This window comes from Prionailurus viverrinus, chromosome B2 (assembly GCF_022837055.1).
Source record: "Prionailurus viverrinus isolate Anna chromosome B2, UM_Priviv_1.0, whole genome shotgun sequence".
NCBI classification, from domain to species: domain Eukaryota; kingdom Metazoa; phylum Chordata; class Mammalia; order Carnivora; family Felidae; genus Prionailurus; species Prionailurus viverrinus.
Window position 1 is genome coordinate 151,109,827 of NC_062565.1, and position 60,948 is coordinate 151,170,774.

Consider the following 60,948-nt stretch of genomic DNA (forward strand, 5'->3'; position numbering starts at 1 on the left):
GTCTGCACAGCCACACTAAGATGCCTCCACACCGCTCGCCTCCCGTCGCCTCCTTCTGGGTTTAACGCACCTTCTACAGTTTCCACAGTGCTCGCGTGTGATTTTTTGATGATGCAAAATTGAAGCCCCTCCCCCTGCCCGAACTCTACTCTGAATTGGAAGAAAAGAAATGAAAATGAAAATACACCGAAGTCTGGCTCTTCAAGAGGAGAGGGGCACCTTCTCCTTTAAGTCGTGGACCCCGTCGCATCGTTTCTACTGGTCGTTTTAACATTTCATAGTCATGACTATTTAATGTTTCCACCTCGTACCAAACTTACGGAACTCGGTTGAACTTGAGGTCACCTTAATCCTCTCTGGAACAAAGCAAGACTGAGTCCTCCGCACTGTCTCCTCCCATTTGGTGACGACGTGGAGCAAAGAAGTGCACGCAGACGATGGGTGTTGGGTCCCCTCCCCTGCACTCCACACAACGCGGGCGGCTCTGGGAACGATGGCGATGTCACCCAGGTTTTAGTCTTTATGATCTAAAGGGGCGCTTCCCAGACGTGAAGTTGGCATCTTGGACTTTTTAGGGAAGCACAAGACGTCAATGCCGCCATCCCCTGGCTCGGACCTCAGAGGCTGCTCAGGTAGCGATTATGCAAGAGGCAGTGATAAAAACGTTGAGTTTTGAGGTTTGAAAGAACTGGACTCGAGCGCTAGCTCAACACTGTCTAGCGGGGAGATCCTGGAGGGTCCTTAAACTCGCCGTGTCTTGATATCTTCACAGTTACTCCTGCCATCGCCACGGAAGTTGCCCACGGAAGCATCCGGAACGTGGTGCCGTGATGGTGGCTTCCTGCGTGTTACTACGGGCTGCGGCTGTGCTTCTGTCCCGGTGGGAATGAGGGTGCTCTCACACTCAGGTCTGAGTGACAGCCAAGTCCCCCATCAGAGAGCACCCTCTGGCTCCCGGGGTCCGGGGGATGCGGCCGCCGTGAGGAGACAAGGCATATGGCCGGGTGACACCGCGGGCAGCCATTGGCAACCTGGTGACCGGCTCCCCACATCCGCTCGGGAAGCACATTCCCTTCCCTTGGGGCAGGAAGGGCACTGAGGGCCGACGTGAGAACACACCAGGGGCAGCAAGCCCCCAGCCAAGATAATAATATAGGTCAGGGAGTGTTCAGGGTCCCGATACCTCAGGAGCTGCTGTTACATCTTGAAAATAACTTCGACGTGTTTCCTCGACAAACACAAAAGGGGGAATCGAGGCTGCGTGTGGATTTTTAACTGGCTTTTCAATCTTCTTCATAAGGAGCACGTGTCAAGCACAATGGTCACGATTTAGCAGTTCTCACTGGGGCTCTCCGACGGGGGTGAGGGGTGCTGAGTCCTGGCCCCGGCACCGACATCAACATGTCACAACGCTGAGCAGGACAATTATCCCCAGCTTCCCCGTCTGTAAACCAAGGGCATAGGATGAGTTACAGCTTCTGGCCTCCAGTGTTTAGCTACACGTTAATGTCTCGGTTCGTAAGATAACTAGAAATGTATTTAAAAGGTGGAATCTCCTCACTTTCTCGGGAAGAAGCTCAAAGTTAATTTCTCCAGCGATCTGTGACATCGCCTCTGTGTCCCCAAGCACGGGAGGGGAATACACTATAACCTTTCTCTTGAATGCTATGCCTTTGTTTTTGGAGCTTGCTTGGGGAAGGCGGGGTTTGTCCGGCCATGGGGTGACACCACTCATTATCACCTTTAGTGACCCATCCCTCAGATTTCTGCTTCCTGTTCCCAGACCTTTGCTCTACTGGCCAAGAGGTCTTCGTTCCAGATGAAGCAGAAGGTTCCATTGAACTGGATGCTAAGACTGCCTCCCAGCCACTTTGGAGGCCTCATGCCCGTGAATCAACAGGCACCGGGGGTTACGGTGTTGGCGGGTGTGGGCTGACTGCAGCGGGGACGTTGGACTGTGATTCTACAACGGAGCTGAGGGAGATCACGTGTGGAGCTCGGGAGATCCCTACAGAGCGTCTGTGCGAATGTCAGTGGAAAACCACAACATCCCACCCCACGCAGGACCACCAATGGCCCAGACCCTTTGGGAACGAAGGTTTGGGTCACCCCACCAGGCAGAGAACCGTGACCGACCGAAGTGCTGAAGCGAAGAGAGCTCAGAACGTGTGGTGGACGAAGGGCGCTCTAAATACCAGGTACGGGGACAAGGGCTGGACGTGTGGTGCTCCTGAGTTTTTCATGGATATGCTTGGGGCTGTGTGTGTAACCTGTGAAACAAACCTATGCTTTATATTTTACAAAAATAGGTAAACAAGCATAGTTATAAAAGATCCTTGTTCTCTTCCCTCTCTTAGTTGGTGTATTAACTTCATGTCAGTATTTCAGCCCCAGGGTTTCAAGGGAGGAGTAAACACCAACCGATGATGTGACACACCCATCTGGGGTAAAGGTCGGTGCATTTTTGGTTGCACGCAGGGCAGCTCTGTTAGGTTGGCCGGGATCGTGTCAGGCGGGATTAGAGCCTTGGCACTCTTCGGAGATTGGGTTTGGTTTGAGGGGGTGTGTTTCGGGGCCAGGGTGGTAAGGGTGGACCGAGATGGCGAATGTTGTGTTCCACTTGGGCGTGTCTCTGCCTGAGAGCGACATCTCTGAGTGGGTAGACTCTGACGAAGCAGGTTGCCCTTTGTCCCGTGGGCGAGCGTCACCCAGTCTGTTAGGGCCTGAATAAAACAGAAGACCAGCCTCCCTGAGCAAGAGGAAGGTCTCCAGCAGACCAGCCACAGACCGGACCCCTACCATCTGCTCTCTTGCGTCTTGGCTTCCCGGTCTTCAGATGGCCCCTGTGTCGTTGGCCTTCCGGGGTCTCCGCCTGACGGATCGCACTGTAGACGCCGGACTTACCAGGCTCCCTAATTACGTGGGCTGATTCCTTATAATCCATTCTCAACGTCCAGCTCCCTGTCAGTCCTCTATCCGCCCATCCTAGTGGCTCTACTTCTGTTGTTACTTTTTAAATTTATTTTTATTTTTTTAAAATGATTAATTAATTTATATCTTTATTCTTAATTCACATCCAGGTTAGGTCGCATATGGTGCAACAACCATTTCAGGAGTAGGTTCCTTAATGCCCCTTCCCCATTTAGCCCATCCCCTCTCCCACCACCCCTCCCGTAACCCTCAGTTTGTTCTCCATACTTAAGAGTCTCTTCCTTTCCCCTCCCTGTTTTTATATTATTTTTCCTTCCCTTCCCTTATGTTCATCTGTTTTGTCTCTTAAAAGCCTCACATGAGTGACGTCACATGGTATTTGTCTTTCTCTGACCAATTTCGCTGAGCATAATACCCTCCGGTTCCATCCATGTAGTTGCAAATGGCAAGATTTCATTCTTTTTGATTGCTGAGTAATACTCCATTGTATATATATACCACACCTTCTTTATCTATTCATCCATCGATGGACATTTGAGCTCTTTCCATACTTTGGCTATTGTCAAAAGTGCTGCTATAAACACTGGGGTGCGTGTGCCCCTTTGAAATGGCACACCTGTATCCGGTGGAGAAATGCCTAGTAGTGCCATTGCTGGGTCATAGGGTAGTTCTATTTTTAATTTTTTGAGGAACCTCCATACTGTTTTCCAGAGTGGCTGCACCAGCTTGCATTCCCACCAACAGTGCAAAAGAGATCCTCGTCATCCTCGTCAGAGGATGATTCTCTACATCCTCGTCAACGTCTGTTGTTGCCTGAGTTGTTAGCCATTCTGACAGGTGTGAGGTGGTATCTGGTTGGGGGTTTGATTTGTATTTCCCGGACGATGAGTGATGTTGAGTGTTTTCTCATGTGTCGTTTGGCCATCTAGATGTCTTCTTTGGAGAAGTGTCTATTCATGTCTTTTGCCCATTTCTTTACTGGATTATTTGTTTTTTGGGTTTGGAGTTTGATAAGTTCTTTGTAGATTTTGGATACTAACCCTTCATCTGATATGTCATCTGCAAATATCTTCTCCCATTCTGTCGGTTGCCTTTTAGTTTTGCTGATTGTTTTCTTAATTTTGATGAGGTCCAATAGTTCATTTCTGCTTTTGTTTCCCTTGCCTCTGGAGACGTGTTGAGTAAGAAGTTGCTGTGGCCAAGATCAGAGAGGTTTTTGCCTGCTTTCTCCTCAAGGATTTTGATGGCTTCCTGTCTTACATTTAGGTCTTTCATCCATGTTGAGTTTCTTTTTGTGTCTGGTGTAAGAAAGTGGTCCAGGTTCATTCTTCTGCAGGTCTCTGTCCAGTTTTCCCAGCACCATTTGCTGAAGAGACTGTCTTTTTTCCATTGGATATTCTTCCCTCTTTTGTCCAAGATGAGTTGGCCATACATTTGTGGTTCCATTTCTGGGTTCTGTATTCTGTTCCATTGGTCTGAGTGTCTGTTCTTGTGCCAGTACCATACTGTCTTGACGATTACAGCTTTGTCGTATAGCTTGAAGTCTGGGCTTGCGATGCCTCCTGCTTTGGTCTCCTTTTTCAAGATTGCTTTGGCCCTTCTGGGTCTTTTCTGGTTCCATACAAATTTTGGGATTGTTGTTCTAGCTCTGTGAAGAATTCTGGTGTTGTTTTGATGGGATTGCTGTTCCTCTACTTCTGTAGGGAACCTGGACTAAGACATCCGCCCAACCCTGTGCTTCAAGCCAGGCTGACTCATCTCCGTACGACCGAAGACTAAGACAGATGAGCTTCAGTTGTCTTTGGAACAATTATTCTGGATGTTTCTTTTTGTTCACATACTCGTAATTCAAGTATTTCTTAGTGTTTGTCTTTATCCCCTAAGCTTGAGGAAAGAATCCAGCTCCTCAGCCTGCTCTTTCTCAGGTCTCTCTGGCCTGGTCTGTCCACACCCAAGGACTCCCTGGAGCCGTCTAGACCCCACACTCCCAGCCCACTTCTCAGGGACACAGACAGGAAGCTTTACATGCAGACAGACACACGGCCGCAGAGGCGGCCAAAGGCAGTCTGTAAGTTAACATTCTGCTAGTGTTCCCCCTTCCCCTTCATCCTCCTCCCCTTCCCCTCCTCCTCCCCCCTTCCTCCTCCCCCCTCTTCCTCTTCCCCCTTCTTCCTCCTCCTCCTCACTTCCCCCTCCTCCTCCCCCTTCCTCTCCTTCCTCCCCTCCTTCCCCCTCCTCCCCTCCTCCCATTTCCCCCTCCTTCCTCCTCCCCCTTTCCCCTCCTCCTCCTCCCCCCTTCCCCTCCGCCTTCCCTTTATCCCCTCTTCCCCCTCCCCCTCCTCCTCCCCCTTCCCTCTCCTCCTCCTCCCTCCCTTCTCTTCCCTTCCTTTCCTCCTTCCCCCTCCCCTCCTTCCCCCCTCCCCTCCTTCCCCCACTCCTCCCCTCCTCCCATTTCCTCCTTCACTCCTCTCCCCTCCTCCTCTCTTTCCCCCTCCTCCCCTCCTCCCATTTCCTCCTACCCCTCCTTCCTCCTCCCCCTTTCCCCCTCCTCCTCCTCCCCCCTTCCCCTCCGCCTTCCCTTTATCCCCTCCTCCCCCTCCCCCTCCTCCTCCCCCTTCCCTCTCCTCCTCCTCCCTCCCTTCTCCTCCCTTCCTTTCCTCCTTCCCCCTCCCCTCCTTCCCCCCTCCCCTCCTTCCCCCCTCCCCTCCTTCCCCCACTCCTCCCCTCCTCCCATTTCCTCCTTCACTCCTCTCCCCTCCTCCTCTCTTTCCCCCTCCTCCCCTCCTCCTATTTCCTCCTACCCCTCCTTCCTCCTCCCCCTTTCCCCCTCCTCCTCCCCCCTTCCCCTCCGCCTTCCCTTTATCCCCTCCTCCCCCTCCCCCTCCTCCACCCCCTTCCCTCTCCTCCTCCTCCCTCCCTCCTCCTCCCTTCCTTTCCTCCTTCCCCCTCCCCTCCTCCCTCCCTCCTTTCCCCACTCCTCCCCTCCTCCCATTTCCTCCTCTATTCCTCTCCCCTCCTCCTCTCCTTCCCCCCTCCTCCCCTTCTTCCTCCTCCCTCCTCCTCCCTTTCCCCTCCTCCCCCTCCTCCCTCCTCCCTGGTCTCCCTCCTCCCTGCTTCCTTCCCACACTCCATTCCTCTCTCATATAGTCTCTGCTTGGCTTCATTCTTCAGTTTCCTTCCACGTCACTAATGACTCTGGTGTACATGATTCCAGATTAGTGACCCGAGGGAAAGAAGTTTCTCTTCTTTATCCTGAAAATGTCTGTCCGAGAGACCCTGAGTTCTGCCAGCAAGTTCACTCAAGCCATCAGCACAGTTCGGTGGGGGGTTCCTGGCAGCCCGAGCCCGGGTCACACTGCTGTGGCCACTGTGATGGAGCCTGCGAGCTGAGCGCCAGGGCGGGTGCCGGCCGGCCATCCTGGAGGCTACACCAGGGCGCAGCCCTGGGCAGGGGAGGGGAGGGGAGGGGAGGGGAGGACCGGTTTCCTGAAGGAGGGATGTGGGGCCGTCTGACCACACACGTCCTCTATGGCAGGCGAGCAGGATATACAGCCCAGGATGAAACGTCACACTGTGTGAGCGACTCCAGCACCCCCAGGCTCCTGGTTCACACTCAGCCTGGATCCTGGCTGAACACATAACACAACCCTTAACCCAACCAGAACTTGTAGGATCAGTAAGGATCTGGGTCCCCCGAAGGGCACCTGAGCTCTGGTTCCAGAAAAATCCTCCAGAACGTTATTTTGTTAATTCTTCATTGGTGGGTTGTAGGCGTTCCTGACGCACACCCTGAGCCGGCGGAGAAGGGACGGCAGACGTCACGGCAGCCCCCACAGACCGAAACCAGCCCCACCTCGTCAGGCGTTTACCTAAAGGCGTCTCTGGGACCCCTGGTCTGTCCAGTTCCCGTTTGGGCAGGACCAGCACCACTGAGCACCGTGGACTCGATTCTTTCCTGACGTCTGCCCCGAGAGGGTTGGGTCTTGGGAAAGAGCACAGACACGGCCCCGAAACACAGCACAGGCACTTGCTGGTTGTGTTGCCCACAAGCTCTCATTTTCCAGGGTCTGTTTAAGCCAAGTGTCCCCGAGGCTGGAAATCATCGCCGCACCTCCCGTCCTGTGCTCCTCCCCAGGCGGCCCCGTGGGTGCCGACAGCACTCTGTCCATGCTTCTCTAGAAGTGTCCCGGCGTGTCTGGGCTGCGACCCAAGCCCCATGCCAGCCCAGAGCGCCCTGGGAGGCCTGAGTGGTCGGGGGTGGAGGGAGGGGAGCCGGTGCGACGCAGAGAAGGGTCTCCCCAGCACGGCAGGGCATGTCCCTCAGGGGCACCGCCAGGCACTTACAGGTGGGGACCTTACAGGCGACCACTGTGGGGAGGGACGTTCTTGTATGAAACACGGAGCATCGATGATGACAGAGGCTCTCTCTAAACTCGCCCTGGAGGGTGTCCGACATCTAGGGGTCTGAGCTCATAGCAGGGCGCGCTGCTCTGTGAATCCGACACCAGGCAGGGGTCTCTGTCGCCCAGGCCCCTGGGACAACCGGGTCCCCAGCCGCCCCCGAGCCCTGCCCAGGGGCGGGGGTGCACCCCTGGCTGCCCTGCCCTGTCCCCTCCTGACAGGCTGCAAAGGGGGGCGGGCACAGAAAGACAGCCTGTCCCACACTGGAGGGCAACGCCAATGTGGAAGATAAAAGTCGCCCAGTGACCATGCCAAAGTGTCATGACGACAAACACAAAAGGGTGAGTGAATTTTAAGTGAAAACGTCTTAGGCCTCAAACATGAGCTCTTTGAGTCTCTGATGTCTCTGATGGCAAGTGTGAGCACAAGATTACTGAATGCCCACAGATGACCGTCCCCCGCACTGAAGGCGAGCGTATCCTAAACAGTGGGAACTCAACGTCGTTTAGGTCTTAACTTTCTACACACTAAGTGACACGTACGTGCCAGGTTATCAACACGACGGTCTTCGAGGTGGTTACCGGCATTGACCGCATTCACAGACGGGCACCCCCAAGGGAGGGAACATGCGCCTGGCAGCGCTGGGGCTGTGAGTTCGCACGCCTCCTTTCTGCATTCTGGAACAGCCTTCCTGCTGGAAAGGAGAGTGGACTTTGTTAGCGGCCCAGAGACAGACAAGAGCAGAAGCGATGTGAGATAACGATACTTTCTACAGTCCAACAAAACCATTTAATTGTATCAGCTCCCCAAGTGTTCTTTGTGCCTTAACATGCGGTTATTTGTACGTTTACATTTTATAGGGTTTTGGGTAACATGGGGCTGTTCTCATGTTGTCTGGAGAGACGTATGTGAAGGTACATAAGGGAGACTTATTACAGGAACTGGCTCATGGTTACGGAGGCCGAGAAGTCCCACGATCTGCCCCCCCTGCAAGCTGGAGACCCGGGGGTGCTAGTGGTGGGTTTCAGTCTGAGCCCCAGCGCCTGAGCATGGGGGGAGCCTGGTGTCAGTCCTGGTCTGAGTCAGGCCAGAGAATCAGAGCACTGGTACCCACGGGCAGGAGAAGGGGGCATCTTGGTGGGTTCGCCCCTCCTCTGTGTTTCGTTGTGTGCAGGCCCTCAAAGGGTTGGATGAGGTCCATGGGCACGGATGAGACCCTCTTCCTTATGCAGTCAACTTTCTGGAACACACCCTCACAAAGACACCAGGCACTCTACTGGCCACCTGGATATCTTTGGCTCAGTCAAGTTGACGCAAAATTACCCATCACAATTCCATATTGCCACTTTGTTAACTTTCATTATTGGTGATTAAAAAAACCCTAAACGATGATTTTCATCTCAGGAGTCCTACGCGGACAGCTGACGGAATGTCGGAAGCCTCTGCATCCCCGCAGGCCGGCTGTCGGTAGTGGAGGGCAGCCCCCGGGTTGTCCGTCGAGGGCGTGAGGCTCCCTCCGGTTCTGGTGCGAGCCTGCGGTGGCTCCTCAGACAAGTCCCCGCCGTGACCCCAGATGTCTCAGGTGATCACGGGCGGTTGGCTCAGACCATCAAATCCCTGCCCAGCCTCACCAGGTGAGGACTCTATCGTATACTAATGTGACCCACTGAAAATTCCTCCTCTATTCTCATCAAGATTGACAATAACATCCGGCCGGTGCATCTATTCTGTCTGATATTTTGATATTTGTATAAGACTTTTTTCAGTCTCTTGCCCCAAAGCACTGGACGCTGCTTCCCCACTGACTCTGATCAGCTCGAGGGGTGTCCTTTGATCCAAGATGCCCCCTGCTCGTCCCTCGTCCCAGGAATGCTCGCTGGGCCAGCCAGGCTCTCAGGAACTTCCACCCTGAGCACACAGGAAGGCTGGCTGTGGGAGGTGGAGGGAAGGGCCGTGGGGTCGTGTGGAGGGGGGGGCTGTAGAGCTGCTGCGGGCCGGTGGGGAGAGGAGCGGAAGGGGGAGACGCCGTCGGACGGGGGCCCGGGGGGCCGAGTGTCCTTCTGTCCCCAGAGCGGAAGCCCATCACCTGTCTTTACAGACCGCCTCTCCCCCCTTCCTGTGATGCCCGTTGGACGGACGGACTTCACTCCTGCAAGTGAGGCAGCTCCTGACATGTAAACAGACGTCAGAACCAGGCTCTCGGGACAGCAGGGCCCACGCAGCCCTCGCTTGGCGGCTCTCCCCCTCCGGCCACGGCCAGGTGGCTCTGGGCGCCCACACACCTCCCGGCCCCATCAGCGAGGGGTCAGGCCTGTCACCCGGCATGTGCTGGGCGTGCAGGGGCCCGAGGGAACGGGGGCCGGTGGGGGCGGGCCTGGAGGGACACGTTACCCCGGAAGGGCCGAGGGCTGTCTGTGCTGGGTGCCTCTGCTCTCCTCCCGAGCGTGGCCTTGCCGCAAGCCGCCACGGTGATGGTGGACGTGGTGGAGGGTGTGGCGGCTTCCTCGGCCTCCTACCCATCCGCGATTTTCATCTGTTTTCACGCACTTGACCTCGTCTGCCGTCAGTTCCCACATAAATATGTGCACTCCATGCGTGTTTTGCAAAACCAGCTGCCCTTCATGGGAAACCTCATTCCCCTGTTTCTATTTACAATAAAAAATAACGAATAACCCCGTGTTCTGAGGGGCAGCCACCAAAATGCGTTTTGACCTCTACTCAAAGGCCTCGGACCCTCATCTGCAGATAGTAGGGCTCCGGAAAGAGGGAAAGCTTCTGAATGAAGCGACCTCCTCCTCCGGGGGGTCTGAGGGGCTCGGCAGGAAATGTCAGCGCCTGGTGCCGTCGGGTCACCAGGGGAGCACGTGCCGTCGCGTGGGCCCTTTGCAAGCAGCGGGGCTCCGTCCATGCAGGTGGTGGGCGAGGGGTGTGGGCCCTCCCCGCCCGGGGAATCTGGGCACTGCTGAGGTCAGGGCGCCGAGCCGGGTGACGCTGGTCCCCGCCGCTTGCTGTCCACATGTCTGCAGAGGAGGCGGGTGGACGAATCACCTGCAGGGACAGCACCAGGCCGCCTCGCCTCTGGGCACCTCAAGCCACCGAATCCTCGCGGCCACAATGGCTGAATAACCCAGGGCCCCGCTGGAGGGCAGAGCCGGAGGGCTTGGGAACCCTTTAAAACAGGTGCAACTCTCAAAACACAGGGCATTTCACACATGAAGGTAATTTGTCCTAACGTAAAAAATTAAGGCTGACTTTAAATAAATTACCGTGATCGCGAGCCTTCTCTTGAGCTCAAAGGAAAATCTCACCTGAAAAATCCAGCTTCCCTCTTTAGAATTCTCCTCTTCTGCACCCTTGCAGGGAATCGTCTCACGAAGGCATTCCGTGTGACCCCGCGTGGTCTGTCGCTGGGAGTGGACTCTCGGTCGGCTCATTAACTTCTGTCTCCCGGCCCTGATGGAGTCTGGAAAGGCCACGCCCTGCTGAACAAATTGTAGACGACAGAGGCTAATTGGTCCTCAGAAAGGAGGCCGATGGCTGCTCTCGGGATCTTCGACTTTTAAAATGTTTATTTAGCACAAACATTTGCAGGCCCCACGGAAGGGCTTTTCCCTGATTCCTCTTGACCTTCAGCGACCTCCCTCCCAGGGCGCATTGCTTTCTCCCCGGGGCGGGGGGGTGGGAAACTTGAGAGGCTCTTACTTATTTATTCCCCGGGAGCCTCTAAGAGTTCACACCAGTCTTAACACTTAACCTGGGCTGGAGCGGCAGTGTTGTCCTGCCAAGTTCCCCTCTTCGCGGGGCTCGTGGGCCGACGGTCGCCAGCCCCGGGTCTGCCGTCACCAGGCGGGGGCGAGACCCTCTCCCATCCTGACACTCACTGACACGTTGAGCCTCCACGGCAGACGTTAGTTCCTCCCAAGAGGCCCCTGGGGTGAGCACAGTGTGCCCTTTGTCAGCATTCAGGGCCCACCTCAGGCGCGGATTCCGCATTTAGGTGCAGCTCCCCAATTGGCAGGTGTGACCCGGGGGGTGTAAGGTGAGAATAAAAATCTCTTAAGAAATGTCTTGGGTGAGTTATCACGCGCGATGTGGGCCCTTGATTTCCTTGCACTGAGAAGTATGTCACGTACATGCAGGGCTGGGCGGCAGACGCGGAGAAAAACCCAGACGCCAAGCTCCCCGCCGCTTTCCAAGCGACAGAAGTCCATATGGTCCGTGCCGAGTTGTGCCAATGCCGTCCGGGCCTGTGTCCCATCCAGTCTTCGGTCCTCACGGTCTCAGGCTTTGGGGCCTGACCGACCTCACGAGGCCCCCAGAGGCTCATTTCCAGATGCACAGCCGGGGCGTCAGGTGCGGCTGCAGGGGAGACCCTCAGGCGGTGACCGTGGGGAAGCCCGGGCTCCAGGGCGTGATCCACCCCCGCCCGGGTGAGGCTCGCTGATGCCTGTGACCCACAGGCTTAGGTGTTGGGGAGCGTGGTACCCACAGGGCAGTCCCCTGTTCCTGAGGCATTATGAAAACCAAATAAGCCTGCCACCGCTGAAAAGAAAGCCTGATCTACAAACTCTCATTTACTCGCATCTCTTGTAATGGAGCAAACGAGTGTTGGCTTAGCTTCAGAAAAGCTGCTGTTCCCGCAGCTACATTTAGAAACAGAGCTTCTCCGTGCACAGACTGCGGGGGATCCGGAGGCGCTCACGCCCTTTGGCCGAGGAGGTTGGATCCGCGGAGTCACGCTTGGAGAACAGCAGCACATTTTCGAAACATACATTTTTTTTTTTTTTGCAACTCACAAACTGAAATTTACGACTTTTTTTTTTTTTGCAACTCACAAACTGAACTTTACGACTTTTTTTTTTGTTTGCAACTCACAAACTGAACTTTACGATTTTTTTTTTTTTTTGCAACTCACAAACTGAACTTTACGACATATTTTCCGTCAGGCGCTCTCCACTTTAGCAACACTTTTTACTTCTTCCGTCCAGCACTGCTCTCTGGATGCGCTAAAGGTAACCTTGCCCTCTGCTCATTGGTAGCGTCCAGATGTGTGCGTGTGAGACCCTGAAATCCCTTAGGGCGACAGTTGTAAACTCGTGGAATGTTCCACGGAGCTGATGAAGGGTACTGTCCTTGACTCTCTACCCAATATGGGCCGTTAGGTGTTATTACAGAGATGCTAACTCACTTCGGGAAGAAGGGATGTAGGGCTCCCCAAACTGCTGACACTTTCGTACAAAAAAACTCATCTTCTCCAGTGCTCCTTTGGATTTAACGTAACCGTCCAGATCCTCGGGTTAGCGGCCGGTTCTCCCAAAGCCCGGCACCCCGGACGTGAGGACTCCGGTGCTCCCTGGTCATGTTGTGGGTTCCCCTGCGGCCGTGCGCCCCTCTCTGAGGATGACCTGGGGGACAGCTGGGGGCGCGTGTGAGCAGGAAACCGGAGTGGACGGCTGTCCAGGCGGTGCACGGCAGCCTCGTGCCCACGGGGGTCGGACTGCTGTCCTCTTCCGTGCACTGCCTCCATTCATCCCCACCGGCTCTCAGTTTGTTGTGTTCTGAATCTCCCCGGTCCTAGAATCCTCTCCTTTGCGCCTGTAGAAACTGGTGTGTGGGAACGTTCTAGAACTTCCCACCTCAAGTGAATGAGAAAATATCCACGTGATACAGCAGCTGGGGGTGGGGGGTTTGTCTGAATTCCCCCGTTCCTGTGCCCTCCCAGCTTACTTAGGCTCTGGTGCATCTGTTATCGGAAGGATTGCTACATTTACCCAAACGCTGTGGAAGGAAGCATCTGGAAGGACGCTGGGCAGGACGGCCTGGGCTCTCGGGGCAGGCACGGGCCTACAGGAGCAGGGGAGGGCCGGGAACTGCGCCCTGTCCTTCCCGAGTGACTGCACAGAGGAGGAGGGTGGATGTGGGGCCCACGTTCTCCCCCAGATGTGTCCTCTGTTCAGCACCCACGGCCTCCCTGCACCTCTGTGTTGTAGCTTGTCCTTTTTTTCCGGAGGCAGAGAATTCCCATTAACTGAGACCCTGAAACAGTCCTCACCTCCTGACACTCCAGACCCTGTTGACTTTGGGAGACGAGGGAGGAGGGCGGGAGGTGGGGTCACGGCAGATGCAGGGGAGGAGGGCAGGGGACGCGGGAGGGGTGGAGGGCCCCTGTGTTGCGGGCGGGCCTTTGTCGCAGGCATTAGCTCCTTGAGGGATGTCACATGCCGGTATTGACCTGAGAAAACGCTGGCCACAGCCCGCCCTCGGGAAATCCTCTGGGCTGAACCATCGTGAAGTATGCAAACAGCCACTAACTACAGGAAAGGGCACCCAACTTGATTAATCATTAGGGAGATGCGAACTGAAACAAAGGAGAGGGCGCTTCGTCTGACTTTGAGGACTGAAATACTTTGTGGGCGCAGGTTTGCAACAAGGGGACACTGGGAGCACAGTGGGGGCAGGGCCGGGAGGGGTGTGGGCTCGGGCTGGGGGGAGGGGCCAGGCCCCCAGCAGCCATCTCTCGGTGCAGACACGCTGCCTGGGGACAAGCTCACGGAAGCTGGGGAGTCCGGGCGTGGGGGCTGGGGACACGGGAGGACACCAGGGGTCTGCGTGAGGATACGTGACCCCGTTCCTCTCCCCTGCCACCCTTCAACCCCTCATGTTTGGCCACCGTCACCCTCTCTGGGTGCAGATTATTCTGTTAAAACTTTGTTACAGAGTCAGAATGGAGGAGGCCCACTGGGCTTTGTGTGACTCTGCCCGGGATGGGGGGACAGGGGTCGGGGCCCCCAGCCCCCTCTGCTCTCCTCCAGAAGCCGCACAACCCGATCCCCACAAGGGTGGCCGGCCGCCTTCCACAGCTGCTACTTTGCCATTGGGAGGATTTCAAGGTGGCCCCTGTCTGCGAGCCACAGGGACACCCGGGAGCATCTCTGTTCCACCGGCCGGGCTGACGAGAGACCCAACTACAGAGACGGCTGCACCTGCTGCCGGGGCTGGTCCCCGATCAGTGTGGGGACGCGTGAGGCCGGTGCCTTCCAGGCCTTTCTAGCACCAAGATTTCTCATTTTATCAGGCACACTTTTTAAAAAGAAACGTATGAGACCCTCCCATGCACAAAGCTTAATTTACCTTCATTTGTCTTAATGCGTTAGGTGAGATTCACTATTTATTACATGCCAGGTGGGGTATGGTGACGAGAAACTGTGTGTTGAATTTCCGTACGAGCTGAGACCCATTAACAAGCGTGCATTAAGCCTCCCAACGAGGCTTTTCTGTCAAATTAGCAAGTCCGTGCAGCTCTGAAGAGGAAGAAGACAGTTCCTGGAAATCCCTTATTTATATAATAACAGTTTAGACATTTTTGCAATTACGACTTCTTTCTTCGCGGGCCTGCCTGCAACCGATAAATGCCGGGTGTAATTCGCACGGCTTTTTCTCTATTTGCTCTCATCTTCCACCCACACCGTTCCACCGACATCCACACTCTTCTGTGTGGACTGCTCCTAGCCGGGATGGATTTTGCAGCCATAAAAGGTGAGGCAGGAGCCACGTCCGAGGGGCCGTGCCCTGCTGAGCCGCTCTGGGCGGATGCCAGGGTCCCGTGCCCGGGTCTTGCGGACCCCCCACCGCGGCTTCTGGAACGAGGAAACCCCCTTGCTCCTTCCCAGTGGTTCAGTCCACGTGCGTGTTGCAGCTTAGGTAGCTCTTTCTCCCACCCGGAAAATTAGAGGATGCGCCAGATGGGGGGGCGGCTGGGGGGCGTGGGGTCCCCATTCGGGCCGCTGCTGTGCGCCAGCCGTGTCCCCAGGCCTCGGCCTTGGTTGGGCGGGGCATCAGGGTGCGGTGGGGTCACAGCCCTGGGAAGGGCAGTGGCCGCACCGGGAGCCTGGCCCTGGGGCCCCCGCTGCCGGCCTGCCCCCTTTCTGGGCGTCCTTCAGCATGGAACTCGCTCTCTGGGGTTTTATTTTCATCCAACTGTCTCCGCGAATCCAAACGGAGAAGAAACATGGGACCGTGGGGGCCCCTCCTCTCTCTCTCCCCTCCATTGATGGTCTTGGCTCCAAACTCTGATCCCGGGCGGCGGGAGGCTCCCCTGCACAGCCAGCCTGGGGGTGGCGGTCTCGTCCTGCAGCACAAAGCTGCACGGCTCTGGAGCGTTCTCAGGGGTTGGGGGGGGGGGTGTGGTGAAGAAGTCCTGTCCGGGCCAGAGCCGGTCAGCCCCCCTCATCCTGCGCCCTCCTGCTCTGATGGCCGAGGGCCACGTGGAGCAGAGGATGATGACATTCTCCCGTCAGAGATCCCACCACCGCCGGCTCTCCTGGGAAAGTAGCCCCAGCCCCTGAGTGCAGGCCTGGAGCGGACAGGATGGGCACCAGCGGGCAGGCACCTCCAGGAAGTGTGTGAGGACCCCCCACCGCACGGCCCCCAGCTGCACTGCAGAATGTTTGTCCTTCTGGGTCGCAATTAATCTTTAACGTATACGATGGGCCAAACCCGATCCTGCTCAATCGACTGTTTAACTTTAGAAATCTTAATCTCTGCGAGAGTCTAAACTGGGCAGGGTCCGCAAACAGGTGCCAGACGCGGGGTCTCGGGACCCAAGCTGCAGCCCCTCCCGCAGGGCGCTCTGCATCAGGGGACTGTCCCTCGCTGCCGCTGCTGGCTGTTTGCAGCTGAGAGTCTCAGACTTGCCCGGGCTGCGTTTACACCACACAAGCCAGGACCTTCTGCACTGCGGGGGCACCTCCGCGGGTGGGGGAGGGGCAATGTGCTTGGACCCGAGGACAGACTGGATTTCAGAGGACAGGCACTCACTGCCAAGTCGGGTCTGTTGGCCGGCTTCATGGACGAACTTTCTTCTCCTTACAGTGTAGATATAACTGTAGACACTCCAAGGATGAGGGGCTTTCACGGCTGCTCTAGTCCTGGGGGCCCTGCAGTCTGTGGGGTCCCTATAGTACAGCCCTGGGTCCCCTATACAGTCCTGGGGTCCCTATAATACAGCCCCTGGGTCCCCACAGTCCCATCGTCCCCTATTATATTAGTCCCTAGGCCTCCTAGACTACAGACCTGGGTCCCCTCAATACAGTTCGGGGTCTCCTATAACACAGTCTTGGGGTCCCCGCAGTCCCCAGGTCCCCCTCCTGCTCTCTGTGGCTGTGCTTAGACCTGAGAGGTCACTATAAAGAGCTGCTGGGTGTTTCCCTTTTGCCATGAGAGCCTCCAGGGCTCGGGGATAAGAGCGTGTGTGAACTCGGTGGGCACGGGACAGGAGGGAATGATGTGGGTCAAGGCTAGTGCAGGCTTTTCGGGATCCAAATGACAGAAATCCCGGAGACATTTCAAAGCCTTTTGGTGATGATATCACGAGACCCTAATTTTGAAAGGTTATGTAGTCAGGGGTAATCCACACTGGATGAGCTACAGTAAAATAAATCCAGTGGTGAACTGAGCCCCTCGAGGAATCGAACAGTTCACTTCCATGTTTCTCTGCCTTTGAACATCAGAGCAGTTACCAAAGATTTGTGTTATGTGCGATAGACGCTTTAAAGATTACTATTTACTTTGCCTTTTAACCTAAGAGTAGGAGCCGTGTACAGAAATGAAGCCCAGATCTACTTACGCAGGATGTTAAATAGGTGAGTCTCAATTTTACCGTGATTTCTTGTATTTGTTTGCGTCTCGTTTGCCGTCCTGGTCGAATTAACTTTGTAGCATCTGGATCGTCTGAGTATCCCATGTCACGAAAAGGCCAAACCTGTTAACTCGTCCATTACCCGGGGCATCTGAGGCACACTTCATTGGTCTTCAGGTTACTAATTTGGATTCCTAATATCTCATAACTTTGGCTGACCCGTGTGCTGATTTTCACCTTGCCAACTTTCTTTCCCTTTGTAAGGCCCACTAATCGGAGATGACCGAGCAGGACACCTCTCGTCCCGGCTGCACCTGGGGTCGGGTCGCTTGCTCGAGGCCCAGGTCCTGGTGAGGCCCTTGTGATTAGCCACGGCTGCGTCCCGCCCCTCTGTCGTCACGGCACTGACCGTGAAGACCGCCCCCTCCCGCGGGTCCCCGGAGTGTGGAGGGGAGACGCTGGAGGAGCAGAAGAGGGACGGACGTCCATCCCAGAGCCCACTGCCAGGCCCCGACACCCAACAGGAGGGACCTTTTCTCAGGAACAGCAGAAATCTCCACCCTGGCAGGGTGGGCACCGTTGTCTACAAGAAACTCCCAGAGACCCAAGACCTCTTCAGCCACAGGTAGAAATGCTAAGCGCGGGATTCAGTTTGCTGGGTTTGCAGGCGAGATAACATCCCGAAAGGTGGACCCATCACGCGTGACATGTTGTATTTTGTGGAGGCAAATGACCCCCACTCCCCGCCAGCAGCAGGTGCTACACAGAATAAACACAAGCGACAAGCCGCTCTCTCAGCCCAGTTCAAGCAGCCCCCCCACCCCCGCCGAGGCGGACGTGGAGACAGTCTACTTCTTGCTCCCCTGATGTCCCCCTGAGGCCAGTCGGAGCACACGGCCCGGAAATGTGCCCGAATGTCCCCTGCCAGGCTGCCCGCCCAACCCAGCAGATTCTGGCGGTGACTCAGGGGGAGGGACGATGGGTTTGGATTCAGGCTGTTCCTCCGCACGGCAGAGAGGCTGCGGGCTCTCAGGCAGCAGGTTTTAACTGGGTGGGATTTCGTGCCCCCTGGGCTCAGGCTGGGTCCCCTCATCCCGCCCCCCTCAGTCCACAGCGGCCCCCGTTTCTCCTCTGGGGAGAAGGAAGGCTGAGAGCTCTGTACACTGGACCGACATGTGACAGAATGCAGGCCTGGGGTGGGGGACGGGGGTCCCTGGGGGTCCGGAGCCCCGCTCTGGGCGGCCCCAGGGTGCATCCCGGCTCCCGCTTCCGTCCTGGGGCCGCGGGAGGGTGCCACCCCTCTCACCCCCTCCAGTATCCCTCACGCGGATCCCCCGCAGAGGCCTGGGCACCTGTGTCGGGACGCAGCGGGCGTTCAGGTCCTCGGTGCCTCACCCAGAGAGGAAACCGCTTCTCCAGACCAAGCTGAATGCGTTAGAAAGTGAAACCAGGCGCCTCCCGCTTTCTCAGCACCCGATCTACACGGATCTCTTTCCCAGCCGGCTCTGAAAACAACCAGACGGAACACAACTGGGCCTTTCAGGCAAACCTCTGCCACTTCAAAAGCGTCCCTGCGCGGATCAGAAAGGCAGGACAGCGCCCCCGGGGGCCGAGCTCCTGCACCAACCGGCACCCTGCTCAGCGCGAAACCCTCACAAGGGTGCCGTCCCCCAAACAACAAGCCCCTCATTGTTACCTGATGCAGAAGACCAGCGCAGGGGTTTGTAAAACCTCGTCCTTGACTCAATGTTGGAAGCCGTATTTGTTTGGGGGGATAAACTGTCCTGCGAGTGTTTTGTTATTTCGGTGCACAAATGACAAACACCGGGGACAGCATCGATACACGCGGGTCTGGAAGCCTGGGGCTCTGCGCATACAAACCAGGGTGGGTGGCAACAGATCCTCACTTCGTGGGCGACAGGCCCACTGTCTTTTATCAGTTGTGTCCAAACGGCCGCCATCTTCGTTTTCTGAACCAGGAAGATGAGCGTGTGCAAAGTTAAGGGACTTGGCAATGTCCACCCTGCGGGCCCGGCTGGTCTCGGACCCCTCCTGGGTCAGACCTACGAGCCCCTGCCATCCCCAGCAGGTGGGGGTCATGCACGCCAGCTGGGTCTGGCCCCTCCTTCCCAGGTTCTGCCTCTGATACCCTTGTTCCACCGCAAGGTTTAGGGTCCTGCTTTGGTGGTGTCTGTGGGGCTCAGTCTGTTCGTCCAAGTTCGGCCCAGGTCATGATCTCACGGTTCGTGGGTTCGAGCCCCGCGTCGGGCTCTGGGCTGACGGCTCGGGGCCCGGAGCCTGCTTCGGATTCTGTGTCTCCCTCTCTCTGTGCCCCTAACCCACTCACGCTCTCTCTCTCTCTCTCAAAAATAAATTAACAGCAAAAAAAAAAAAATTTTTTTTTTTTTTTTTTTTTTAAATAAAACACTGCTTTGGAAGTTACAAGCGATGCCTCAGGCCGTGGGTGAAGCCGGTGCTGAAGGAGGTTGGGGAGAGAAAAGCACATTAAAATGCTTGAGAACAAGAAGCATGAACACTGTGGGGACAACCACTTGCCAGTAGATGTTTTTCTTAAAACATCACACATTTTTGGGTTGACACAACTTGTTTTTGTGACTGCCGTGGGTCAGTCCCTGGCATGGCCTCGCACACAGCTGTTGGCCATTGGAGCCGTTCCGGGCAGTTGGAGAAACAGCCCAGGGAATGACCCGGGACACCAGCGCTGTCACCGCTGGGCCATGTGGCCCGGCCGCCCCCCCAGGCCCGGGCGCCCAGTCCTTCACCTGCCTCTTATCCCACACGCCCGCCCCTGCTGCAGGGACATTTATTCCTGAAGACGGACACTCAGTGCTGCCTTATCCTTGGCCCCGGGTCAGCAGCTGACAGAGGAAGACAAACTTGTATCTTGTAACCTGAGGCCTGGGGAGTGCAGCCGGCCGTCCAGCGTGGCGTCCCCACGCGCCTCGCCCACGAGGGCTCCCAGGACAGATGTGCCAGGACATGACTCGGTGTGGGTGGGAAGGGGGTGAGGGCAGGTCACCGCAGGGAGGGGCCTTATGAAATCCCCTTCGCAGCTGTGACCTCCACCCGCAGGGGCAGGAGGGGGTCAGGAGTCCCGTAAACACATCCGTCATCCCCCAGCCCCCGTGACTCTCCCCATGGCCCTTGGCTCCCGCCCTTCTGTTTGCCTTAAACACAGGCTCCCTGGAAACGCGAGAGGCTTAGGGGGTCGGGCCGCTCCCTGATGGTGACCTTTGAACTGAAGGGCTTGGGCTGACTTCACGGAGGCTCTCAAGTGACCTGTCAGCTCTCTTGCTTTTCCTGTCAAAGTGGAGAGGGACGCAGACGCATAGATAGACGCACGGGTGGAGATAGCGATTGCTTCCGAGTTGTCTTCCGTACTCGCCTTTACTTCCTTCTGCATTTTAGTCACGTCTGTTCATCTGGAGCTAATTTCCGCTTATCCTCTCCTTGATTTTGATGCGTCTGGTACACGAGCAAATGCCCTTTTCCTGTGTGCAGATCTGAAACGCCAGTCTGCACACTAGTGACTCTCGCCGACAAAAAGCCCGTCCATCCAAACCCAGCCGTGGCTCTCGCCGGCGTGCGGTGAGGGGCGGCCCCAGCCTGGGCGCTGTGGGCCTGCTCCCCTTCGTGGCTGTGGGTGAGCCCGCCCTCCGCACCTCTGCCGCGGACTCTGCTCTCCGAGGTCCCGTGTCCCGGAAATGTGGATGAAGCGGTAAGAAACCCGACGGCACAGTGAAGACAGCCCGGAAGAAGTCTTTGGGAAAAGTGGGAGAATCTTCTCGAAAGAATTAGGTTGCAAGAAGACATTTGAAAATGGCGTTTACTTCTGTTTCTCACCCCCCGTTTTTGGAAACGAGAAGCCTCCGGTCACAAGCTGAGGCAGGTGAGTCACAAGCTAAGGGAAACAGGGAACATTCTTCCCACAGACGCACTCCTGGATGCACGTATGGCCTGTGCCCGTCACTGGAGAGCGTGCGCTGAGCACACACTTAGCGCCCAGGACGGGACGCCGTTGGGGCGCCGGCGCCCCGGTTCAGTGAGTGCGGAGCGTGGTCCAGTGCAGTGGCGCTCTGGGGGGGAGTCTGCAGACACAGTGTCACAGCTGTGGGGGGCCGCGGCGTCTGGGAGTGGAGGCCAGGGAGTCTGCTGACCGTCCCGACGGCGGAGAGTCACCCAGCCCCACAATTCCGCCCACGGAACATGGTAACGTTCTTGCAAAAGGCAGAACGAGAGAAAGGGCCTTTCTGCTGCGGACACAGAATTTCTGGGGGCGGACGTTTTGTAAAATTAAACGCACGGCAGGGATCTTCAGAAAATATGAATGCGTGGGAAGAATGAAAGGAGAGAAGGAAGGGAAGACAAGGAAAGAAATACTTGCAAAGACAAGAGGGGGAGAGGGAGGGAGAGGAGAGATGGCCTGCGACAGCGAAACAGGCCACGGCCCGTTCGCCGCTAACGCCGTAGCTCATTAAGTCTGAGGCGTCTTCCTTTACAAGCAGTGTTATTATTTCACACAATCACCGGGTGCTATCGCTTGTAAGGCACGCTCACACATAACATAAGGCGAAGGAGCCGTGACCAGGACAGCAGGACCCGGGAGGTGACGTTGAGCGTCTCGGGGATGCCGCCGTCCGTCCAAGGCTGTTCCCAGGCAAAGCGCCATTTCAGAGCGACAGCCACATCAGGGAAATTTCAGGCCCAGAATGAGACCTTGAGCCCTCAAAGGAAGAGCTTCTAAAAGTTGTTCTTAAGGAAGAAGAAAAATAAAACCAGAGGGAAGGAGAGCACACCGACTTTGGTCCCAGGAGCTGTAAACGTGGTTCTGCACACGATGCCGAGGGACGTCACGGCGGCAGTCGTAACAGGCCACGGCGGAGGCTGCGGCAAGACGCAGCTAAGACCCAGCGAGTAGCGCACGGCCGATCGGACAAGGAGGGCGCGGAGCCTACGTGCTCTGTGGTATCTGCATCACAGGGGAGGAAACACAGCTGGTAAATCCAAACTTTGTTGTGCGAGTCAAAGTATGAAGCACGACCACTGAAATAGAGATTATACTTAAAAATCCAAAAAAAAAAAAAAAAAATATGTACCTTTCCGGGGCGCCCAGGTGGCTCAATTAAGCATCTGACTCCTGATGTCATCTCAGGTCATGATTTCACAGTTCGTAGGTTCGAGCCCCACGTGGGGCTCCGTGCTGACAGCGTGGAGCCTGCTTGGGATTCTCTCTCTCTCTCTCTCTCTCTCTCTCTCTCTCTCTCTGTGTCCCTCCCCCGCTCGCTAAGAAAAAATGAAAATATTCCATACCTTTCCAACTAGTACATCGAATGAGAGGACACTTTTAAAAGTGGGGTAAAATAAAGAAAAAGTATGATAGCGAGCAAATTCCGATATTGGAAAAATTCAAATAAACCCAGTACTTGTCAGGGAATCCAAGTAGACCTTGTAATACGAGGAACGGGACACACCAGAGACGGGTTGAAAGTGAATGATGTGAACCTGTGAGGAAAATACAAAGCCCGGCGGGCTGGTGGCGATGCGCCAGGCCGGACGGACGTGACAGAAAGACGCAGAAATGGTAAGGACAAGCACAACAACAACAAAAACCCCAGACTGACCCAACAAGCACCCCAGCCAACAACAAGCCAACAACAAGCACCCCAGACTGACCCAAGAAGGTAACGATGAATCCCGAGAAACAGGAAGTGCAAACAACAGAACAAAAAGAACCGTCTGCCCGGGGTCTAGATTCATCGACCCCACAGTGAGTCGGAAGGAATAACTGAAAGACCGGAAGCCGTTAAAGACCTTCTTTTTTAAAAAAGGTTTCTTAATGTTTATTTATTTTTGAGAGAGAAGGTGTGGGGGGGGAGGGACAGAGAGAGAGGGAGACACAGAATCCGAAGCAGGCTCCGGGCTCCGAGCTGCCAGCATAGAGCCCGACGCGGGGCTCGAACTCACGACCTATGAGATCACGACCTGAGCCGAAGTCGGATGCTTAACTGAGTCCCCCGGCTCCCCTTAAAGACCTTCTAAATAACTCACAAGCCAGAGAAGAAAGCATCGCCTCCTGGAAACTGCAAACATTTACCAGCTCGTGCCCACACAAACACTGCAGATCCAGGTCGTAGGACCTCGCTAACTTGGCTGTGAGACTGCTTAGCTGAGCGCAGCCCTCGGAACCACACCCTGTCCCCAAAGAAAACAAAAAGAAGGGAATCACAGACAGGAGCATAGACACGGATGGGCTGGCGTATGGAGGAAACATCGAGAGCACAGTGTGAGTACGACAGGTGAAAGCCAAATTCTATTAACACACCTCTGGCAACATCGGCTCGACAAAAAAATTAGAAAGAAAAAATGTATTTGGTAAAATGAAGCACATTGTTAACAGCTCGGCAAGGCTGACCTGGGATAAAAACCAGGGAGAGCAGGAACGAACAATGCCACCTGCACAGCAACCATGTGCCAACGCTTCGGGGATAATCGTGAGCAGACTGATGCAACCAAAAGCTTTAAACCTTAGAGGAAATGGAAGAGGTTCCAGCACAGTGCAGATTTGCAAGATGACTCAAAGACTCATGGAAATATGATGAGACTTCCAAGCGTTAAGGAAAAAGAATAAATGTTCAAAATCCACAAAACCCATCCACGGCCAGACGATTATTCAGGTAGCGTTGACCAAACATTTAATGAACAGGTGATTCCTGACTTTCACATGTGGTCATGAGGATCTAACAAAAGGGAAGCCTTCACGGCACCTTTAATCAGCCGGTAGAGCTTTGGTAAGCCATCCCCATATGCCTCGTGCAAGAAGAGAATTTTATAGACCAATCTCGTTTATGAACATAGGATACAACCCTCAACAGAAGGTTAGCAAACTGATTGTAGCGATGCGCTAAACAAATTTTAACGATCTCCCGTCTGAATTTTGCAAAAACCTCTGATCTGGGGTGGGGGTGGGCGGTGGGAATGAGGGTCGGGGGTACAGGGAAAGGGGGGTCATGAATTCATACATGTTGAAACTGTGTGCTGGGCGTTCCAGAAATCTTATGGCTAAAAGTTTCCACAACAAAGTGATTTAAAGCGCGAGCCCAAACTTCACCACCAACGTTGTTCATTCCATGAATGTGCGATTGGTTTCACAATGAACAATTTTCTTGCGTGTGATTGGCTGTATTAACAGATTAAATGAGAGAAACACAACTATCTCCCAGAATACTAACGCTTCACACCATCTTGCAATAGTATGTGTGTGTATGCAGGGAAGAAAGGAACATTTTCTTAACCTAATATAGCATATCCAGCAAGAGTCACACAAAAATTGTGAGACACTAGAGGAACTTTCTTTACAACGGAACGGAGTGCTCTCTGACGTCTTTCCTCCTGCGTTCCGGTTGCCGTTTACCTGGTGCCGGGGCTCCCGGGGGGCACAGGGTTGCTGAAAGACAACCCCCAAATACAAGATTAGAATTTGAACTCAGTATTTGTTAGGGAGACATCTTTTCCCTTTTATACCGATTTCTTCTCCGCCTCCCCCCGAAAACCTTTCCTTCCATGTGGCATGAACTCAGTTACCTAACACTCCTTTCTTCATATCCCTTTGTGGCCCCAGGCCCGGCCCCCCTGGGGGGAGGCTGTGATGAGGTGACTGGTGACACTGGAGCCAGGACCCCCCTCAGGGGCACGTGGCCTATCCAGCAGGCTCAGTGCTCTCTGCTGTTGTCTTGTGATGCTTAACAGTCTCGTCCATGGCCTTGGGCTCAGTCCGCTGGATGGAGTGTGAACAGAGGAGGCTCATCGTGTGTCCGTTCTGCCGCTGGCCTCCCCCTTCACATGCAGCCATCACGAGGCCCCCGGAGCACAGGATCTGGGCGCCTGCAATGGTGGGGTTCAGGGTGATGTGCTCCGTCTCTAGCCCAGTACATGGGGAGGCTTCCCCGAGAGGCACCCTTCCTTTCCGCGAGCTGGCGAGTTCTTGTGAGTCCCCTGCATCGGCCGTTCCAATAACCCTGAGAACCAGGACATGGAGGGGGAAAGACAGGGGTCCACAGCTCCCCTTCCTTCTGTCCTTGTTGGGGTGGTGGGAGGGGCGTGGAACCAGAGCCTTGAGGTCGGTCCTGTAGAACTTCACTGTTGTGGTCGGAACGAAATACGTAAGCATGTAAGAGCGAGACACACGTGTAACTTCAGGGATTTGCCTGTACAAGTTACATACTCTCATATTTACCTTGCAACTGGAGTCGCACAACACAAATGGTAAACTTCGTTCTAGGAACTTGCAACCCAAAATTTCCTAGACTTAGGATGACGTTAAATAGCACGTAAACATCACGACAGGTTGGAAGAAGACGGTGGAATTGTACAAGGGCTCTGCGTCGCTGGTTTGCCGGGACCCCCAACCTCAGCGCAGCCGGGCTCTCGTCCTTCCCCCTTTGTGTGGGTCCCTGGGCCCTTCCCGAGTTCTCTGTGTTCTGCTGGTCATCAGGTGGGCAAATGTGCTGACTTGGGGGTTAAAACTGGGAAGCCCACTTGTCCGCAGATATAATATAATCTCTAATAGTAGCATTTTCTCAAATAGAGCTGATATTATGACCTATGGCTGCTTGGATTTTGACTTAGTTTTCAGTTGCTTCAGAACTGGGTAGGAAGGGGAGGAATATTTGGGGCTCAAACTCTTGGGCTGCTTTGGTTGTGTCCACTGGAAAGCCCAGAAGCCATGGATAGACTCTTAAAACTAACATGAGAGTTCAACAAGGTTGCTGGATATAAGACAAATGCATATGCACACACACACGAATGCACACACACACCAGCATCAAACAATTAGAAAATGGAAGTTAAAATTCCAATTTCACTTGTAACACAAATGAAGTATGTAGGGAAAAATGTAACCAAAATTGCTAAAAATATTAAAGAGCAAACTGAAAAATCTACTGAGATACATAAAATAGATGTAATATTAACTGAGGGGGGGGGGTTGCGCCTGGGTGGCTCGGCCGGTTGAGCATCCTACTTCAGCTCAGGTCATGATCTCATGGTTTGTGGGTTCGAGCCCCGTGTCGGGCTCTGGGCTGACAGCTCAGACCCTGCAGCCCGCTTCGGATTCTGTGTCTCCCTCTCTCTCTGCCCCTCCCCTGCTCACACTGTCTCTGTCTCAAAAATAAATAAACGCTAAAAAATCAAAAAAATGTTAACTGATGGGAAGATTGACTATCATAAAGATGGCAGTTCCCCCCAAAGTAACCTATACATTTAAAGGCAAGGGCATTAAAATCCATAAGAAGTTTTTCACAGGACTCGACAAGGTGACCCTGTGACCCACATCCATGTATCAGGAGCCCAAGTGACAAGACAACTTTGCAGAATAAAGGTTGGGATATTTTTTTTAAATTTTTTTTTCAACATTTATTTATTTTTGGGACAGAGAGAGACAGAGCATGAACGGGGGAGGGGCAGAGAGAGAGGGAGACACAGAATCGGAAACAGGCTCCAGGCTCTGAGCCGTCAGCCCAGAGCCTGACGCGGGGCTTGAACTCACGGACCGCGAGATCGTGACCTGGCTGAAGTCGGACGCTTAACCGACTGCGCCACCCAGGCGCCCCAAGGTTGGGATATTTGACCCATAGAAGATACTAGGACTCACTAAAAGCTGTGGAATTTATTTAGAGTCCTGGTTGGATGCAAGAACGAACAGTGAACTATTCCCCCAGAAAGACAGTCTGGTACGTGCGGGTGTTCAGGGAGGCAGAGCTATGGACAGGAGCGTGAGAAGCTGGCTTCTCCCGGGGTGGGGGTGGGGGGCGGTGAGGACAACCACGGAAGGAAGGCACGCGAAAATAAAGAGAGAGCTCCTTCTTATTTTTTTTTTTCAACATTTATTTATTTTTGGGACAGAGCGAGACAGAGCATGAACGGGGGGAGGGGCAGAGAGAGAGGGAGACACAGAATCGGAAACAGGCTCCAGGCTCTGAGCCCTCAGCCCAGAGCCCGACGCGGGGCTCGAACTCACGGACCGCGAGATCGTGACCTGGCTGAAGTCGGACGCTCAACCGACTGCGCCACCCAGGCGCCCCAAGAGAGCTCCTTCTTATATGCACACATATAGGTACCAGTGGATTCAAGACTTAGGTTGGAAAGGCAAAATTTAACTTTTAATAGATATAAAGAATATCTTTAGGATATCACACTGAAGAATTCTGTGAATAAGATTTGTTTTTTTTAATTTTTTAATCTTCATTTATTTTGAGAGAGAGAGAGAGAGAGACGGAATTTCTCTCCTGCTTTAAGAGAAAAGTTCTCTCCCTGAGCGACCACGCACTCAGCACCACCGGCAGCCGATGAGAAAGAGCCACAAATACAGGCTTGTTCTCCAGTGCAGTTGTGTTTAAAATCCCCAATTTCCTCTAAAACCTAAAAAAGCTGACCTTCCCTTGTCTCTTTGGACTTGGCCTGGGGTTTACCATAGTTTACTCGTCCTGAACTGCTATTCCGGAGTCAAGTCATTTTGCTAATGAAATAACTTTTAAAGGTTGACAAACGAAAATCTGACATTACTACCCTGAGGGAGCATCAGACCCCACAGGTCAGGGGCTCGGTCCCGGAAGGCCGTCCCCCACTTCGGATGCCAGTCTCCGGTCCAGACTGTCACCCGACCTGTGCTCCTGACCCCACCGGCTGTAGATCAGAGGTGCCCAAGACCTTCTTGGGTTCAATTAATTTGCTCGAGCGGCTCACGGAACTCAGAGGAGCTGCGGTTTATTAAGAAAGAACAGACTCAGGAACGGCCAGATGGGAGAGGCGGGCGCAGGGCAGGTGTGGGGACGCGGTGGCGACCTTCCACGCCCTCTCCACGTGCGTCACTCCTCCCAAATCCCCGCGTGTCCACCGACCCAGAAGCCCTCCAAACCGTCCACGGGGGTGATTGATGAAACCTGCGTGATTGACGAAACCCTCGGCCACTGGTGGTTGAACCCAACCTCCGCCCCCCCGCCCCCCCCCCCCCCCCCCCCCCCCCCCCCCCCCCCCCCCCGCCCCATGGAGGTCAGGGGGTGGGAGGGAAAATTTCAACCTGTAATCCTGTGATTGTTTCCCTGGCCAGCTGCCCCCACCCTTAGGGCTTTCCAGAGGTCACCTCGTTAACACAACAAAGGACACCTTGGTCACTCTCAGAGTTTAGGGAATTCAAAGGATCTCAGGAGCCTTGTACCAGGAATTCGGAGTGGATCTTACTTGGCAGAGAGGGAATTACTGTTTGCAGAGGAAGCTAAGGCCACTCCTCAGCTGGCCTGAGATGGCCAGATTATCCTGGATTACGGGCTGGGCCGATGTCATCACAGGGATCCACAGGCATGCAAGAAGGGGCAGAAGAGAGAACACTAGAGAGACGGCAGAGAGAAGGACTCAGCCCTGCGGGCTGGCTGTGTGGACCGAGGACAGGACCAGGGACCGCCTGCAGCCCAGGAAGCTGGAAAGGCAGGGGGACGGTCCTGCCCTGGACCACCTGAAGAGGGGGAGACCCGTTCTGGACTCCAACCTCCAGAGCGGTGAGATGATCTGTTTGTGGAGCCCCCCTGCAGCCACTACAAGAGCTCGGGTCCCACCTGGGAGGACGTGGTGATGTCTGTAAAGAGAAGTTCTTGCCCACTGGGCGAGAAGACGGAAAGATGGTTCTGGCCCATTAGGTGCCCCTCATTACGGGAGGGGACAGAGCAGTCTGGGCGCGGTCGGCAGGGAGCAGCGCAGGACCGGGCTCGGTGTCGCATCGCTGGGCGTGGGTGTGCGTGGGCCCCTGCAGAAGGCACTGAGCTGTGCTAAGGGATCTCCATGGTGATGGGCTGGTGTCAGCGTCAGTGAGGGAGAAGGAAGGAAAAACTGCCAACACGTTAACCTGTGTCAGATTCAGTTGGCGAGCACAAGAGGGACTGATAACGCGAGTTTTGCATTTTTTTGCAGGTTTGAAACACTTCTAAATTTAAAATGTTTTTAAATAGGAAAAAGGCGATGAACGAACAGAAACCAAGAGATCCAGCACCCACACTCGGAGCCCAACTTTCAGCGTTCGGGGGTAGCGTAAGGCCTGACGCTGACACACCGGGTTTGTTTTAACAACCGAGGAAGGCTCTAAGCGCTATGCTACAACCGAAATCCGTTCGGGAGGGCAGAAACGGGGCAGGCCTCACTGCAGAGCTCGGCTCAGACCCCAGCTTCTTCCCGAGACCAGAGCCTCCCACGCTCTGGTGCTGCCGACCTGCTCGGGGGCCCGCATCCGCCTTGCCGACGTCCCGAGGCGCTGTGAGCGGGGACCACGGGCAAGCGGGCTCAGTCCGCGGGGCTCCCTGTAACTTCAGACAGGTGTGCACGCTTCCCAGCCGCTTGGCAATTTTCCGGTTAGTGTCTTTCACTTTCAAATACAGAGTAGAGAGGACTGTCCACCGTAGGTACCCGGCAGAAGTGACCGGAGCCGCAGATTAAAAGCGGAAACGCTTCGTAAAGTGTGCTAAGTGAACATTAACTACTCATCATAGATACTTGTTAAAAATAAATAGTAGATGATAAACAGCAGCCATTGCCGACTGCGCTGCAAATCTCAGAGTTAATTAACACCTCTCTTAACGCAAATAGTCGGCATCCTCCGGCCGTGGGCCTCTGACAATCCTTTGATAAACTATCGTTTCCCCTAAATTATACGTGTAAGTACAGTCTTCGTGTTAAATGGGTTTCTAACATATCTCAGCTTCCTCGGCCAATCAAGGGGCTGGTTTGGATTTCCATGGCCCTGGTGGGATTCGTCCTGGAGACACTTTGCGAGGAAGTGACTTTTCTTTTACGGATCCCTATCAGTTCACCTCGTCGCCTCTACGATCTTTTTGCGGTGAACTTACGACAGCTCCTGACCAAACACGTTTAAATACAAACAAATTCTGTCCATCTGCCAGACCCCCCGATCCTAAAAGGCCCACTGTTTTGCACAGTGTGAACTTTGGCAAATTAAAAAGATATTTGACGGGAAGTAACTAAACAAACATAAGTAAAATTTAAATGAAATTCGACTCCAGGAACTCCTGCTCTCGTTACCTGGAGTTTGCGACTCGTGTTGCGTGAGGTGAGATGCTTCCCCCGATGCCAGTCACACATCACTGCCAGGTTGGACATCTCCGATTTTCGGAGTGGAGCGGATCTCGAAGACAAACACAGCTGTATCCGAGTGCACCCTGGCGAACTGACTCCACACATCGTCACCCCGCGAACGCACCTGGGCGGCTACCGCGAAGCACGGCCTGTACGCGCTCGTGTCATAAACGCCCTGCAGACACAAACCTGCCATTGAAGGAAGTTCCCACAGTGCGACCCGCTCCAAAGGTGGGTGGTAGGGACCCAGTGAAGGGGTCGGAGAGCAACAGGTGTGGCCTGTCGTGAAGGAGGTGGGGAAGCCAGCTCTCCAGGGGCCGTGGGACCACCCAGATGTTAATTAAACGTGGGGGCGGCACCCAGCGGGCTGGAAGGCCGGTCTGGAAGCGGAGCGCACAGAGCCGCTGCAGGAAGTGCTCTCCAAAGTTAACACGCCCAGAGAGCCAGGCTTTCCGGAACTGCTGACCGTCTAGTTCTTCCTCCTCGATGACCAGTCGGAGCCAGATGTACTCAAGCAAGGGCGGAAATCCGTGGCCACGGAGGATGAGCCTCGTACTTAAGCAGATTAGCTGTGTCTCGCTAGGCATCACGAAGGGATTAAAGACGTCGTTATTCATCACAGACAGCCTGCAGAATTCTCCCGAGCCGTGCGGATCAGCAGAGAGGAGGCCCCTCCGCCGTATGCGGGCATAGACGCTCCGGGGGCTCCGCGTGAACCCCACCGCACACGCTGCTGCCTACCTGCGTCCCACGACGGCAGCTGTCACAGTCCTCTGCTGGCTCGGGGCCGCTCTGGGACGTGCAGCCACGAGGAGTGAGTTGTGGGGGAACTCACAGAAGGGTAGACTGTCCCAGGTATGAGACGTGGCCAGCATGACCTGTCCCCTGGGAGGGGAAGGGCGGCACAGGGGCCGAAATTTGAAACTTTCATGTGTGCCCCAAACGGGACAAGAGATGGTCATGGGGGGAATAATTAAGGAAGATGCAGTGAAAGTACATAAGGTTTGTTCCGTCTGTGGTGAACTTCCTCCTTGGTTAGGAGGCCACGGCTGGGGAGAGGTAAAGACGGAAATAAGAGAGAAAACAAATGGAACAGAAGGACAAAAGAATCTTCGGATGGAAATAAAGACGCTGATTCGAACGCTCTATTTCTGTAAGAACCCCGAGTTGTCTCCGGGGACAAGTGCGTGACTGGATGTGTCCTTGTGTCCTTTCATTGTGTGTCGCTGTTGGGTGGGTGACTCTGAAGGAGCCCGGGGACCCCCAAACCACGGCCCGCCATCAGCGGTGGGTCCGGTCACGCACGCACACGCCCCCTCGGCACCCGCTCCCCCGGCACCTGCCGCGCCTCAGCCTCCTCGGGGTCCTGTCTTGGCCCCAGGTCAGCGCAGCCCCATAAGGGCCTTTCTGAACACAACGCTGCTTCCCACAGACTGGCCGCGCACGCAGACAGATGGACGGAGCTCCCACCCGCAGCCACCCGCCGGGACAGCGAGCCCTCACCTGTGACCGCCCCTGGGGAAGCCCGGCCGGAAGTCAGCTGTCGTCTACGGTGACAGTTCGGGCGCTGAAGTAATTTCTGTAACAATCAGCCCCAAATGCCTCCGCTCCAGTGACAATGACAGCTGTCCTGATTTCTGTCCCTGCTTGCACCTTGGCCAACCAGAGAGACCCAGGTGTGCCCCCCACCCTGCCCCAGTCACCGGGGCGCCCCCTTCCCCAGGCCCGTGGCCTCCCCGCTGAGTCCTTGTGTCCTGGGGCTCCCGCTGCCCTGCCTGCCCTGGGTCTCTGCCCCCCCACACCTTCTGCACACCACTGACGGAGTGGCCTCTGCCTGGTCTTGCATGACGGCCCTCCTTCATTTCCCCGAGTGCCCCCACGTGCTGGGCCAGCCCACCCCCGATGGTACCCCGGGACCTGTCAGCCTCCAGCTCACTGCAGGACGAGCCTCCGCTCCATATCCCCAGCCTCCCCAGACCCCAGCCCTCTGTGTTTTCTCGAGCTGCAATCCTGACGCCCCCCACAAAGGCCTCTGTTCTTTCAATTTGCCTCCTGTCTTCGGTTGAAGCCCCCCCCCCCCGCCCCGGGAGGCCCAAACCCGCTGTGTCCCCTCCTCACCAGTCCACGCGTCCCGGTGGGAGACACAGGGCCTGGCCAACCCGTCCCGTGACTCGAGGATGGCTGCCCCATGGCGGACGGGAGACGAGTGTCCGATCGCCGAACCGTGCACCAATCCTGTAATCGTGCAACACTCCTTTCGCACGGCAGCGATGACGACAGAGCAGAACCTGCCACACACGTGGAACCCTCGGCCGTCTCCCTAGGAAGGCCTGCTAGGGGAGCCGGAGGGGAGCTGGGGACACCCCCTGAACGCCGCCCGGAGGGGAGCGCTGGAGACGCCCCTGAACGCCGCCGGATGGAGGGGAGTGCTGGACCCTCGGACTGTGTGCCCCATCTCCAGGGCCCTGCCTGCCACCTCCTGTGCCCCATGATGGACATTCAGACAGTCCTTGTAAGATACCCTGTGCTACGCGTTTTCCAATAAAACCCCATCACGGGTGCGTTTGCTTGACGTCGTCTTTAGCTACCAGAGCAGATCTTAAGCTGGGGAGGCCCTCGTACCCGTGACGAAGCGGATTCCAGGAAGCACAGTGGGAATTCTGCCCGGACTCACAGACGTGCCTGGATCTCTCTTTTGGAACAGCCTGCGTTCTCCACGTTCGGCAGGAAGCGGCCCCTGCACCTCTCCCGGCACCGCCTCGGCACCCTCGTAGGCCCTCCTCTGTGTTCTGAGATGTCACTGGGGCACCTGGGCTGCCCAGGTCATGACCTCATGGTCGTGAGTTCAAGCCCCGTGTCAGGCTCTGTGCTGACGGCTCAGAGCCGGCGTGGGCTCCACTGTCCCCCTCTGTCTCTGCCCCTCCCCTGCTCGCACGCACACGCTGGTCGACTTTAGCTAAATAAACATTAAAATTAAAAAAAAAAAACGCCAGTTGCTTTTTAAAATGTTTATCTCTAAACCACATCCTGAAACTAGCTGCCTGTTACATAAATGTCCACAAACCCACAGACGCTTTGGCTAGTCTTCTTATGGTTTTTCCCAAGTTCTGGTCGGCCGTCCACCTGTTGGGGCTGGTCGCGTGCTGTCATCGCGGTTCCTCAGGGCGGCTTCCCTGGCGCGGGCGGGGACGCCCCGGGCCGTCTCCCGCGGGCCTCACACCATGGTCATGACCCTCAGTGCCGCCGGCTGGAACCTCCGGATCTTTCTCTTCAGGGCCTTGGAGGCCTTGATCCGGCACACTTTGGGCACGGGGGGCAGGGGTGGCCTGCGGGCAGCTGGGGCCCGCGGGAGCTGTGGGGGACGCGCCCCAGGCCAGGCCCCGCCTTCCGAGTCACTGCTGCTGGACTCCTTGTCCCCAAAGCAGCTGGCAGTGTGGTCGCTGGCCCTGTCGTCCTCGCTGGTCTCGGTGGCAGCGGACGGAGGCAGGGAGGCACCCTCGGCAGAGTGCTCGGAGCCCTCTGACTCGCTCCTGGCGGGGGGGGCCCGGGGGAGCAGCCTGGGCCTGGCCCGGACGCACACGGGCCGCTGCCCGCCCCCTCTGCTCACTGCCGGCCTGTGGGGCCCCAGGCCGCCCGAGACCTCCACGGAGGACAGCCACCGGCGCTGTTTCTGTGCCTCCCTCCCGGCCACCACAGCAGCCGCTTCTGAGGGGAACAAGGCCAGCGCGGGGCCCCCGCGGGCCTCCCGTCGGGCCACCAGCAGGGGCACCAGGAAGGGCACGGGGTAGAGTCTGGGCTCAGAGCAGGACCGGCTGGGCGCCACCCCGGCCGGCGTGGGCCTCCTCCTGAGACCGGCCCCCCACTCGGGAGGCAGCTGGGGGGTGGCGAGGGCACCCCCCGCTGGCGGTTGCCCCCCAAACCTCAGGACCTTGTCACTGGCCCCTCTCCTGATCTTCACAGCCTTTGTCCTGGGGGCGCCCGCTTTTAGCCCCAGGAGAGCAGCTCCGCTGACAGCAAATGGGGGGCGGCCACACCCCTCGGGGGCCAGAGCGGGGCTCTCTCCTCCTGCCTTCCTGGCAGGCGACAGGACTGTCCTCTCCTGACTGCTGGCGGCCACCTGGGCACGCCCACACCTCGGCAGAGGGGAGCCCAGCACGGTGTCCCCACGGACGCAGCCACTGGAGGGCTTGGGTCCCCCCTTTGGAAGGCTGCTGGGGCGCGGGGTGCCCACACCCTGCTGCTCGAGGCGGTCCCTGCTGGCGTCCCCTCTCTGGGCCAGCCTGCCCGCTCCTGCTCTCCCGGGGGTGCACACCAGCTTCTCTAGGCCGTCTGGACCGTCTGCTCTCTGGCCACCAAGTGCCTGCGGGGATGGGGGCCCCTGCTCACCCACACTGCTCCTCGCGGGGGTCCCTCGGGCCCGCAGCCTCAGTAGCCTGTCTATATAGGCTGCAGCGGGGCCGGCCTCAAGGACAGGTCTTGTCGGGATCGACGGGCCTGTGGGGCCGGGAGGGGGCTTCCTAGGGGGCGGCTGGGAGTCGGCGTGCAGGGCGTCCCTGGGCAGAGCGAAGAGCGGGCTCTGCAGAGCTACAGCGTGCAGGGGGCTGGGGTACGGGTACACCTCCCTGCCCCCCGTGGACACCAGGTCACGCCGGTACTTGGGGTCCGGCCCGTGGGCTGGCAGCCCCATCCCGTGGCAGAGGAGGGTTGTGGATGTGGGGTCTGTGCTGGCTTTCTGGGGCACCACCGCAGACGGCAGGACTCTTTCGAGATCACCTGGCAATGAGAAGGACGAGCACACAGGTGAATCGGGGAGAACCCAGCACAGCCCCAGTGTCACTTCCTGCCCGGCGGGCGGCAGGCCGGCGCAGTGCCCCGTGTGGGCCTGGGGGGCTGGGGAAGGGTCTCGCCGGCCGCTAGCTCCGCCCCCTTCCCAGGGCCTCCCCGTCGCAGGTGCACGGCAGAGCCCGCACTCAGCCTTCACCCCGCGTCTGCAGGTGCCCAGAGAGACGGGCGCCTGTGACCGCGCGGGGGGCTCCGGACCACCCCCCCCAAATAGGCGCTGACGGAGAGGAGACCGTGGAAAGGTCCACCAGGACCACCGGGCACGGCTAGGCCGGGTCTGCTCCTACAAAGCCAACAAGGCCCAAAGATGAAGCCTTTTCTTTTCGGGACGGACCGAAGGAAAACGGAGACTCTCCCTTGAGCCTGGGCGAGGGAGGCATCCACGTGGGAAATGAACGCTCTCCGCGTCGCTCTGGGTCCTGAGCCCCCTCCAGTTACGGAGATGCGCCGTCAGGCTGTGTGAGGTTCCGGAAGGACTTTTACAGTAACTTTCTGATGTCCACATAAGTAATAAGAAAGAACGCTTTTGGTCACGCCAGCCTTGCTGTAACGAACGGAAGTGGGCCCTTGATTCCTGTCTATCGAAACACCAAGAAAAGCCCGCAGAAACTTCGGAGGGGCACCTGTGGGACGAGCCCAGCGCCAGACGCGGATGGGGCTCCGGCTCAGTGCTCAGTGATGCAACAGCCGCCCCCTCCCCCGCCCCCCTGCCCCCACCCCCCCGCAGTGGGGCCTCCTGCCTTCCTGGCTCTCCTTTACCTGTAGACACCGGCCTGGGCCGGCACTCGCCCTCCTCGGTGGCCTGCGGTCTACAGGTGGGCAGGGGGGCTCCGTGCACGGTGGTGTCGTCGGCTGACCGGGGCCTGGCCGTGGGGTCAGCTGGCAGCAAAGTGCCCAAGGAGTACACGCGGTCACTGCTCACGGACGTGCGGGAGGCCGACAGGGAGCAGGAACCACCATCACTCAGCTCGTAGAAGCCTAGACAGGGTGGATGGAGGCGGTCAGCGCTCCCCCGGGTGGCGGCCCCTTTCCTGCCCGAGGACGCCCCTGTGCTGGGGGGGCTTTGGGATCTCGTCAAGGCAGGCACCTGGGGAAGGTGGCCAGGGACTCCTGAATGCCCGGGAGTGCTCCCCATGACTGTCCACTGTTGCCCCGCGAGCAGGCCAGTGGGAGCCCCCCACGCCCCACCACTCGCCCCCGTCCTCGGCGAGTGGCTGTTCCGTGACCGTTAACCTCCGGCCCCTGCGGGGCAGGCCTCTGTTATCCTTCTCCCTCCCTCCCCCGTGCCGTGGGGTCCATCCCAGGTGGCAATCAGAGGGGGCCCCCCCAGCCCGGACCTGCCGAACACACTGCACACCCAGGCCAGGCCGTGGTTGTGCAAGTTTACAACAGGAAGAGACGGCATCCAGTGCTGGACGTGGTCCCCTGGGTTTGCCACGTGAGCCAGCGTCTGGACGGATGGGATTACGTGCCCTGGACAATGGCTCCGGAACGATTTCCCTGCAGCTTCACAGTAAGGGACACGGGCAGCTCCTCGTCATCCGCGACCGGTTACACAGGCTTGAGCCGGATGGAACGGCTCTTCGCCACCTCCCGGTGAGCCCAGCCCGCCCGAGCAGACCCTGAATCGTCTCCGCCCGGAGAGGCGAGAGGCTGGCGAGCCTTCCTCCATCAGAAGCAGCGCTTCCTGTGCTAGGCCCTCTCTCCGTGAACACACACGTGCACACTCTCCCGGGTTCCGAAGCACACTCAGGTGCCAGGAGAGAAGTGTGGCGTCTTCAAGAGCCCTCGGTAACGGGGCCTCCCGGGTCGGGCGCCGTGCCGTCGGGGGCGGGCTGAGGACACAGGCGGGGCCCAGGAGGGGTGACGGAAAGGGGGCACGCGGGCTACCTGAGCTGGGCCTGCTGTCACTGTCGGCCGCCTCGCCGCAGGGTCTGCACACGTCCGGCTGCTCCAGGTGGGGTTTTAGGCCGACGTCCTGGCGTCTTAGACGGGCCTGCGAAGGGACAGCATGGGAGAGAAAACCGTCTCGGGTACAGAAGCCGAGCGCACGTGACGCACGTGACGTCTGCACTGGGCATACGGCTTACACCTCCCCCTCGGAGGCAGTCCCCTGCTCTCTGGTCACCGGAGGAAAATGTCCACGACCCTTCCCTCTTCACACCCCTGTCCCCCCTCAACGGCAGGCTTAAAAAAATCCGCAGTTCCCAGTTAGGCATTTCTTTCTAAGGACAGACTGATACAAAGTCAGGATCCAAAACCACACCTGGGGCGCCCGGGTGGCTCAGTCAGCTGAGCCTCCATGACTTGGGCTCAGGTCACGATCTCGCGGTTCGTGGGTTCGAGCCCCGCGTCGGGCTCTGTGCCGACAGCTCGGAGCCTGCTTCGGATTCTGTGTCTCCCTCTCTCCCTGCCCCTCCCCCCACGCACGCGCGCACTCTCTCTGTGTCTCTCAAATAAACGTTAAAAATTTTTTTAAACAGCGGCACCCGGCACGTGCCACGGATATGTGTGCTGCTATCCTCAGTTTTACGCAAGAAGCTGCCTCCTCACGCTCACGGGTGACAGACCTGGAGTTTGGTGCCCGCAGTGCCGTATTCGTTTACCCAGCAGACCCCGGGTGACCCTCTGACTTTTGAAACTGACAGGAAGCGCCCCCCCCGCCCCCGGAGAGAAAAGGTCCCCCTTCCGCATGTGTCCCACACCCCATTTTACAGGCTCTTCCAGGCTTCACGGAGCCCTCAGGGACAGGGACAGAGGCACGGCGGGAGAGGACAGTGCCTGCACTCAATGAGCCTCAAGATCTGCCTGAAATCTTCTTGGTTTAGAGGCTCACATCTTAGCCCTGCCTTCAGAGGCTCTCTCCCCTCCAGGCCTCAGCTTCCCCAGCCATAAAATGGGTTATTATGAGCGTCAGCCACACACCTGTGTGTGTGTATTTATGTAACACCCGTGTAACACGTGTACGTGGTTAATACTCATAGTCCGTACTCACACATGTTCGCACACGTAGATAACGTACGTGCGGGACACCCAGAGCACTGACCGTTTAACCAACGCGGATTTCCTTCTTTCGATTATAAAACAACACCGTTTTCAAGGTCTGCTGTGCCGATTTCTTGTTTTCGTCAACAATGAAGTTTAAGGCAAATAATTAATGAATGTAATTACGTGGTTCGCCCTGTTTGAGAAAATGATTGTGCTTCAGACTTTTATATAGAAAGTGAACAATTCCCGAGCCCCCAATTACGGGACTCAGGGGAATGAATTATTCCAGCAACCCCAATACCGTGAGAACTCGGTCCAAGGGAGAGGCAGGCGGCAGTAATGTGCGCTTCCGACGAGGGAATCACGTGGGCACAGAGTGTTCAAATCCCAGCCCCCGGGAGGTTAAGTGGGTGAGAAGCCCAGGGCCTGATGCTGCCCCCGGTGCGTCCTGAGCCACCGTGCTGAGCTTCCCTTTCCGCCAGGACCCAAACCAGGGCTCTCAGAACAAGCTCCAAGTGTTACAGCAAGAGTCTCACAGCCGCAACACGGTCAGACAACACGGCGAAGACCAGACTTGAATTTAACAAAAACGTGATAATCCCAGAACCATCCAGTCTAGCCTAAACATCCTGGCTTCTTACCTTGATTATTTTTCACCTTGATTACCCAGGTGAACATCGGTCGCAGAGAGAGCCAGGCAAAGATGGGCTTCTCACGTAAAGAATACTAGATCGGGCAAAGGGGCTAGTGTAGATTTTTACTGCAAATGACTTTTCCTTTCCTGTCAGTGGCAACGGGAAATCAACCACGTCGCCCTGTCAGGTCATACCTGGACGCTTACCAGCATCGACCCGACCTCTTCTCTTCCAAATCACCGTGCTCTCATCCTTCTGAAGGAGGAGATCACCCCGGACGCCCCAGTCGGCTTTCTTCCTCCCTCTCTGAACCCCTTTCCGAAAAGAAAAAAGTCCCCCCTGTGTGCTTGTGCTGAGATTCACTGCTTTGTGATTAATGTTTGGCCAACCAGGCCTTCAGTGGGTGGTTTCTGATTAATGTCGAGAGGCCACGGACACACAGGGTCCCGGGGATTCACAGATGATTTACTGCATCCTCAGGGCCCTGCACGTCTACAGGGCTTCACCATTCCGGATTTACACCGTCCTCCTTAACCCTTCCCCCATCCCTCCCTCACTTGGGGTTTTTATGTCTCAGCTTTTCATTAACTCCTACTTGGCGTCTAACTTTGTGCAAAGAGTCAAAAGTCCCTTCTGACACCAGGATAAAGCATAATCCATGGCAAGCCGGCCACAGAGTATCTCCACCCGTGTATTTCCACAGGGAAAACATCATTCCAAACTCGCTGGGTGAACGTGACCGTGGCAGTCACGTGGATTCTCTTCGGAGCAGCCCGCAAGTCGCTGGGGTCACGTCCTCCCCAGCCCTGTCCCCAGCATTCGGGCTCACCATCAGGGTGGAGTATGGTGTCAGAGTCCCCCAAAGCTGTGTAAGGGGGCCTGGGGTGAGGACAGCACAGCCACGGTTCCCCGGGCACGGGGATCACCTGGGCATCAGTGCAGGTTCCTGGGATCCCCCCATCCCCCTCACCTGAGACTCTCGGCCACACCCGGGCACCTGCATCTTGACAAGCCTCCCGCCAAGGCTTTCTGTGACCATGAGAAAGTCTGACAACTGCATCCAGGGAACGCCATTAAAAACAAATATTCGGTTCATCCCTTCCTTTGAAATGCTTGCTTTGTGAACCGCGGGAGAACGGCCTGGTTCCCACCTGTTTCTCCTGCCTGCCATCCACAACTCAGCACTGTTGTCTCCTCAAACCTTTAAGGCAGATTCAAAGGGTAAAAACTGAGACCTGCCCTCAAGTTCAGGACAAGCGATGGCCTCTAGAACCCCTTTATTCTCTCCTTGAAAGCTGAGCCTGCGCAAAGGAAAGATTTCACACAGGAATTCCGTGGCTAGCACACGCACCCCGTGGGCAGGGACGCGTCACTACCCAGCTTGAAAAGAGGTCCGTCGATCAACAGCAAAGGGTCCAGGTTCACACACACATCAGCCTCACGGATAAGAGACGGAAGCCGCGCACGGTCCTGTGGATGCCCTGCCCTCACCGGCGACCTCGAGCAAGTTCATTTCCCTGTGAGTGCATGAAGCAGGCATGGCGGGTCCAGGGAACATCCCAGACATCATGTTTACAGCTGCAGAGTCAGCGCGCTCCTGCGGTATATTTAATGCCAGAACCCGCCAGTGAAAAGGGATCATCGCACGCTGCCTCTGTTAGGACAAGTCACGACCAGCCAAGTCAACTACTGGGAAATTCTTCCGGAAAAGATTTCACTGCAGGGTCCTCAGAACCCTTTCTTCAGCTTCCACCGGAGGGCACCTCTCCCACGGACTCCGGAGCGCCTCCTGGTGGCAGCTGGAGCTCCCAGCCTCCCCTGGGGCATCCCCGTCCCTGTGGGCGCTGCGGGGCACCTAACCCCTGCGGAGATGGGGACAGCAGCCACTTCTCAGGGAACGAGGAATCTCCCTGAACATATGAACAGATGAGCACAGGCCTGGCCGCGGAGCACGTGCCTGGTCACGGGGCATCAGAGACGCAGACGAGGGGACGACGGTAAATGTTCTCTTCTGTTAGAGCAACAGAAGTTGTTCCTTTATTTGCTCCCCGAGTACCACGAGGCACCTACCACGCGCTCTTTGGAGACTTTAGATGCCGCAATTAAAAAGGTACAGCCACTTTGGCAAGCGTTAACGTGCCAGACCTGCCGGGTTCCTAATGGCAGTTCAAATCCCGAGCAACGCTTCCTGGGGAACCCCTGCTGGACAAGACCGCCGAGGGTCAGATAAACGTCCTTCCTGCGTTCATGCCTGCACGGTGACGCGGGGTCCACGCCGGGTGGGCCTGGCCCCCGGCCGTGAGGTCTCCCTGCAACTGTGCTGCGCACAACAGGCTTCTGATCACGGCACTGGTAACGCTCCTACCTTTTTCCCTGCGAGAAAGATGTGAAAGCGTTAAGCCCCGAGCTGATGTCACACAAAAGCAATTCCTCTTCTCTTTTGATCACGCAATCCACGCCAAGCACCGTCTGAAGACAAAGTCCGCGTGTTCCTTCTGGCGGCCACGTTAAAAAAAAAATTAAACAAAAACCCCAGCCCTGTTTGATCTCTTCCAAAGGGCACTGGAAACTGGAGGCTGACGACTCACAAGGCTGATCTGTGTGTTACCTAACCATCAGCTGCCCTCCGACAGCGAGGAGCAGGTCCACACTCCAGCTCACTGTCCTGCACGCCCGTGGCCGCTGTGCGCCGAGCTCCGGGTCACGGGGACCACCGGCTTGCCGAGCGCGGCGGGCGCCACGGGAGAGCAGGCCGCCCTGAGAGCCCACCCCTGCCCTCTGTGCCCCCGCAGCTCCGGAGGCAGAGGCCGGTCTGCAAAGGCAGGCTCTGGATTTTCCGATCTTGCCACCTCGTTTTTGCAGTCCGCAATTCGGGAAGACGACCGACCCCCGACCCACCCACCGGAGTCCTGGCAGGCATCTCAGGGCACTGCACTTCCGGATTCTTGAGTCCGGGAACGGTGAACAAGTCCGTCACCTGCCTGAGCTAAGCTGACAGTGAGGGTGCAGATCCTTCCAGGCCTGCTTTGGTAAGGAAGCAGCTTTTACACAGAACAGATTTGAATTTCTAATTATAAAAAAAAGAAAATTCCACTGAAGAGTCCTGGAATTAACTCCCATCAGATAGGAATTTTTCTATACAGCCTTTCTGTTTTTCCTTAAAAAAAAAAAACACTGCAATACTGGAAAAATTCCGAGCTGTTTCCAGGGGACGAAGTGAAAGCGCACAGCGGACTGAAACCCGGACGAGTGTCTTCAGTCCTGTAAAAAGGAGCTGGCACTTGGAGGGGGCCAAGGAGAAGACACAAAGGCCAAGCAACCCGAAGAGGGTCCCGGGTTCTACCTACGGCCTCTGGGCTGCAGAGAACACGCCTCATTTCACAGGTCAGGTTGCAATTTAAAGTCGACGCTTTCATGGGATACAAGCTTTTTCCTCAACGTGTTCTTTCAACGACGCGATCCCATTTAACCTGAGCACAAGGCGGGGACAATTTGGGGTGCGCTCGGCACGCTGGCTATGTCGTCCCTGAACCTACGCGGCAGGGACGCCTGGTATCCGGGGTCTGACCCCACGTAGCCCCCGCCGCCAAGGGAAACCGACCTCAGGCGTTCTCGCCAGAGCAGCACTGGAAGTGAAACAAACAGCAATGCGCGCTCAGAGTCCGTCCGCGCGGGGAAGGAGGCAGAGCCCGGGCGCAGCCGAGGGCGCCTTTCACAAATCGGGCTTCCTTATCCCGGTGCTTGGCTGCGTCATTTGGAACCGAGCGCAGTCCCCCGGGGTCCCAAAGGGCGCCCTTCGCTCAGTCGCACAGCCCTTACCCGCCGCGCTCCCCCACCAGGTGGCACGGCCCCCCGCCGCCGCGCGCGCCCCAGCCGCCCCGGGGCCCCGCGCTCCTTACCAGCTGCTCCTGCAGCGCCGCCAGCGCCGCCTCCAGCCGCAGCTCGCGCGCGCGGGGGCCGCGGGGGTGCTCGGGGCGCGCGGGCCCGGCCGGGGGGTGCAGGGCCAGGGCGCCCCGCACGCGCGCCTGCTGCGTGTCGCGCAGCCCCTGCAGCTCGTGCAGCCCCGCGAGCGCCGCGCGCAGCCGGGCGCCCACCCTGCGGCGGTCCCAGCCCGCGGGCCCCGGCGGGCCCCCCGGCGCCCACATCCCGCGCCCGGCCCGCCCCGCGCCTGTCCGGCCTCCCCCGGCCTCCCGGAGCCTCCTCGGAGCCTCCTCGGAGCCTCCCGGCCGCGCGCGCGGCCTCCTGCGCCGCCTCTCCCCGCCCCCGCCCCGCAGGTCGCCAAGGTGGGGTGGGACCTATCGGTGGCCGCGGAGGGCGGTGTTTGCACACGCCCCGAGGTCACAGCGGCCGCCCCCGGGCCCGCCCCGTCGACGGAGCCCCGCGCCCTCGGGGGCCCTGGGACCCAAGCTCTCCCTGGAGGCCGGAGGGGACCGAAGGAAAAGGGGGAGCCCAGCAGCAGAGCCGCAAAGGGCCGGAGGGGGAACACGGTGAAAGGTTGTGCTTAGGTTTAAAGTAAAAATATACATTCTTGGCCCAGTAGCGCATTGTGAGGGCCACGTTACCACCGTAAACTCGTTACAGACTCGGAAAGCGTGTTATCCACTTTTCCTGATGCGTATCTGCAGTCGGAATCCTCAGCTTGTCTTTTTTTTTTTTTTTTTTTTTTTTTTTAATAATCGCTCTTTTTGAGATGCTGTGCAGGAATCATTACAATTCACCTATTTCAAGCGCACAGTCCAATGGTTCTTAGTGTGTGCACAACCGTCACGGGGCTGTACAACTGTCACCACCACCAGTTTTAGAACATTTTTCACCTCTCCAAAAAGTAACTCTGTACCATTAGCCTCAGCCTCCTCCGCCGCCGCGCCCCCATCCTTCCGCAGCCGGTTCGGGACGTTTCCTGCCAATAGAATCATGCACCAGGCAGTCCTTTGTGCCTGGCTTTTTTCCTCTTCCCTTCTTAGGCTTTTCCAGGTTCGTTCATGTTGTGGCGTGATCTCTGTCCGTTGTTCCTTTCCACTGGGAGATAATATCCCATTGTTTGCATAGACCACTGTTCCGTACCCCGTTCACTTACTGGTGCACATTTGGGTTGTTGCCACTTTTTGGGCTACTGGCAATATTCTGCTCTGGGTTTTCATGTGCTAGTTTTTAGCTGAAAGTTATTTTCATTTCTTTTGGGTGCAGACCTCAGAGTGGCACTGATGGGTTGTAGGTAACTACTGAGAGCCACCTCTTGAAGGACGACCAGACTGCTTTCTGAAGCGGCCGCGCCATTTTGCATTGTCACCGGCACCGTATGGAGGGTCCAGTTCTGCCACGCGGAGGCCGGCATTTGTCCTTCTGGCTACCACCGTCTGGTAAGTGCGAAAAGGTGTCTCACTGTGATTTCGATTTGCATCTCCCTATGGCTTCGTGTACATTTTGGCTGTTTGTGTATCTTCTCTTGAGAAATGTGTGTTCAGATCCTTCGCCCATTTTTTAAATTGGGTTGACTTTTAATTATCGAGATGTAAGGGTTCGCTGTGCATTCTTTGTCATAAATGTTTCTAGGTCTGTTTTGCACACCCTCTTCTGTTTGATTAGTTTCCTGGCACTTGTCTTAGCCATCGTGGCTTCTTATGACGTGTTGATGCTCAGTAGAGCCTGTCCCACCACCTGTTCTTGAAGGATGTCTTGAGCATTCTTGGCACTTGACAATATTATGTAAATTTTAGAATCAGCAGGTAGATCTCTACAAAAATCCTATTGGTATGTTGATGGGGATCACATCAACTTCAGAGTTACGTTTGGAGAGAAATGATGCCTTTATAATATTTAGTTTCCTAATCCATGGACGTGGATTACTCATTTATTTATAAAGATTTTCTACAATGTTCATTGCTAGCCTGTAGAAATAAGCAAGAAAGTGACAAGCTGATACTGAAATCCATATGGAAATGCAAGGAGCCCAGAATGGCCAAAACAATTTTGACAAAGAACAAAGAAGACTTTGGAAGAAATCTAACAATTTTGCTAAACTTATTCACTTGAATAGTTTACGTAGATTTTTTAGGTTTTTTCCATATACGTTCATGTTATCTGTGACTAATGTAAGTTTTGATTTTTTCTTTTCCATCCTCATATCTTTTATGTTTCTTTTATATCTATCTATCTATCTATCTATCTATCTATCTATCTATCTATCTTTCTATCTATCTATCTATCATCTATCACCTCTCTCTCTCTCTCTACTGGTTTGGTTGCAGTGGATAAGACCTCCAGTACACTGTCAGGAAAGTGATGATATCAAGCATCCTTATATCATTTCTAGGGGCAGTGGGAAAGTTTTCCACATTTCACCATTAAGGATGTTTGCTGTATGTGTTTTATCCGATGAAGGAAGTTGTCTTCTACGTAAAATGGATATTGAATTTTACCAAATGTATTTTCTACCCTGGAAGAGATTATGTTATTTTTTTCTTTTTTTCTATTAGTATGAATTATGTTAGTCGATTTACAAAAGCAAAGCTAACTTTGCATTTCTGGATAAACCAACCTGGTCATGACTTATTTTCCTCATTTACATATTGCTGGATTTCGTTTGATAGTTTTTTGTTTTAGAGTTCTGCCTCCATTTTCGTGAGACTGGGTCAGCCCATCCTTTTTTCTCGTAAACTTTTTCTCAGGTTTTCAGAATCAATGCTATGCTGGCCTCACGCACTGAGCGAAAATATTCCTTCTTGATACTCAGTGTAAGGGTTTGTGTAAGATTAAGACAATTTCATTCTTAAATGTTTGGTAGAATATTAATGAAGCCATCTATGTCTGGGTTGTGTGTGTGTGTGTGTGTGTGTGTGTGTGTGTAAATGTTTTAAATAGTGAACTGAAGTCCTTGAATAGCCGTGTAATTACTCAGACTCTCCGTTTCTTCTTGTGTCAGTTTGTTGCAGTGTTTTTCTCATTGTGATCATATTTTCAATTGTGTTGACGTAAATGTTCTGTAATAGTGATGTGTCTCCCTGCCCAGACTTTTTTCTTTTTTTCTATTTTTTCCATTTGGTTATTTGTGCTTCGTCTCCCTTTCCTCCTGGGTCATCCTTAGCAAAGGTTTAACAATCTTATCAGTGTTTTCAACGTTTATTTTTTATTTTTTTTTATTTTTGGGATAGAGAGAGACAGAGCATGAACGGGGGAGGGGCAGAGAGAGAGGGAGACACAGAATCGGAAACAGGCTCCAGGCTCCGAGCCATCAGCCCAGAGCCCGACAGGGGCTCGAACTCACGGACCGCGAGATCGTGACCTGGCTGAAGTCGGATGCTTAACCGACTGCGCCACCCAGGCGCCCCTTATCAGTGTTTTCAAAGTACCGACTTTAGACTTTGGTGATCCTCTGTTTTCGTTTGTTTTCTCATCCGTCAATCTATTTTCCTTCAGCCTATTTACTCTGGCTATAATTTATCAGATTACCTCTTCTAACTTCGCTCACTGACATCTTCCTCCGTTTGACAGTGCTCAGAGCTCATTTGTGGTGACAAGAACTTGTACCTGGAGAAACACTGGGTCCTGCCCCATCTTAGATTGTGTGCACAGTCTTAACGTTGAGAACAAAGTGTGGGGTTGCCTTTCCTGCTTGGACGACATCTGTGTTCGGAGCTTTCTGCAGAGGACAATGAGTGTGACTCTCGTGGACTGGCTTTCGAGAGGGGAAGTCGTGGATACAATCTCAGGGTGGCCTAGAATATGTGCTGTTTTCTTCCGCCATTGTCTCCTGTCCCTCGTGTCAGAGGTGGGAAAGAGGCCCGAAAAGTTCATTTTAACTGACTTGTCTAACCCTCTCCCCATTTCTCATTGTGAAATCAGGACAATAGTGGATTCTGTTGTCTCTCACACGCAAGAGAAATGTGCCCCCTGAGAATGGGTTTGAGCCCAGGGGACACTTTTGGGCCCAGCGGGAAGGACTGACTTAGGTCTTCACATTGGGTTTGCACCCTGGCCCCAGGCTCCCTCACAGACAGTCTGTATTTTTTTTGGCTTTCTCACCGCTCACCTTATTCCTGTTTTATTGCTCCTATCCTTCATTTTCCACGAACTTGAAATCCTTGTCCATTTTTGAGGAACTTTATCTTTCTCTGTTTACACCCGGAGAGAACACGGTTTCCTGGGTTCCTGGAGAGCCAGTCAGAACCTGGGTGTGTTTGTTGGGAATCCAGCGTCCTCAGCCAATGCGTCTGACTCTCCCAACAGGCAAACCTGCTGCTACCTGTTATTGTTCACTACGTAAGCACCATCCTCCACGTTCTGTCACATAAGGACACAGACCGGCCAAAAAGAGGGAGAGCTTTTGAGTTTTACCCCTTTATCATCTGTTCTTTTTCTTTTTAAAAAAAATTTTTTAATGTTTATTTTACTTTTGAGAGAGAGAGAGAGAGCATAAGCAGGGAAGGGGCAGATAGAGAGGGAAACACAAAATCCGAAGCAGGCTCCAGGCTCTGAGCCATCAGCACAGGGCCCGATGCGGGGCTTGAACTCACAAACCATGAGATCATGACCTGAGCTGAAGTCAGACGTTCAACTGGCTGAGCCACTCAGGTGCCCTTGTCTGCTCTTGTTTAACCACGTCTGTTCTTCTGTAGTCATATTGTCTAAACTATTAGTATTTACACAGTTCTCTGTAAAGATACGTATCCGTCAAAGTTAAAAATGTGATAGACCTTATTCTCTGGATGATTTTTATGTTACACCATTTTTATTCTGTGGATACAGTAGGTTCTTGCAGCTCTGTGAATAGTGACTTTCTATTTTGTTTTTAGTGACTTCTGTGTTGCATAGTGTCAGTATTTCTGTTTGCCTTTGGCTCTTTCATGCTGTAGACTTTCCTCACGTGCCTGACGATTCCCGGATGCGGTTTTCCTGTGAGGCGGTAGGAAGGGGTACATCGTCCTTGAATTTGGTGTTGCGGTGGGATTAGAGAGTGCAGAGCAGACCGGGGTGCTCTGTGTGCCCCAGAGTCAGATGTGCAGGGCCGTCCTTGTGGCCCCGGCACCAGACACCCCCAGGTAGGCATTTTATCTCATTTATATGTGGCCGTACATGTAGATTATGCTTTGGTTTTGTTGTCACTGTTGTTTATGGTCATTTTCATCTGGTTTCAGGAGGAAGACATGTGCTCCATGCACTATCTTATATCAGAATTCACTAGAAATTTTTGCCTTTAAGCAAAGTTTTTGCAACAGTCAGAATCCGCTAGAAATTTTTGCCTTTAAGCAAAGTTTTCACAACAGTCAGAATCCGCTAGAAATTTTTGCCTTTAAGCAATTTTTTTGCAAGTCTCAAGCTTATGAAGAAGTTGCATGTGCAGTGCGAAGAACTTTCTCCTGTTTTCCCAGAACCGTTGAGAACACTTTGATGACCTGTGGCCCTATTGCCCTTAAAACCTTAGTGTGTGTTTCCTACACACAAAGGCATTATCTTAAGTAAACAAAATCTAATAATTCAAATCAGGAAATTGGTGTTGGTTCCTAATTACCAGGTTTCACCAATTATCCTGTTAATGTCCTTCAGGTCAGAACGATCCCATCCAGACTCGGGCGTTTAACCTGGCCCATCCTGCTGCCCCCTGTGAGCCTGGGGCAGGGGCCCAACTGTTCTTGATTCAAGGCTGCACTTTCAAAGATTACAGGCCAGTTATTTTGTAGGCCACTCCTTGGCGTTGCCTTGTTTCCTCCTGCTTCAGGTTGTCATGCAGGTGAGGCAGGAATGTCACAGAAGTGATTCTGTGCTCTTGTCATGGGTCCTACTAAGGGGCACACACCTTCAACATGCCTATTCCTGACACTTCCCACCGTGATCACTTCATCTCTGTCACCTGTCTGCCAACCCATCTATCCATCCATCCATCCATCCATCCATCCATCCATCTATCCATTCATCCATCCATCCATCCATCCATCCATCCATCCATCTATCCATCCATCCATTATATCTATCTATCTATCTATCTATCTATCTATCTATCTATCTATGTATCATCTGCCTGTGATCTGTCTACTGTCTGTGTACCCACCTCTCTCTCTTTTTCCTCTCTCTCCATCTGTCTCTCCTCCCTCTCCACCTGTCCATCATCCGCCTCATCTCCTCAGTTCTTACAGCACACACCTCATCCTAGAGCTTCATCAGCGTCCACTCTCACCAGATGAACGATGTTTCACCGAAGGGACACACTTGAGTCACGCTTGTGTTGACGGACCTTTGGTTGTCTCCTTTCTTCCTGCCACGGCGGCAGCGCAGAAAGCATTCTCACGCACATGGCCTTGCCTTTGTCTCTGTGCGCCGGGTTCTTGGAAGTGGAATTTCTGACGTCCGCGAGCATCTCTGTTTTTATCTGAACCTGGCCAGATTTTCTCCCAGAAAGATCGAGCAATAGCCAGCGGTGTGCGAACGCAAACTCCAAACCCGCGTTGTTGCCAATGCCGAATGCTTCGTTTTGAAACCTTGTTTTGCGTGGTAAGAATACAGTATCTCGGTGTTCATCTGTGTGCACGGCGCTGTGACCCCTGGTGAGTGTGAGCAACTCTTCATGTGTTTGTTTCAACTTTCATTTCTCCCCCCGGGGCCTGCCTGCCCCAGTCTTTGCCTGTCTGTCTTCGTCTCGTCAGTTGGCAGGAACTTTTTGTGTTCTGGCTGGTATTTGTCAGATGTGTTAGACATGCTCTCCCCCCCAATCTGTCGTTTCTCTCCAGCTTTGTTTGTGGTATGCTGGACACGTCAGCACTTAATATGTTTTCCTTGATGTCTTTTATGATGACTCAAAACGTCCTTCCTTATTTCAACATTAGGTCAGCGTTTTGGCAAACGTTATTCTGATATTACATATTTATCGTTCACCCACCCAGAATTTATTGTTGCACCCGGCGCAGCGGAAGGTTCTGACATCTCCCCCGTATGATTATATAATTATCCCAGCCCCACCACCTTGGCTTAAACAAACTTCCCTTTTTTACTGAATTGAAATGCTGTCTCACTCGTCCTTCTGACCGTTTGTCTGGCCTGATGCCAATCACTTACTGTCGAATCTGAAGGTGATGTTCACTGGAGCAAATGTGTAATTATTGACATGGAAAATGTTCATGGTATATTCTTTAGACAAAACGGCAGATTACAAAGCACTGTGGCTCCATCAGGAATGTGTGTGTGTGTGTGTGTGTGTGTGTGTGTGTGTGTGTGTATTTCGTACATAGAGGAGTGTGAAAGGCTATCCGCTTGAAACGTTCACAGTGGTTCAATCTGGGTAAAGTGATTATAGGTGACTTGAGTGCTTTTCTTCCTGTATTTTTATTTTTCTATAAGCATTACCTAGTAACTAAATAAAGAAGTTAAAAATTTAGTGACTCTCCTTGACTTACAAAATAAAACCTACCAGCTTCCTTTTGTCTTTAAGCCCCTCTAGCTATGATATGGCCACATTTGCACAATAATCAAGGGAAAGTTTAAAAGCAAAGAAACTTACAGATATTCCTCACCTAGTAATAAAGACTGTAAGAGTGTATTTATTTTGATTAAAGGAAAGGCACATTTATAATTTTTTTACACATTTATTTATTTTTGAGAGACAGAGCATGAGCGGGGGAGGGGCAGAGAGAGAGGGAGACACAGAATCCGAAGCAGGCTCCAGGCTCTGAGCTGTCGGCACAGAGCCCGACGCGGGACTTGAACTCCTGGACCACGAGATCGTGACCTGAACCGAAGTCGGACGCTTAACCGACTGAGCCACCCAGGCGCCCCAGGAATGACACATTTATAAAGTAGCAAATATACACTGGCTTCTATGCGTAAAAATCAACCGTATTAATAATTATACTCTTGCCAGAGGCAAGTAGGGATTATGCAGTTAGGTACTGCTTAAGTGCACCAGTCAGCAGATAGAGTTTTCTTCATCTATAAAATAACCTCATTTTTTTGAGCCTTTACCAGCCTTGTCGGTAGGACTTGTGTGTGTCTAGGGCTCAGAGCGTGGACGTTCCTTTCGCTTGGGCCCACATCTGTGTGGTTCCTGTGCGTGGAATCCCACCGTGCGCCGTGGTGGGAGGCTGCTGCCTGGAGGGCGGGGGAGGGTCTCCTGACGCACCTGCAGACGATCCTACCTCTCTAAAAAGGGCAATGGCGGCCCACCGTCGAGGCAGCAATAAGTCATGTGTGCACGCTGCACGAACACGCGTGCAGACAGCCACGCGGCCCCGGATGGAGGCGGACACGGGAGGGACGGGGTCACGTCGTGCTTCTCTCTCCGCGTGCAGCCGGCGACGGCACTTGCCTGGCGAGGCTCCCGTGCACGGTAACGGGGGTCGTTGCGCGATGATGCTTCTTTTGGTCTCAGAACTCTTAAAGGATGATGTTCTGGGTCGGAGTTCCCTTTCGTGTAAGTTTTCTGTTTTCTTGATGTTCACGAGGTGCCTTAAGAATTCTCCGTATTTTGGCTTCTCCACGTAAACTGTGGATTCAGCTGTTTGGAAGCAAAACTCGCATCCTCGTGTCCTGGTGGAGAGCAAGAAGGCACGACGTGTGTGCGGGAAGCCCACTGAACTTCCGAGAAGCTTGTGCCCAAGAAAGGACTCCCCGTGTGCAAACCAGAAAGAGGCCCCCGCGCGGGACGGAATAGATCAGGATAAGCAAGGAAGAGCTGGCAGGACTGACATTTCCATGTTTGTGTTTTGCCTAAAGCCACTCTAACCCTCATAAAATGAAAGCTCTGTTTCAGACTCAGGGGTTTTGACCTGATTTGGCGTGGCTTGATCTGCAGAGGCACCGTGAATTTCTACAACATGGAAAGCGTGTCCCAAGTAGCCAAGTGAATGGATCTACGTACTTCCGGCAGTCTCCCTAGTTATTAAAGATGAAGTCCTATCTTAATTCCCTTTATTTCCTCATTGTCTTCTGTCCCCGTATTCAGTGACTTATAGTGTTATTTCAGTAACACTTTAATATCGCTTCCTTTCCCGATGACCTCCTGGGTGAATTCGTTTACTGCCCCAGGATTTTTGAGATGGCAGATAATCCGTGACAAAGGCTCCAGGTGTCTGTGTGTGTCCGTACAGTGGCACATGGGAGTGTAGATATGGATGGCAAAGTGTGTGTGTGTGTGTGTGTGTGTGTGTCCCCTGCTGAAAACCAAAAACAACCAAAAGGATGCACTGTGTTCGTAGTCAATGCACCGTTGTTTTTGTTCTAGGACTAAAATAGTAAATCTATAAATTTAAAAAAAAATTTAATATTTATTTCTGGGAGAGAGAGAGTGAGTGAGCACGAGTGGGGGAGGGGCAGACAGGGGGGGAGACACAGAATCCAAAACAGGCTCCAGGCTCCGCGAGCTGTCAGCACAGAGCCCGATGCAAGGCTCGAACTCACGGACCGTGGGATCATGACCTGAGCCGGAGTCGGACGCTCAACCCACTGAGCCACCCAGGCGCCCCAGTCTATAAACTTTTTAAAGGAGGAAATCGAATTAAAGAAGATAAAGCCATCCTATAACTTCAGTTATAGTAATTAGTCCTCAATGAAGGGTGCCCTAAGCATTATTACACATAAGCGCTGGAGATGACTGTCATCTAAGGCCGTCCGTCACGTGGACAATGGTGGATGGTGACTGTATTTTATGTTCCTCCGGTTGTCCCGTGGTGCATATGGGTCCCGGTGATCCACCCGCCTGTTACAAAATGTCCACGTCTAGTCGTCTGAGTAAGCTGTGTGTGTCGTCCGTGTCCCAGGGGACGTGGGCACATTGTGCACATTATGCCACGTTGTACCCTCAGGCGTGCAGGGTGTATGTGCGTCCACCCACCAGAGGAGGCCCTGGAGGAAGGTGGTTGTGTGCCGATGACACAGCGCTCTTGGTCGACACTCCTGAGGCGGCTGCTGTATTCTCCCCACATGTGGAAATAACTTTAGCGTTTGTGCTGATTATTAAAGAAATGTAGAATGACACGTAGGTAAATGTGTTGCAGGAGAAAATTGTCCATAAAGTGCACCCCCTTGTGCGCCGTTTTGAATATATTATATCCCTTCCAGAGATTTCTGCGTAAATATAATTTTTAACGTGAATCGAATCTCTTTCTTACTTGATATTTGGCTATCTCCTGCTAATACGTACACATTCCATTCTGTGATTATACAACAGCATATTTCACTGACCCCCTATTGATGGACATTTATATAACCATCATTTATATAAAGGTTTCTCCCTGCCCTAAATCATCCTGGATAGAAGTGCTTCGTTCCTACCCACCCCCAGGAAGAAGGTGTTATCCTTAACACTCGCTCCAGTTTTATGTGATTCTTACATTAATACTAAGATCGGACATCTTTTTTCATGTATGTTACATGTGTGTATGTCGTGTTTGGTATTTCCTTGTTCAAGCCTTTTGTCTGATATTCATTTGGGATATTTATTACGGGCCTGTAAGGGCTCTATATTGAAGATGTGAGAAGTTGTGAAAAATACTGTAAAGTAGGAGAAATCTGGGACCACTTAACGTAAGGGACCGAGCTCAGTAACGTGCCGGGCCGTTGGCAATACGATGAAAACAACGAAAAATTGCTCAGCATAGGATCCTAACTGGTTGAGAAGCGATTATAGTAGCTGTATTTTCTTTAAGTGGGAATTATGTGTCACATTAAAGCTTATTGAAATTGTTGAAAGTGAAATGGGGTGTCCGTGCTTTGGCCAGGATGATGGGTCCTGACACCCACCTTCCTGTGTGTCCAAACCCGGCACCCCTTTCCACGCACACCCCCAGGGCTCGGGGGTCCCCGGCACCCCTTTCCACGGCACACCCCCAGGGCTCGGGGGTCCCCAAAAGTACCGCGTGGATGTGTCCACGATTATCATTTTACAGAAGCTTCAGTGTCACAAACACTCAGCGGTGACTAGAAGATAAGGATGCACTTTAATCTTTGAGAGACCGGAAACATAGCATCCTGGAAGCGTGAGTCTCCAAAGAAGCTGATCACAAGAAAAGCAACTTCTGAGATTCAGCGCTAAGCGAGTGGAAAACACTGGCATTTTTGCTCGGGCTGTGGAAGGTTATGGGCAGTGAGTAACAGTGAAAAGCTGAAGCTACTTGTGAAAAAGGAAACAAAAGATGTATTTTTCCCCGTGGCGCTGTTTGGAAATCCTTCTTGGAGCCGTGAGGCCTGCCGTGGTTCTGTCTGTACCTTTGTTCCAGGAACCATCTGGATTCTCTGGTGATTGCTGTAAGAGAAACGGGGACCTGGGGTTGCCCCAGGCCGCGCTCCTGCTCCTTGGCCTTTCTTGACTCATCTTTCTGTGTCCACCCCCCACCTCGCCCGTGAACCACGTCCACATCCCCCCCTTCCCCGCACCCCCGGCCCCACTGCCCCCATGCACAATGTCAGTCCTGACCAGGTGAAGGCATCTGGAAACCCACCCTGCATTTCAGTAACATGTTCTGGGTTGCGGTCTGGGCCAGGGTTGCACAGAGGCCACAAGGGACAATTCTCGTTTAGAAACGTGTTTTATCACTTTTGCTTCCCAGAATCCCGCAGTGCAGGCTTCGTGTCTGGCTTCCTTCACTTAGCGCGACATTCCTGACCGCGGTCCGTGCTGTGTGAGTCAGCCGATGGTCCTGTGTATCTGCTCACGACTCGTTTCTGGTCCTCGCTGTTGTGAATGGACTGAGTGGCCATCAGTGTAGGACTCTCTGTGGCTGTGTGTTTCCGTGGCTGTTGGTGTAGGACTCTCCGTGGCTGTGTGTTTCCGTGGCTGTCGGCACAGGACTCTCTGTGGCTGTGTGTTTCCGTGGCTGTGAGTGCAGGACTCTCCATGGCTGTGTGTTTCCGAGTCTCTGGAGGGGTGAGGGTAGCTGGCTCATCGCATGCACACGTGTTCACCTTGTAAGAAACCGCCAGTTTCCTAAGTGGCTGTGCGTTTTACACTCAGCCTGCACGCAGGACGGCTGCTACCGCTGAGCATCCAGGCCTGTGTTTGGTGTGGTCGATCTTCAAGTTAGGCGTTCCACAAGCTGTGCAGGGTTGCACGGATTTTGAGGCAACAGGACCAGCATCTCCCCTGGCCGAGGCCTCTGAGTCCTGCGGTGTGCAGATCGGCACACGGGTCTGGCTGGTCCACAGCCTCAGGGCTCGACGAACCCGCCGAGTTCCCGCGCACCTTCTCTCCGAAGGGGGCGTGTGGAGATTTGGGTCCTCGTGGCCGCCACGACTCCCCGCACCTAGAGCTGCTCAGTCCGAGGTTCACGTCCTCATGCGCGTCTCCGACATCAAGGTCGTCTTCTCTGCAAGTCACCAGTCAAGCTTAGACCCTCGCGTGACCTCCAGCGTGGTCTCTCCTGGCATCAGCTTCAGTATCCGTGCAGTAAGGGTCCTAACAGTAGTTCCTGCCAGCGGAGACGGTGAAGAAGAAAAGGGGCAGGAGATCAAGCAGCCAGATACTCAGAGGCGCACGGAGGGGCCCCGCTGGCGGTGGAACTTACTCACGTCTTCTCGGTGAACGGGACCCAAGGCATTTCCCGTGGTCGTCGCGCTCACGCAGCGTCCCGTCTGCACGCCAAGGAGAGTGAACGGGAGAGGAAAACCAAGCCCCTTCCAGAGAGGATGTAGAAATGAGGTTTGCAATTATGGACCCAACGGTTAAAACCGTCAGACGAAGGAAGGTATGCAAAGATGTGGCCGGTCCGCGTAACGACGTGACGACGCTCGTGATCTTAGGACATTCTGTGTAAGGAAAGGGTATTAGAAATCGTACAAGAATACTTTTGGAAACAGGGTTTTTTTAAAACATGAAGTTTCACTGGGAATCTCAATATTTGTGGAAGAAATACGAGTTTTTTCCTTTCTGTATCATATTGTACACACATATGGTTATATTTGTATGACACACATTTAACATTAGAAAACTATTTTAATAGATCTAGTAAGTGACCATAACTGGAGAGGATAAATAAGTAGAATATAAATGAGTGAGAATAGAGTGTTTTCCGTGGGAAGGAAGCATGTCAGAATCATCTACAGGTCTTTTGCAGAGGGAGAAAAGCAATACTTTACAAGAATAGAAGACAGTTACAGCTGGGGCGCCTGGGTGGCTCAGTCTGTTAAGCGTCCGACTCCGGCTCAGGTCACGATCTCGGGGTTTGTGAGTTCGAGCCCCGTGTCGGGCTCTGTGCTGACAGCTCGGAGCCTGGAGCCTGCTTCGGAGTCTGTGTCTCCCTCTCTCTCTGCCCCTCCCCTGCTCATGCTCTGTCTCTCTCTGTCTCTCTGAAAAATAAATAAACATTAAAAAAAAAGGAAAAATACTGACAAGCAAAAAAAGAAAAAAAAATCTCCCAAAATCCCCCAAAAAGCTCTCAACTCCCAGAGCTTAACTGCCATGACCAATTTTGTCTGATTTTTTATGAACTTTTCTGGGGCCCTATGTTTTATGATAAAAATGAAATCATGTGATGCAAACTGAACCCACTCTTTCCACTTGTGATTTTGGGCACTCTCCCCTGTGCCATTTAGGGTGTCCGTGTCATGTGCGTTTAGTGTTTCTTGTTTGGACAAAACAATTTGTTTACGAATCCCCACTTGGACCCAGGTTACCTGCCAGCCCGGTCGCAAGCGACTATGTCCGGGCCTCACCCCGGGGGGGCAGACGAGGGACGCTCTCCTAACCCGAGTGCTCCCTGCCGCTCTGCGCCTACCTTCACCCCGAGTCCAGGGGAGCGGGGCCCCCACCGCAGCCACATCCCGGCCCCGAGACCCCTGCGCGGCCCCTGCCCCCCCAAGCCCCCGTGTCCTGTGAGCCTGTCCTCCTCGGCCTCCGGGGTCAGTTGCCTTCTGCAGCCGCTGCCTCGGTGACGTCCCAGGGTCCTGTGACGGCTTTTCCCTTTAGTACACAGCCATCAGCTACGCCAAAGCCTCCGTCACATCGTGGTGCGTGTTCTGCCAAGTACCCACTGGCACGAGTCCCCCGGCTGTTAGACGCCCGCTCATCGGCACGTGTACGTTTTTTCGATAAACGCACTCAAAGTTGCCCCTCGGGATGTCTGCTCACTGTGACTTCCTCCGGCAAGATGGGGATGTGGCCACACAACCTGGGGACAGTGAACAGTCTTACCTTTAACGTTGTCGTTTGTTAAAAAAGTATAACTTAGTAAAGTCGACTAAACATTAAGTGTTAAATTACTAGGTAATCCTGAAAAGCAAGGACTTAAAGGGAATCAGATTCCGTGCGGAGCCTGTCAGCTTTCAGACCGCAGCTCCGTCTCGTCACGCGTCTCCGGGAGTCGGGAGCCGTGTTCTGCACACAGCAGCCTGGGTTTGGCTCAGGGGCACTCTCTGCGGGCGCGTTGGTCCTCATCACCCGCTGAGGACGCTGGCCGTGGGCAGTCGCTCCACCTGCGTGAGGCCAGAGCCCGAGTGCGTCTGACGTCCAAGTCAGCACAAGCAGGAGACAGTGGACCTCGAGGCCGTGGCTCCCAGCGGGTGAGCGGGAACTGCGCGCAGCCCCTCGCGGATCCCCCAAGATGCCGGGAGGAGAAGCCGTCCGTGCAGGCGCAGCGGCAGGTGGACGGTGGGCCTCCCGGGGCTCCCGGCGGGATCCGGACGCGGGTGTCCACCTCCGGGGAGCGAAGGCCCTGCCGCAGGGGTGCGGCTGCCGTGCAGGCGGAGAAGGCGTGCACGGTTTTCAAAGCTTCCCTCCCGCCGGCCACAGCCACCCCGACGGGCGCCCCGCTGTCACTCTGTGTGGAGCCGGGGGAGCACGGCCGCCGTGTGTTGGGGCCGCGGGCTCGCCTCGCCTTCTGGAGACGGCCTCCCCGCGCACCGGGGGACGCCCCACAACATCTGGCCCTTTCAGCAGAAGGCACGGTGTTTGAGGGGAAGCGGCAGGGCCACGGGGCTCCAGCCGCCCTGCGCCGGCCCAGGAGGGTCTGCTCGGTCGCCCACGCGGGTGAGGAAGCGGGGGCTTGTGCCCGGAGGCTGGCAGCTCGCGGCAGGTCAGCCCTGCCTGGGTCCCCGATGCACGGAGCGGAGCCGTGTACAGGCGGCCCTAGGGCCATGCCCCCAGACGTCCTGGCAGGGCAGAGGGACAGACAGACGGCTCTGCCATCGCGGGTGGGGGTGGGGTGGGGGCAGGAGAAAACCGCCAGAAGGAGGAAAACTCCAGCTGGACAGCTAGTGGGGTCACCTCCCTCTGTTTCTCTACACTGAGCGACGTGGTCTCATTACGTGACGGTGTTTCGGGGGTAAGCTCTGCGGAGGGGCCGGGACGGTGAGTGGGGGCCACGGAAGGGCGGGGGGGGGGACCGCGGGCGGGTGACAGCTGTGTGCGCGTGGCAGAGGTCTCCATCCGCGGCCCCCAGGGCCTCGTGCTCCCTTCTCCAAGGCTGTCCCCGGGCCCCGCCCTGGAGGGTTCTCCGGGAAACCTCTGGGAATGACCGCTGCCCCCCGCCCCTCCCCTCCTCACACCGTTTGCTCAGACTGTCGACACGGGAAGAGCCCGCGCGTTGGCCCCGCTTGGAAACCCCCAGGTGATGCCGACGCGTGGGGGCAGGTCGCGGGGTCAGTGTCCACGTGTGGGTCCCACCCCGTCCCCTGTCAGCTGCCCGCTGTGGTGGGCTCAGCGGTACTTAAACTGCCCACGTGTTTATTAGTTTGGCCTTGACGGGCTGTGAGGGCACCAGAGGGTTTCTTGCGAAGGGAGTGCTGCCCGTCAGGGACAGCACACGCTCAGATTCGGGCGGCTTCCCGTGGCCGTGGCTCCCGCCTCGGTTTCCCCATGGAGGCGTGGACTGGGTGTCAGGCTTCGCTCTCAATAACGGAACTTGGCAGGGACGGGGCATCCTGGATGCCGACGGTTCTTGGCCCCGCGGCCTCGGCACCAGGCTCGTTATGGCGCCAGTTATGGGACGGCGGGAACTCCTAGGCCTAAAACTGCACGGACTTCAGGGTCAGGCGCCTTCGGGCTCCTCAGAATGTTGTAAACAGCGGTCACCTGCCTCTTGCATCCCCACGAGGGTGGAGGAGTTATGTCCAGACCCGAAAGGACGGGGTCAGCGGGGCTCGTCGGGAACCAGCCGCAAGCACTAAGTGGCTTCGAGGCTCAAGCCGCTTTCGGGTTGTGGGGTGCAGGGACCCTCAGTGCTTCAGTTCCTATGTCTGTGAACCGTGGGCCCCAAGAGGAGCCCCCCCCCCTCCAGGCGTGGGCGTAAAAAGTGACCGAGTGTGTGTGAATGAGCACCCACCCAGACCTGCCCGCGTTGGGAGGGACAGAGCTGCAGGGGCAGCCTCGTCTGGGGACGTTTACATCGGGGTGGAGAGATCAGCCGCCGTGTGAGGGTCTGCTCCACGCCAGCCACCGCCGGGCACCTTCACTGAGGGTGGTGTGCAAATACGGGCAGAGGCGTGAACCCACAGGAACAGTGCGCGGGCGGGGGACGGGTGCCGGCTCTGCAGAGGGTGCTCTTAGCACGGAGGGGGAGCAGGTCTGACTCTCCCCGGCACATGGGCTGTGGGGACAGGGCGGGGAGCTCGGGTGTGGCTCCTGTGTCAGGCTGGGCACTGAGTGACGTCCCAGACAGAGGAGGCCCCAGGCGCCGGGGGTGGGGGGCGGGCGGAGGGTGTGAGGCCGAGGGCGGCACCAAGTGGTGAGTGACGCTCTCACCGTGATGTGAATCAGCTGCAGGGTGAGGACGCCTCCAGGAGATGACGCCCGCTGGGGTGTCCACGCGGCACCGGCTGCTCAGGCCAGGACAGCAGAGAAGGATGCGCTCTCAGGGGAGCCCGGGGCGGACAGAGGCCTCCCTGCCTTCTGTGCCAGCTGTGCCTGCAGCGGGGCGGCTCCAGGCAGGGGCCCTGCCGGCGGGACTGGGGGTGCCCCTTGGCCGGGCCACCTGGACCCGGCATCTCCCGCCGGTGGCCGAGCCTTCCCAGGCCGAGGGTCAGCCCGCTTCTGTCAGGCCTCCTGCCCCAGCTTCCCACATCTGCTCCTTTGCAGCTGCCGGGTCCTCCCCTGCTCCGTGCTCCCCTCCCCTGCTCTGTGCTCCCAGGCTGCCGGGTCCTCCCCTGCTCTGTGCTCCCAGGCTGCCGGGTCCTCCCCTGCTCTGTGCTCCCAGGCTGCCGGGTCCTCCCCTGCTCCGTGCTCTCAGGCTGCCGGGTCCTCCCCAGCTCCGTGCTCTCAGGCTTCTGGGTCCTCCCCAGCTCCGTGCTCCCAGGCTGCCGGGTCCTCCCCTGCTCCGTGCTCTCAGGCTTCTGGGTCCTCCCCAGCTCCGTGCTCCCAGGCTGCCGGGTCCTCCCCAGCTCCGTGCTCCCAGGCTACCTGGTCCTCCCCTGCTCCGTGCCCCAAGGCTTCTGGGTCCTCCCCAGCTTTGTGCTCCCAGGCTGCCGGGTCCTCCCTAGCTCCGTGCTCCCAGGCTCCTGGGTCCTCCCCTGCTCCGTGCTCCCAGGCTGCCGGGTCCTCCCCTGCTCCGTGCTCCCAAGCTGCCGGGTCCTCCCCTGCTCCATGCCCAAGGCTGCCGGGTCCTCCCCAGCTCCATGCTCCCAGGCTACCTGGTCCTCCCGTGCTCCATGCCCCAAGGCTTCTGGGTCCTCCCCAGCTCCGTGCTCCCAGGCTGCCGGGTCCTCCCCAGCTCCGTGCCCCCAGGCTGCCGGGTCCTCCCCAGCTCCGTGCTCCCAGGCCATGTGCGGTCAGGTAGGATTCATGCTCCCTGGGCCCCAGGACCCCTTTGATCTACGTTTCAGCTTCGGTGGTTGAATTCCGACACCCAGGCTGTGTGACTTTCTCCTGCTCTGCCTGGAGTCAAGCCAGGCTGGCCACGTCTGTCCTCAGGGTCCCCTCGAGGGGTGGGCTTCCCGTGGGCCTTTCAGAAGGAGCCCCCCTCCCCCACAGGGGACACCAACAGCACGTGCCACCAAGGATCTAGGGACAAAGCTGTGGAGAAAACATGCGAGTCAAGACAATTATTCTCTCTCCTGACAAACAAAGCAGATCTGGCCTCATTGTTAGATTTTCTCGCGACGTCTCATTCTAGCTGAAGGAATGCGGCGGCCGAGCCCCCAAATCCTCACCAGCTCCGGCCCCGAACTCTGAGTACAAGGAATGAGGACCCTGGCTTAGCTGGTGTCGATCTGCCTTGTTTTTCTGAGGTTCTTCCGCACACCCAGCCCATCTGCCCGTTTCCTCCCGGTGGCTCCTTGGGGACAGCAGCGCCTCACAGGCGAACAGCCTGGGGCCGCCAGGGGCAGGGGGAGGCATGGGGGGGGGCACTGGCTCCTGTCTGTCCAGAGGCCGGAACACGGGCTTCAACATCACCTCCAGCCGTTCTCCTGCCCGCGGATTCGCCGCATCGAGAAGGGAAGGCAGCTGCA

The 60,948-nt window shown here is 55.4% G+C and overlaps 1 protein-coding gene across 1 annotated transcript; it reads right to left on the bottom strand.

The window, feature by feature from the left end:
* Positions 1-33,126: 33,126 nt before the first annotated feature.
* DACT2 (dishevelled binding antagonist of beta catenin 2) lies at positions 33,127-42,734 on the bottom strand. Its single transcript, XM_047859989.1, has 4 exons — positions 42,489-42,734; positions 36,857-36,962; positions 35,726-35,944; positions 33,127-34,897 (listed from the first exon to the last, which is right to left on the bottom strand). Exons 1-4 carry the CDS (start codon positions 42,732-42,734, stop codon positions 33,339-33,341), a joined length of 2,130 nt encoding a protein of 709 aa, XP_047715945.1. The 3' UTR covers positions 33,127-33,338.
* Between the last annotated feature and the right edge of the window lie 18,214 nt (positions 42,735-60,948).

Excerpts from the sequence above, each read along its gene's own strand:
- DACT2 (XM_047859989.1), bottom strand. The coding sequence starts at position 42,734 with ATGTGGGCGCCGGGGGGCCCGCCGGGGCCCGCGGGCTGGGACCGCCGC. Across the intron at positions 35,945-36,856 it reads TGACAGCAGGCCCAGCTCAG|GCTTCTACGAGCTGAGTGAT; the intron begins GTAGCCCGCGTG and ends CACCCTGTCTAG. Across the intron at positions 34,898-35,725 it reads GCCCAGGCCGGTGTCTACAG|GTGATCTCGAAAGAGTCCTG; the intron begins GTAAAGGAGAGC and ends TCTCATTGCCAG.